This window comes from Triticum dicoccoides, chromosome 4A (genome assembly GCF_002162155.2).
Source record: "Triticum dicoccoides isolate Atlit2015 ecotype Zavitan chromosome 4A, WEW_v2.0, whole genome shotgun sequence".
In the NCBI taxonomy this organism is placed as follows: domain Eukaryota; kingdom Viridiplantae; phylum Streptophyta; class Magnoliopsida; order Poales; family Poaceae; genus Triticum; species Triticum dicoccoides.
The window spans coordinates 524,864,490-524,936,578 of record NC_041386.1 but is presented as its reverse complement, the minus strand read 5'-3'; the positions used below and the strand labels follow the sequence as shown (position 1 = coordinate 524,936,578).

The 72,089-nt window shown below is 46.0% G+C and overlaps 1 protein-coding gene across 3 annotated transcripts; it reads right to left on the bottom strand.

The window, feature by feature from the left end:
• Positions 1–39,756: 39,756 nt before the first annotated feature.
• Positions 39,757–47,055, bottom strand: LOC119286527 (DExH-box ATP-dependent RNA helicase DExH10-like). 3 transcript variants are annotated; one of them, XM_037565907.1, is made up of 17 exons: positions 46,854–47,055; positions 45,105–46,121; positions 44,529–44,843; positions 44,222–44,326; positions 44,047–44,115; positions 43,027–43,194; positions 42,879–42,950; positions 42,688–42,804; positions 42,329–42,550; positions 42,041–42,199; positions 41,612–41,701; positions 41,426–41,521; positions 41,201–41,354; positions 40,973–41,121; positions 40,778–40,873; positions 40,467–40,559; positions 39,757–40,027 (listed from the first exon to the last, which is right to left on the bottom strand). In XM_037565907.1, exons 2-17 carry the CDS (start codon positions 46,101–46,103, stop codon positions 39,917–39,919), a joined length of 3,015 nt encoding a protein of 1,004 aa, XP_037421804.1. In that variant the 5' UTR covers positions 46,104–46,121; positions 46,854–47,055; the 3' UTR covers positions 39,757–39,916. The 3 variants fall into 3 exon arrangements, with proteins under 3 accessions (XP_037421804.1, XP_037421805.1, XP_037421803.1); XM_037565908.1 differs by having other exon boundaries at positions 45,105–46,117; XM_037565906.1 differs by having other exon boundaries at positions 45,105–46,188; positions 46,854–46,984.
• Positions 47,056–72,089: the final 25,034 nt, after the last annotated feature.

The window sequence follows — 72,089 nt, the reverse complement described above, 5'->3', positions numbered from 1 at the left end:
AGGCCATGTCTATACACATGCTAGGCTCATCAAGTCAACCTAAGTGTTTGCATGTGTAAATCTGTCTTACACCCGTTGTATGTGAACGTTTAGAATCAAACACCCGATCATCACGTGATGCATTGAAACAACGAACTATCGCAACAGTGCACAGTTAGGGGGAACACTTTCTTGAAATTATTATGAGGGATCATCTTATTTACTACCGTCGTTCTAAGTAAACAAGATGCAAAACATGATAAACATCAAATGCAATCAAATAATAATAGTGACATGATATGGCCAATATCACATAGCTCCTTTGATCTCCATCTTGGGGCTCCATGATCATCTTGTCACCGGCATGACACCATGATCTCCATCATCATGATCTCCATCATTGTGTCTCCATGAAGTTGCTCGCCAACTATTACTTCTACTACTATGGCTAACACGTTTAGCAATAAAGTAAAGTAATTTACATGGCGTTTCTCAATGACACGCAGGTCATACAAAATAAAGACAACTCCTATGGCTCCTGCCGGTTGTCATACTCATCGACATGCAAGTCGTGATTCCTATTACAATAGCATGAACAACTCATACATCACATATATATCATTCATCATTCATCACAACTTTGGCCATATCATATCACAAAACACTTGCTGCAAAAACAAGTTAGACGTCCTCTAATTGTTGTTGCAAGTTTTACGTGGCCGAAGTAGGGTTCTAGCAAGAACGTTTTCTTACCTACGTGAAAACCACAACGTGATTTGTCAACTTCTATTTACCCTTCATAAGGACCCTTTTCATTGAATCCGCTCCAACTAAAGTAGGAGAGACAGACACCCGCCAGTCACCTTATGCAACTAGTGCATGTTAGTCGGTGGAACCGGTCTCACGTAAGCATACGTGTAAGGTTGGTCCGGGACGCTTCATCCCACAATACCGTTGAAGCAAGATAAGACTAGTAGCGGCAAGAAAGTTGACAACATCTACGCCCACAACAAATTGTGTTCTACTCGCGCAAGAAGAACTACGCATAGACCTAGCTCATGATGCCACTGTTGGGGAACATTGCAGAAAACAAAAATTTTCCTACGGTTTCACCAAGATCCATCTATGAGTTCATCAAGCAACGAGTGATTAGATGCATCTACGTACCTTGTAGATCGCGAGCGGAAGCGTTCAAAGAACGGGGACGAGGTAGTCGTACACGACGTGATCCAAATCATCGGAGATCCTAGCACCAAACGGACGGCACCTCCGCGTTCAACACACGTACGGAACAGCCACGTCTCCTCCTTCTTGATCCAGTAAGAGGGAAGGAGAGGTTGAGGGAGATGGCACCAGCAGCAGCACGACGGCATGGTGTTGATGGAGCTGCAGTACTCTGGCAGGGCTTCGCCAAGCACTATGGAGGAGGAGGATGTGTTGGAGAGGGAGAGGGAGGCAACCAAAGGCATGGGATGAAAGCCCTCCTTCCCCCACTATATATAGGAGGGCCAAGGGGGGCGCCGGCCCTAGGAGATCCAATCTCCTAGGGTGGGGCGGCGGCCAAGGGGGTTTTCCCTCCCCCCCAAGGCACCTAGGAGGTGCCTTCCCCTCCTAGGACTCTTTCCCCTTGTAACCCTAGGCGCATGGGCCTCTTGGGGATGGTGCCCTTGGCCCATGTAGGCCAAGGCACACCCCCTTACAGCCCATGTGGCCCCCCGGGACAGGTGGCCCCACCCGGTGGACCCCCGGGACCCTTCCGGTGGTCCCGGTACAATACCGATGACCCCGAAACTTGTCCCGATGGCCGAAATAGGACTTCCCATATATAAATCTTTACCTCCGGACCATTCCGGAACTCCTCGTGACGTCCGGGATCTCATCGGGACTCCGAACAACATTCGGGTTACTGCATATACATATCCCTACAACCCTAGCGTCACCGGACCTTAAGTGTGTAGACCCTACGGGTTCGGGAGACATGCAGACATGACCGAGACGACTCTCCGGTCAATAACCAACAGCGGGATCTGGATACCCATGTTGGCTCCCACATGCTCCATGATGATCTCATCGGGTGAACCACGATGTCGAGGATTCAAGCAACCCCGTATGCAATTCCCTTTGTCAATCGGTATGTTACTTGTCCGAGATTCGATCGTCGGTATCCCAATACCTTGTTCAATCTCGTTACCGGCAAGTCACTTTACTCGTACCGTAATGCATGATCCCGTGACCAGACACTTGGTCACTTTGAGCTCATTATGATGATGCATTACCGAGTGGGCCCAGTGATACCTCTCCGTCATACGGAGTGACAAATCCCAGTCTCGATCCGTGTCAACCCAACAGACACTTTCGGAGATACCTGTAGTGCACCTTTATAGTCACCCAGTTACGTTGTGACGTTTGGTACACCCAAAGCACTCTTACGGTATCCGGGAGTTACACGATCTCATGGTCTAAGGAAAGGATACTTGACATGGGAAAAACTCTAGCAAACGAACTACACGATCTTATGCTATGTTTAGGATTGGGTCTTGTCCATCACATTATTCTCCTAATGATGTGATCTCGTTATCAATGACATCCAATGTCCATAGTCAGGAAACCATGACTATCTGTTGATCAACGAGCTAGTCAACTAGAGGCTTACTAGGGACATGATGGTGTCTGTTATTCACACATGTATTATGATTTCCGGATAACACAATTATAGCATGAATAAAGACAATTATCATGAACAAGGAAATATAATAATAATGCTTTTATTATTGCCTCTAGGGCATATTTCCAACAGACCGGGCTAGGGAGATGCGGGCGCTGCTCCCCCCTTTCCCTGAGGAAGGGGCACGGGCGCCGCATCCTCTTTCCTCTTCTTCGCAGAAGACGTCGGCCTGATCAACCAAGGGGCTAGCGTCAGGAAATGGCGTGTACAAACAGGGACAAGGCGAAGCTCGAGACACTTACCGATCCACCACAAAATACTTCCGCTTGGGAAGTTTGAAGCCCGACAGCATCGGGACGGAGGCGGCATCGCGAGGCACCAGTGACGACCTACCCCTGTCGGGACCAGGGGCTTCTCACTCTCCCTTTGGTGGGCGTCGACCTCGCATCATCAGGAAGGGCGCTGAGGATCTCAGCCTTGCTCAGAGGGGAAGTCTCTGATACGTCTCCATCGTATCTACTTTTCCAAACACTTTTTCCCTTGTTTTGGACTCTAACTTGCATGATTTGAATGGAACTAACCCGGACTAACGCTGTTTTCAGCAGAATTGCCATGGTGTTATTTATGTGCAGAAACAAAAGTTCTCGAAATGACCTGAAACTTCACGGAACATCTATTCGGAAATAATAAAAAATCCCTGCAAAAGATGAAGACCAGGGGGGCCACCACCTGTCCACGAGGGTGGGGGGCGCGCCTGCCCCCCTAGGGCGTGCCCCCCTACCTCGTGGGCCCCCTGGAGCTCCTCCGACCTCAACTCCAACTCTATATATTTGGTTTCAGAGAGAAAAAATTCAAGGAGAAGAATTCATCGCGTTTTACGATACGAAGCCGCCGCCAAGCCCTAAAACCTCTCGGGAGGGCTGATCTGGAGTCCGTTCGGGGCTCCGGAGAGGGGAATCCGTCGCCATCGTCATCATCAACCATCCTCCATCACCAATTTCATGATGCTCACCGCCGTGCATGAGTAATTCCATCGTAGGCTTGTTGGACGGTGATGGGTTGGATGAGATCTATCATGTAATCGAGTTAGTTTTGTTAGGGTTTGATCCCTATTATCCACTATGTTCCGAGATTGATGTTGCTATGACTTTGCTATGCTTAATGCTTGTCACTAGGGCCCGAGTGCCATGATTTCAGATCTGAACCTATTATGTTTTCATCAATATATGAGTGTTCTTGATCCTATCTTGCAAGTCTATAGTCACCTACTATGTGTTATGATTCGGCAACCCCGAAGTGACAATAATCGGGACCACTCCCGGTGATGACCATAGTTTGAGGAGTTCATGTATTCACTATGTGCTAATGCTTTATTCCGATACTCTATTAAAAGGAGGCCTTAATATCCCTTAGTTTCCATTAGGATCCCACTGCCACGGGAGGGTAGGACAAAAGATGTCATGCAAGTTCTTTTTCATAAGAACGTATGACTATATTCGGAATACATGCCTACATTACATTGATGAATTGGAGCTAGTTCTATGTCACCCTATGTTATGATTGTTACATGATGAACCGCATCCGGCATAATTCTCCATCACCGATCCATCGTCTACGAGCTTTCCATATACCGTTCTTTGCTTATTTTCTTTTCCGTTGCTATTGCTATCATCATTACAAAATACCAAAAACATTACTTTTGGTACTATTACCTTTTGCTACCGTTACCACTACTATCATATTACTTTGCTACTAAATACTTTGCTGTAGATATTAAGTTTCCAGGTGTGGTTGAATTGACAACTCAACTGCTAATACTTGAGAATATTCTTTGGCTCCCCTTGTGTCGAATCAATAAATTTGGGTTGAATACTCTACCCTCAAAAACTGTTGCAATCCCCTATACTTGTGGGTTATCAAGACTATTTTCTGGCACCATTGCCGGGGAGCATAACTCTATTCTTTGAGTCACTTGGGATTTATATCTGCTTATCATTATGAAGAACTTGAGAGATCCAAAAACCGAGATTTATCCCTCAACTACGAGGGGAGGTAAGGAATTGTCATCTAACTCTGCACTTGATTCACCTTCTATTTTGAGTAAGCTTGCGACACCTAAACTTGCTTCTGCTATTCGTTCTGATATGTCGCATGTTATTGATGATGCCACTTCTGCTATGCATGATACTCATGATGAAACTACTTCTATGCTTGATACTACTATGCCACTTGGTGAATTTCTTGATGAACAACTTGCTAGGGTTAGAGAGAATGAAAATATTGAATATGATAATATTGATGAAAGTGATGATGAAGACTCTTCCCCTAATAATGAATCACATGTTATTCCTAAGGGTTATGTTTTTGAAAAAGAAGCTTCTTTAGCTATTTTAGCTTGCAAAGATAGATACGAACTCAAGAGGTTATTAGCTAAATGGAAGCAGCAATATCTAAATGCTAGAATGAAACCTGACCCTGTGTTTGCTACTTCACCTATCTTTGTTACTGATAAGGATTATGAATTCTCTGTTAATCCTGATATAATTACTTTGGTTGAATCTGATCCTTTTCATGGATATGAATCTGAAACTGTTGTGGCACATCTTACTAAATTAAATGATATAGCCACCCTGTTCACTAATGATGAGAGAACTCGCTACTTCTATATCCTTCAAATATTTCCGTTCTCAGTAAAGGGTGACGCTAAGATATGGTTTAATTCTCTGGGTCCTGGTTGTGTGCGTAGTCCCCAGGATATGATTTATTACTTCTCTGCTAAATATTTCCGTGCTCATAAGAAACAAGCTGCTTTAAGGGATATATATAATTTTGTGCAAATTGAAGAAGAGAGTCTCCCACAAGCTTGGGGGAGGCTTCTCCAATTACTTAATGCTTTGCCTGACCATCCTCTTAAGAAAAATGAAATACTTGATATCTTTTATAATGGACTAACCGATGCCTCCAGAGATTACCTGGATAGTTGTGCTGGTTCTGTTTTTAGGGAAAGAACGCTGGATGACGCTGAAATTCTATTGAATAATATGTTGACAAATTAAAATAATTAGACACTTCCTGAACCAGCTCCTGAGCCTATTCCTAAACCAACTCCGAAGAAGAGGGGTGTTCTATTTCTCAGTCCTGAAGATATGCAAGAGGCAAAGAAATCTATGAAAGAAAAAGGTATTAAAGCTGAAGATGTTAAGAATTTACCTCCTATTGAAGAAATACATGGTCTAAATTTACCGCCTATTGAAGAAACATATGACCTTAATCCATTACCTATTGAAGAAACTCATGGTCTTAATAACCCGACACAGGTAGTAAAGGTAAATTCTCTCTATAGATATGATAAAACTGAAATCCCGTTTACTAAATTTGTTAGCCCATGCTTAGATGAGTTTGATAAATTTATGGTTAAGCAAGAAGACTTCAATACTTATTTTGGTAGACAATTGAAATACAATTCAAATATGCTTAAACACTTGGGTGATTATATGGCTAATGTCAAAGGTGAACTTAAACTTATTAGTAAACATGCTTCTATGGTTACCACTCAAGTAGAACAAGTACTTAAAGCTCAAAATGACTTGCTCAATGAATTGAATAGTAAGAAAATGATAATGCTGTTAGAGTTATGACTAGAGGTGGTAAAATGACTCAGGAACCCTTGTATCCTAAAGGCCACCCTAAGAGAATTGAGCAACATTCTCAGAGAAATAATGTAGATGCACCTAGTCCTTCTAAAAGGAAGAAAAAGAAAAATGATAGGACTTTGCATGCTTCTAGTGAACCTATTACTGAAACACCTAAGGATCCAAATGATATTTCTATTTCTGATGCTGAAACACAATCTGGTAATGAACCTGAAACTAGTGATAATGTTAATGATAATGTTCATGATGATGCTCAACCTAGTAATGATAATGATATAGAAATTGAACCTGTTGTTGATCTTGATAACCCACAATCAAAGAATCAACGTTATGATAAGAAATACTTTGTTGCTAGAAAACAAGGTATAGAAAGAGAACCATGGGTTCAGAAACCCATGCCTTTTCCTCCCAAACCATCCAAGAAAAAGGATGATGAGGATTTTGAGCGCTTTGCTGAAATGATTAGACCTATCTTTTTGCGTATGCGATTAACTGATATGCTCAAAATGAATCCTTATGCTAAGTATGTGAAAGATATTGTTACAAATAAAAGAAAGATACCGGAAGCTGAAATTTCCACCATGCTTGCTACTTATACTTTTAAGGGTGGAATACCAAAGAAACTTGGAGATCCAAGAGTACCTACTATACCATGCTCCATTAAAAGAAATTATGTTAAAACTGCTTTATGTGATCTTGGAGCCGGTGTTAGTGTTATGCCTCTCTCTTTATATCGTAGACTTTATTTGAATAAGTTGGCACCTACTGAAATATCTTTGCAAATGGCGGATAAATCAACTGCTATACCTGTCGGTATTTGTGAGGATGTGTCTGTTGTAGTTGCAAACGTTACTATTTTAACGGACTTTATTATTCTTGATATTCCTGAGGACGATAGTATGTCTATTATTCTTGGAAGACCCTTTTTGAATACTGCAGGGGCTGTTATTGATTGCACTAAAGGCAATGTCACTTTTCATGTTAATGGTAATGAGCATATGGTACACTTTCCAAGGAAACAATCTCAAGTTCATAGTATCAACTCTATTGGAAAAATTCCATCGATTATATTTGGAGGTTTTGAATTTCCTCTTCCTACTGTCAAGAAGAAATATGATATTCTTATTATTGGGGATGTGCATATCCCCGTTGAGGTAACATAGTGTTATTCGAAATTTCTCCGGTTCCATGTTATTCAGAATGAGTTTGTTAACAAGACTTGATCAACCTTGTTAGTGGATTCCTTTTGAAGAGCATGACATGGATGAAACTAGAAGGCACAACCTTTTGTACCTTCCTTTTACTTTCTGTTATTTATATTAAATAAAATAAAATAAGTAGTTTCCGTCTGTTACCTGAACTATCCATGCAATATAAAAATACCCCTAAAATAAAAGTTCTCCAAATGCCCTGAAATTTAAATATGATTTTCTGGAATATTTGAGAATATCTAGAACTGAGAACACAGCAGGGGGATCAACCACCTGGCCACGAGGGTGGAGGGCGCACCCTACCCCCTGGGCGCGCCCCCCTGCCTCGTGGGCCCATGGTGGACCTCCTCCACTTATTCCTGCACCCACACACTTCTTGTTCCTCCCACAAACACGAATATTCAGCTCAAGCACGAGTTCTAGCTCATTTTGCTGCCATTTTCGATCTCCTTGTTCAAAGCACCCTCACAAAACTGCTTGGGGGGATTGTTCCTTGGTATGTGACTCCTCTGAAAGTGCGTTATATCGACTAGAGGGGGGTGAATAGGCGATTTTTATGAATTCTTCACTGAGGAATTTGCTGGTGAGGAAATTCCTTAGTGAAGAACTAATAGCAGCGGAATAAGTACTCAAAAGTAAACATAACAGAAAAATAGCATAGTCATCATGATGAAATGAAGATAGGCACAGAGTACAGGAAGCGTAAGCACAGGATAACACAACATGAACAAACACATAACACAGTTATGGGGAAATGAAAGAGTTGAGGAGATAGAACCAGTAAGCTTGGTGAAGAAAATGATTTGGTAGACCAGTTCCAACTGCTGTCTCAATTGTATGTCTGGTTGGAGCGGCTGAGTATTTAAACTCGAGGACACACAGTCCCGGACACCCAGTCCTGAACACGTAGCTCAGGACACAAAGTCCTCACCGTATTCTCCTTGAGCTAAGGTCACACAGACCTCGCCCAATCACTCGTGGTAAGTCTTCAAGTGACTTCTGAACCTTCACAAACTCGGTCACTCGGTGATCCACAATTCCTCTTGGATGCTCTAGACCATGACACCTAACCGTCTGGAAGAAGCACAGTCTTCAAAGGTAACAAGCGTCAGATCCACGCAGGATCAATCTCTTCAGTGATGCTCAATCACTTGGGGTTTGAAGGTGTTTGGGTTTGGGTTTTCCTCACTTGATGATTTTTGCTCAAAGTCCTTGGAGGATGGGTTGCTCTCAAATGACAAGTGTCAGTTTCTCTCGGAGCAGCCAACCAGCCAGTGGTTGTAGGGGGGCGGCTATTTATAGCCTAGGGAGCAGCCCGACATGATAAGACATAAATACCCTTCAATGATATGACCGTTAGGTGGGTAGATATTTTGGGACAGCTGGCGCATAGCACAACAACGGTCAGAATTTTGACTAGCAAAATCCTCAGGGCTATCATGTTCCTCACTGTGTAGGCAATCTGCACTGGCGAATTCCTAACTCCTCAGTCAGAACAAAGTCCTCAGAGACCAGAAGAATTTCGTCTCTGTCACTGAAGAATATGACTGAACTGTATGAGATTTCCAATGGCTTCACTCGAAGGGATTGGTAGGTGTAGGATTTTGAGTTGAGCATCACATGGAAATTTTTCCTTAGTATTTCCTCGACCCCCTTTAACAGTACGGTGTTTCCTATGACTCAAGAAAGAGAAAATGAAACTATGAAAACAAAAGTCTTCACGCTTCATGTTCCTCGAATGAATACCAAGTATTCAAGGTCACACCAATTTCTTCATTTTCAAAGTCTTCAGAAATCCAAAGTCTTCAGTCGAAGAACTTCATTTTTAGGTGTCGACTTTCTCTATAAATATCAAACTCCTCATAGACTTATAGACATGTGTACACTCACAAACGCATTAGTCCCTTAACCTATAAGTCTTCAATACACCAAAATCACTAAGGGGCACTAGATGCACTTACAATCTCCCCCTTTTTGGTGATTGATGACAATATATGTTAAGTTTTCAACGGGGATAAACATATGAAGTGTAAATACTGATATTGAGGAATTTGATTGCAAGACATATAAGAACTCCCCCTGAATATGTGCATGGTGAGGTATTTGCTTCTGAAGCATTGCACACTTGAATAGTAGAATCATGGAGATCTCCCCCTATATCTTGTAATTCATACACGCATTTGACATATCACAATGAAGAATTTGAAATGCATGATGAAATATGGTGACTGATGTAATTCAGCATGCGTGCATTAGCATAGATGAGGAATAAGCATGTAGAAAAACATATCAAAAGTATCAGAGCACCATCGGGTTTAAGTTTACAACTCGATCCAATAAAGTCTCAGAAGAACGAGAGTTGTAACTTAATCAAAAGACGCCCATATAGAAAGACCCGCTTGAAGACTAACTCAAAATTCTCCCCCTTTGTCATCAAATGACCAAAGGGATCGAATATGAGGACTAACGCCCCTAAAGAATATCAAGTTGATGAAGGAGCGCCAGTGTTGTTGGGGTCGTTTGTCGTGGAAGGGCCTGCCGCAGTGTCGTCCAAGTCTTCATTCTCATCGGTGTCGCGAGATGAAGAAAATGAGCTGGCCACCAGAGAAGGAACCTTGACCTTCTTGAATTTCTTCGGAGGAGGTGCAGACCAGTCAAAATCTTCCTTGAGACCCATTTGCTTGAGATCTTCTTCACCATACAGATGTGACAATATTGCCCAGGTGCGACTGAAAACTTCATGGAGGTAGTAATGGTTTTTCTTCACTGCATTGTGCATAGCAGTCATGTTGTGAAGAAATGAACCAAACTGACGCTTAACCCATTTATGATTTCGATCCACCTTCTGGTGAAGACTAAGCAGAAGCTCATGATCAGTCATCACACGCGGAGCAGTGGCTTGAGGAGTAGACTTGGGTGCATTGGCAGAGTCATGTGTGGCAGAGTCATCATTGGTGGAATAAGATGCAACCTTGCGAAACCGTCCATCCAATGGACGAATGCCTTCATCTATAACAGCTGGTGCCTTGCCCTTTTCATCAACTGAGGAATAGGTCGGCTTGAGGACTTCAATCGGGGGCAAGTAGCTGAGGTGATTCTGAAAATCAGCTTTGTAGTTGAGTGAAGACCTTGTCCTGAGGAATCTCATAATCCAAGGTGCATAAGGCTTCAGCTCAAATGGAGAAAGTGCAACATTTGCCAGAGTCCTCATGAAGAAATCGTGATAATTGACAGGAATGCCATGAACGATATTGAATACCAGATTCTTTATGATGCCAACAATTTCCTCATCAGATGAGTCGTGGCCTTTGATGGGACTCATTGTCCTCGTTAGAATGCGATAGACAATTCTGGGCACATATAGTAATTCCTTCACGAGGAATTTGGTTCGTGGGGCCTGACCTGGCTTCAAAGGTTTCATCAGAACTTGCATGTAGTGATTTCTAAGCTCAGGTTCACTATAAATGCAACGAGCTTCTTCAAGGGGAGGACTGAGTGGTAAGGCACGAAGCAATTCAGAAGCTGGTGCTGTGTAGTGAGTGTTTTCAGACATCCAATCCAACACCCATGAATTCACATCTTCAGAATCTCCTATGATGTGCAGCGTCGCATAAAATTGAAGAATCGGTTCTTCATTCCAATCACAGATGTCAGAGCAAAAATTTAGCAGTCCAGCATCGTGAAGAACACTAAGGACTGGCACGAAGCACGACAGAGATTCCATATCCACGTGAGGAATGTGCTCATGGTAGAAGATTTTCTCTTTATTGAACAACACTAAGGAATAGAAATTAGCTTGATTAGCAGTCCAGAAATGCCTCTTCCTTATGCGAGCAGAATCATATGGCTTGTAGTCTGCGAAGAATACGTGCTCGCCAAAGAAATCATCAGCCTTGAATTTTTGCTTCCTTGAGAAGGGATCCTTTGGCTTGGGTAGAGGAGTGTCAGTGATTTGCATCACAACCTCAAGAATCTCAATCACAGGTTCTTCGGGCTGAGGAATTTCTGGTTCCTCTTCAGTGGCAGTCTGCGTCTTCAAATGTTCAGCAGCAGCAGTTTCTTCAGCACAAGTGGCTGGAATTTCTTCATGTAAAGATGAAGTGGGGTGAGTTTCTTCAGAGCCCATTTGAACAGTTTGTGCAGGGGACTGAGGTATTTGCTGCAATGGTGTGAACATTGGAGAGTTTGGATGCTGACTTTCCCAGAATTCATCACTCATCACTCGTGTGGAGCAGCCAACGTCCACATCTTCATCTTCCATTTCTTCAACGCCAGCCTCTTCAGTTGTGAACTGAGGCATGGGAGAGGAGACAACAGGTGTTGAAGGGATCGTATCCACTTCAATTTCTTCAACAATCTGCTCTGATGAAGCAGCAGAATGATTTTCCTCATCAGATCCGCTAGGGATCTCATAGTCTTCACCAAAAGAAACAAGGTCCTTTGATGGCATGGTTGAGATCGGAACAGCATCAATGGGATTAGCAAATGAACTTTTCATAGGCTTCATCTTCTTCGGAGCTGAAGAATTTGAAGCAGCTGGTGCTTTCCTTTTCTTCACTGCTTCTTGTTCTGCAACCTTGGTTTTCTTCACATCTGATGCAGATGGAAGGATCGGAGTTGGTGTTGGCGCAGGAGGAGCAGAGGGATCTGGTTGATTTTCTTCAGGCACAACTAATGCAGTTGCCTGATTTCTTCATCTTCTTCAGGCGCACCACTAGTGGATGCCCTGGCAATTTCTTCAGCGGCTGGAATGCAGTCATCAGCCCTGGAACTTACATTTTCTTCAGCAGCCTGATTTTCATCAGCAGTGCTGGCATGTTTTTCAGTCGGTTGAGCAGATGCTTCAGCCTGAGGAACTTCCTGTTGCGTTGGGGCCGCAACATTTGAGGTGAAGTTATCCGCAAGTTTCACAAAGCGCACCTTGGCTCCAAGCCAATCAGCGCGGTATGCGTCAAATTCATCACTGAGTTTCTTGATCTCAGTTTGAACGGTGATAAGTTCTTCAGTTGTCATGGAGACAACGTTTTTCTTCAGATAGCGCTCCTTCTTGTATTGCACTTTCTTGATCTACCTGGCCTTCTCAAATTTCCATTTCTCTTCTTGGATGAAATGAGTCAGCATGTGATTTTGACCAGGAGTCAGCTTGAAGTCAGGCATGGGAGTGTTGGGGTCCTTGTGCCAAACATCAATGTACTCGAGGATCAACTTTGGATCCAAAAGTAGTGGCACATTTGTTCCCTTGATTCTAGCGGCCCTGACTTGCCTGTCTCTGATGATTTCTACAAGTTCAGCATCATCAGCTTCGTCTTCTTCAGACGGCACTTGGAAAGCGACTTGCTTCTTCTGAGGACTAGGGCGAGGACCTCGTCCAGCAGTTGCCTTTGTCTTCAGCAGAGAGGGTCCTGTTGAAGAATTTGGTGCAGCTGAGGAACTAGCTGAGACACCTGAGGCAATGGAGATGCTTGCAGTCCTTTGGCACGAGGCAAGATGCACAGGTGCTGAGGACTTTGTCGGAACAGCTGAGGACTTTGGAGGAGCAGGAGCAGCATGAGGAATTTGCCTTGAGGGCTTTGAAGATTCTGACCGTGAGGGCATTGCTGAGGAACTTGGCCTTGAGGGCACTGTTGGTGAAGCACTTGTCTTGCGTGTAGGCTTCTTTGCCATAGATTTCTTAGGCTTGACAAAGGCCTCAGTTGCAGTAGCAGCAGCAGAGTCTTCATTGAATTTCCTCACTGCCTCTTTTGCTTGTTTGGCCAACTTGGCCTGGCACTTGTCCCATTCATCAGGAAAGTCCTCACCGCATTTGATGCTGGTGGGATTTTCTACTTGGCCAGGTGCCAATGGAGCTCTTGGGCATGGAGGATTGAGTGCGAATTTCTTCATGTACTTTGGAGTTACATACATGTACTCCCTCCATTCTCTTGCCCATCTCCTTTCAATTTTCTGAATGTGCACCTTGCGCTGATTTTTATCTTCCTCAGGAGGTGTGCAGTACCCAGCATAGATGTCATCAGGGATCTCAAAGGCAGTCATGATCTCAGGCTTCTTTCCTCCTTTCTGTGGCCTTTTACCATCAGCCATTTTCTTCAGTTGAGGAATTTGAACAATCGAATTCTCTGAAGAAGTATGCAACTTTTCTTCAAGGAACGTTGTAAATGAGTTAAGTTGATGAGAACCTAGAGATTCAGCAGCTGACATGAGTACCTGTGAACAGAATATAGTTGCGAGGAATTTGGAGAGGTCATATGTGTTCTCAGAAGGTTTTTATAAAGAACAAGTTTGAGGAATTTGACCAGATGAGTCTTGAAGAATTTCACTAAGCGTTCTTTGTCTTAGGTTCCAGAGTTGTATAGATCGAAGATCCACACAATTAAGGAATCTTGAAAAAAAATGATGCTTAGAGAAACGAATCAAGAACAGATGACTTGTGAGGTGTTTAGTGTGTGAAGATATGAAGAAAAACACCTTTGAAGATTTTTTAGATAATCATTCGAATCAATGAGGGAAGTAAAAGTAACTTTTAATTACCCTGAAGGAAGAACACAACGAACTGGAGTGAGGAGATGTGAAGTTCATCGGTGCGGATCTTCCACGCCCTAACTTGGCGAAGGAAGACAACTACGGCGGCGGTGGAGCGAAGATTTCCGCGGCCGGCGTGAGTATGGCGGCGACGAGGTCGAGGCAGTGAAGCTCTTCCTCACTGACGATGATGAAGTAGCGGCAACGCTAGGGTTTGAGAAGCTCGAGCTGGAGAGAGTTCGAGCGGAGTAAAGGAAGTGAGGAAGGGGAAGAGGGGTATTTATAGCCACGGTGAAAAACTGTTCGCCCGAGGAAATTGGACGAACGTGCCCCTGACCCTTCTCATTCGCATGACATGTGTCACCCACGTACTGAGAAGTGGAGATCGTGTTAGATCGTGGGTGAGTGGATAAGTATATCATGGGATGAAGAATGGTTTGAGCGGCAAAGCCAAAAATTTATATAGGATAGGTTTTAAAGTTCCGTTCGCAATTTCTTCAGATGACAAGGACACAGTGAAGATTTTGAACGAGTTTCAAATAGAACGCACATGAAGAATTTGTGAATAGATTGGGTTGAGTATAGCATAGAGGGGGAAGGGTCCGAGCACATTCACTTAGCAGAAAAACCAACTTGAAGAATTAGCAATAAGTGAATGTTGTAGAGGACATAAACTCATATATATAGCCAATGAAGAAAAACGACGGAAACAGTGAAGACAATGCAAAGTTGAAGAATTTGAACAACTAAGGAATTTCAACTTTTGGTGGTGGCGTGACCCACCGTATAAGAATGATGATTTCAGACACCGCGTACAATTATCATAGGGTTCTGAGAATCAAATTCTTCGTTAATTTCTTCACACTTAGAGTGTTATTCTCCATTGATTGAAGAAAAATGTTTCTTCATGTGTTGCACATCTAAGTCATCAATTTTGCATAAGTGTTAGGATGAGTGTCCTTTTCAAAGAACATTCGAAGATTCTAGGATATTTAGCGCACACCGCAACTTGCTAAATCTCTTCTCATCCAAGGGCTTTGTGAAGATATCGGCTAGCTGTTCTTCAGTCTTCACATGCTCAATAGAAATGTCGCCCTTCAACACATGATCACAAAGAAAATGATGACGAATCTGAATGTGCTTTGTCTTCGAGTGCTGAATTGGGTTGTGAGCAATCTTGATGGCACTCTCATTGTCATAGAAGAGAGGCACATACTTCATGTTGACGCTGTAGTCCTTGAGAGTTTGCTTCATCCATAGCAATTGAGCATAGCAAGAACCAGCGGCAATATACATAGCTTCAGCAGTAGATAGTGGTACGCAGTTCTGTTTCTTCGAGGACCAACAGACAAAAGATCGTTCGAGGAAATGACATGTACCAGATGTTGACTTGCGGTCCACACGATCACCAGCATAGTCAGAGTCAGAATATCCAATGAGATCAAAAGCCGAGCCCTTGGGGTACCATAATCCAAGTGTTGGTGTGTGAGGGAGTCCGGGATTAGGGGGTCTCCGGACAGCCGGACTGTTGGATTATGAAGATACAAGATTGAAGACTTCATCTCGTGTCCGGATGGGGCTCTACTTGGTGTGGGCGGCAAGCTAGGCAATACGTATATGTGTATCTCCTCCTTTGTAACCGACCTTGTGTAACCCTAGCCCCCTCCGGTGTCTATATAAACCGGAGGGTTTTAGTCCGTAGGACATATACAATCATACCATAGGCTAGCTTCTAGGGTTTAGCCTCTCCGATCTCGTGGTAGATCAACTCTTGTAATACTCATATCATCAAGAATAAATCAAGCAGGACGTAGGGTTTTACCTCCATCAAGAGGGCCCGAACCTGGGTAAAACATCGTGTCCCCTGCCTCATGTTACCATCCGCCTTAGACGCACAGTTCGGGACCCCCTACCCGAGATCCGTCAGTTTTGACACCGACATTGGTGCTTTCATTGAGAGTTCCTCTGTGTCGTCGCCGTTAGGCTTGATGGCTCCTACGATCATCAATAGCGATGTAGTCCAGGGTGAGACTTTTCTCCCCCGACAGATCTTTGTGTTCGGCGGCTTGGCACTACGGGCCAACTCGCTTGGCCATCTGGAGCAGATCAAAAGTTACGCCCCTGGCCACCAGGTCAGGTTTGGAAGCTTAAACTACACGGCCGATATCCGCGGAGACTTGATCTTCGATGGATTCGAGCCCCTGCCTTGTGCGTCGCGCGGTCACGATGAGTATGTCCGACCGTATTCAGGAGATCGCACTGACAGCCGCTCCAAGCCTCAATTCGGAGCCAGTTGCGCCATCCATGGACGGGTGGATAGACCCTGTCACGGAGGCCGTATCCTCAGCGGCGATCGAGCCGAATATCGACCTTACCCTTCACGAGAGCCGCGTTGCCAAACTGCCGGATCCTTCTCCGGCCACGGGCTCCGAACCGCCTACTCCCATCGAATCTGATTGGGCGCCGATCATGGAGTTTATCTCCGCGGATATTTTCAGCACTCGCCCTTTGGCGACATACTAAACTCATTAAGGTCTCTCTCCTTGTCAGGAGAGTCCTGGCCGAACTACGTCCGGCAGGATTGGGATGCGGATGACGAAGAAATTCGCCGCCCACCCACCACCCACTTAGTAGCCACTTTCGATGACTTAACCGACACACTCGACTTCGACTCTGAAGACATCGATGGTATGGACGACGATGCAGGAGGCGAAGAGGAACCACTGCCCACAGGGCACTAGACGCCCACTTCATCACATGACGTATACATGGTGGACACACCCAAAGAAAATAACGACGAGGAACGGAAGGACGCAGCGAAGGGTGGTTCCCTCGAGCAGCAGCCAAAGCGGCGGCGTAAACGCCGCTCCAAATCCCGCCTCAGCAGAAATAACGATCACATACACCCAGCGTTAGAGCAGGGTGAACCATTGCCCGACCACGGCAACACGGAAAATCAAGCCGAACAACCCAACCCTGTCAAAGATAATAGTCCAGACGACATCACACCGGACAGGCGCCAGGAGGAACATAATGCCCACCAAAGGCTTGTTGCCACGACGAAGAGTCTGAAAAAACAGAAGCAAAGGCTCAAGGCTGCACAAGACACACTCAAAATCAAATGGAGTGAAGTAGTCAACACGGCAGCAAAATACGGCAGTAATCGCCACACCAAGAGCTATCTGAAGCAAAAGTTGCTACCTGAATTTGATGAGGAGGCCTTAGATCCTCCACAATTAAAAAATAAAACGGCCATCCGGTCGGATAGACGACCTCATAGCCAACATAAAGGGGCAATCGACGCCGCACATAAACCAGTACGCGATCCGCGTAAGGGCTCGCATCACAAGGACGGCGCAACCAGATCCATCTATGGACCACGCAGGCGCGCTCCAACATACAATACAACACAACAAACATCTGAATACTATGGTACACCCAAATACAGGGGTGCCACACACCCTCTATGTTTTACCGACGAGGTGCTGGATCATGAATTTCCATAGGGATTCAAACCTGTAAACATAGAGGCGTACGACGGAACAACAGACCATGGGGTCTGGATTGAGGACTATATCTTCCATATCCATATGGCTCGAGGAGATGATCTCCACGCCATCAAGTACTTACCCCTCAAGCTCAAAGGACCAGCTCGGCACTGGCTCAAAAGCCTCCCCGATCGGAAGCTGGGAAGAGCTCGAAGACGCCTTTCGGGCAAATTTTCAAGGGACATATGTCGGACCACCGGATGGAGACGATTTAAGCCATATAACTCAACAGCCTGGTGAGTCAGCCCGAAAACTTTGGAGCAGGTTCCTCACTAAAAAGAACCAAATAGTTGACTGTCCGGACGCCGAAGCCTTAGCAGCCTTCAAGCATAGCGTTCGAGATGAATGGCTTGCCAGACACCTCGGTCAAGAAAAGCCGAGAACAATGGCAGCATTAACAAGCCTCATGACCCGTTTCTGCGCGGGCGAGGACAGCTGGTTAGCCCGATGCAGCACCAGCGACCCAAGTACATCTGAAGTCAGGGATGGAAACGGGAAATCACGATGCAGCAAGAATAAGCGCTGGAATAAAGAAGACATCCTGAAGAGCACGGCGGTAAACGCCGAATTTAAAAGCTCTCGGCAAGGGCAGCAGAAGCCGCCCTCCAAAGGAGAGACGAATTGTCCAGCCTAAACAAAATTTTGTACCAAATATGTTAGATCCATAGCACCCCTGACAAACCTGCAAATCATACTCACAGAGAATGTTGGGTCTTCAAATAGTCCGGCAAGCTCAACGCCGAACACAAGGGGCATGATACACCAAGTGAAGACGAGGACGAGCCTCGCAAGCAAAGCACAGGGGAACAGAAGAAATTCCCACCAGAAGTCAAAATAGTCAACGTGTTACACGTGATAAAAGGGAGAGAAGCGGCACCTTTAGAGGAACATGCCCCAGGGCCTAGCACCGCGGAGCTCCGCCACTGGTCATCCCAACCGATCACCTTCGACCATCGGGATTACTCGGCAAGTATCCGGCGTGCAGGATGGGCTGCCTTGGTATTAGATCCAATAATTAACGGATACCACTTCACCCGAGTCCTGATGGATGGCGGTAGCAGTTTGAATCTGATATATTAGGACACAGTCCGCAAAATGGGGATAGACCCAACAAAAATTTGCCGCAGCAATGCTACCTTTAAAGGAGTAACGCCAGGCCCGGAGGCTCACTGCAGGGGCTCCCTGCTACTAGAGGTTATATTCGGCTTCCCCGATAACTTCCGCATCGAAAACTTAACTTTACACGTCGCTCCGTTCTAAAGTGGCTATCAAGCACTACTCGGACGTGAAGCTTTCGCCCGCTTTAATGCAATACCGCATTACGCTTCCCTCAAGCTCAAGATGCCCCGTCCATGTGGCATCATTACAGTAAATGGAAATATTAAGCGCTCCTTGCGCGCTGAAGACGGTGCGGCCGCTTTGGCCGCCGCACACTAAGCGGCCTCACCAACTCAAGCATTTGACAGGTCGTAAAGACCACGAACACGGCTAGACGAGTCCGGCTCAGTTATATGTAACTAATACAGGTTTGATGGCTATACCCCTATTACAATACAAGGGGCTCAACGCGCGCGCAAAAGTGGCAATAAGGCTCACCTTTACTCATTTTCAACTATATATTGTTTATTTAGTATAACTTAACTTTTGCACGGCAACTTTTCAATTAAGTTCCTCTCTTTTTCAGATGACCATCGTGCTACACCCGTCCAGGATAGGGCACAACGGAGACACAGGCGCAGACGTGCAGCAGGGACCCGTTCCAAGGATTCTTTGTAGATTAAGACCCTGCGTAAACCTTTTTTACTGTCTCTTGTTGATTTACATCCCTCGGATTCTCAGTACAACCGAGAAGGATGCTGACGTCTTGGCATGTGGCCACGCCAGAATAATGCATGTACCTGGACACCAGGGGCTTATTACAAAGGGTACTGTTTATACCCGGTTTACACCATAAAGACCGAATACCTTAGGGAGTGTTCGGCGTCGCGAGTTTGGCCTTATATGCATCAGCTCCGAATCATGTCTTTGGTCAAATGTTGGGTTTGCCCGGCTCCTGTGTTTTGCTGCCTTACGTTCCGCTCTATCGGCTAAGGCGGCACCAGGAGAACTACTGCGATTGTGCCCTGGTTCATCCGGACAAGCACCTCAGTAGAGAAAGCCAAAAACTGACTGTCATGATATAGCGTGAGACTGGTCAACCACTCGATGACCTATTGGAATCTTCGGGATTCCTCCGCATTAACGAAGGGTCGTTTCCCGGCCAGGCATGTACGCACCCCGAATCTGGACGAGTGCGGAGCCACCAGGGGCTATATAGTAGCCCCACTGTCAAACTCCTATGGCTAAGTGAAAGTGTTAAAGCATTATAGTCCGGTTGCCTAGTTCGCTGCGCTATCACCTCCTTATTAGGACCAAGATGTTGGATTAAGTGTGAATACGTGTCTTCTGCGAACACCCCCGCATTATATGCGTGGGGGCTGAAGCCGATGACTGCAATCTTTCAGGTTATATACATGTATACATAAACGGCTGCACAGGAGGCATCACAATACTTTCGGGCAAAAGTATAAATACAGCCTTGATAAATTCAATAAAACATTGTTTGTACAATGGGAATACATGTCACTCAAACATAACATTCTTCGAGCACTGGGCCTCTATCGTACGAGCGCCCTCAAGAACTTCTTCAAAATAGTGCTCGACAGCCACTCGACCTATGGCCGAACCCTGCGCGTGACAGTGGTGGCATCCATCTCCACCCAGTATGTTTTGACACTGGCAAGGGCCATCCGCGAGCCTTCTATGCACGCCGACCTCTTCATCGCATTAATGCGCGGGACCGCACCAAGGAACTGCTGCACCAAGCTAAAATAGTTGTTCGGCTTTGGCTTTTCCGGCCATAGATGATCCATGACAGACCTCATGGCGAGTCCGGACAATCTATTGAGTTCGGCCCATTTGGCAAGCTAATCAGTCAATGGAAGCGAACGCTCTGGAACGTTAAATTGCGACCAGAACAACTTGTCCACTCCACAGTCTGTCTGATCTCGGAAGTATTCGGCCGCATCGACAGCGCTCGCCGCTAAGTCCAGATATGCGTCGGCCGAACTCCACAGCCGTTCCAGAGGGGCATACTGCGGATCGCCGAACTTCCTCCGCAGCATAAAGGGCTTCCCAGCCACAATGTCCCCGGCTTCACGCAGTTCCTCCTTCTTCGCTCTCATTGCAGAGCAGGTGTCTTTGGTCGCCATTGTGGCATTTTCAAGGTCCGTAGCCTTCGCCCGGTTTTCTTCTTCAAGAAACTGGCAGCGGTCGGCAGTGTCTTTTAACTTCTCAGACATTTTGGCCATTTTATCTTTGCTCTCTCTATGAGCGGCCTTCTCGGCTTTCAACTCTTCGTCCGCCTTCAAAGCGGCCGCATTACTACTCCTTACTTGCTCCTTGGCTCGGGCAAGCTCCGCCCGCAGGGCCTCCACGGTGGCAGCTCCATCTGTAGTCACAACATATTAAAGATATTGGCATTACGCTGCTCTTACCATGTGACATTCACTATAAATATCACCTACCCTGTGCCTCGTCAAGCCGCTTGTTAACAAGCTCAATGTCGGCATTCGCCGCATCCAGTCGCCGTTCTAGTTTGGCAACCCCATCAGTCCGGATAGCCATCGGAGCTTCAGACACCTGCACATAACGGCAGTCTGGTTATTAGCTGGGACTACAATCCTTTGTTCGCCGCCGTTCTCGACGACAACCAGAGTCTCAGGGGCTACAATCTACACAGGGCGCACCTAAAAATGTGCGGATGCATATCATTTCATGTACCTCAAAGCCCGTCAGTAGACTCATAAAGGCTTCATGCAACCTGCTTTCGGCGGACGAAATCCTTTCAATCACTATACCCATCAATGTACGGTGCTCTTCTGAGATAGTGGCTCGCCCTAGCAGATCCCTCAGTGCGTCCGACCGCATACCAGACGGTGCCAAATTCTTTTGGTTGCTCTCTTCAAGAGCCAGATACTGAGGGCTTCGGATGACCATGGGATTACCTTCTGGCCTTGCCGGATCCGGAGAAACTCTTTGTGATGACACTTCAAGGTCGCCCGCTTCTTGAGCCGGGGAGTCCGGGGGAGGCATTTCGCTCTCCATCATCTCCGGAAGAAGATCCCCCGAAGACGAGCTCTGCTGAGAAGGGCTCAGATCCGAACTGCAACATAGATGCTTCGGTTATCTTCCTCAGAAGTAAGGTAGAATATCTTCACTATTAAGTACTTTTTGATTACTTACAGCTCGTTAGAGGGCTGATCCTTGCACAGACTTTGTGTGGCAAGAGCACCCTCCGAGACAGGACCCTCTGGTGGAGTTTTCTTCTCCCGTTTGGAAACCTTGGTTTCCGGGTCATCAGAGGTAGTCCTCTTCCTCCGCCGGGGCGAGGGAATGTCAGATTCCTTCCCTTGGTTATCCTCCCTCGCGGAGGCGCTCGTTCCCTCGGTTGGAACAGGTAGCGGTGGAGGCCCGCTTTGGCCCTCTCTATTCCCCCCTTCATCTTCCTTTGAGGGCACCGGGCAAGGTGCTGGCTCGAGCATTTTTCCAGCACCAGATTGTCCAAGCCTTCAGGAAGGGGGTCCAAACACCGGATCATCTTCGCCTTTGTTATCTAGTCCTGGTCAAAGAGCGATCCTTCATAATGATGTCATGATAAAAGAAAGACAGTGTGTTCGACTGGAGGATTACTTACTTGGGCCGTGGTGCGGTTGCTGCTCAGGCCCACGTCCTCGGAGGTGTCCGGACACTCTATTTGGGGTCCGAAGAACGACTTGTACATCTCCTCGTGCGTCAGGCCGAGGAAATTCTGAATAGCACGCGGTCCTTCTGGGTTGAATTCCCATAAACGGAGGGGCCGGGGTTTGCAAGGCTGGACTTGACGAACCAGCATGACTTGCACTACCATAACCAAACTAAAATCTCCCTCGAAGAGATCCCGGATGCGGCTCTGCAGTATGGGCACATCCTTGGCTGGACCCCAGCTCAGCCCCCTGCTGATCCATGACATCAGTTATGGTGGAGGGCCCGAGCGAAAGGCGGGGGAAGCTACCCACTTGGCACTTTTGGGAGCGGTGATGTAGAACCACTCCCGTTGCCATAATCCGGACACCTCTGGAAAGGAACCTTTTGGCCACGGAGCTCCGGAAATCTTGCTTATTAATGCACCGCCGCACGCTGCATACTGCCCCTCGACCGTCTTTGGCTTCACATCAAAGGTCTTGAGCCACAGGCCGAAGTGAGGGGTAATGCGGAGGAAGGCCTCACATACGACAATAAATGCCGAGATGTGGAGAAAGGAATCCGGGGCTAGGTTGTGGAAATCAAGCCTGTAATAGAACATCAAACCCCTAATGAAGGGATCCAGAGTGAGGCCTAGTCCTCTAAGGAAGTGGGGGATGAACACGACGTCTTCATTGGGTTCAGGAGTAGGGACGACCTACCCTCGGGCAGGCAGCCGGTGCGAAACTTCGACGGTCAGGTATCTTGCCTCCCTCAACTTCTTGATATCCTCTTCCGTGACGGAGGAGGGCATCCACCGGCCTTGGAGGCTGGATCCGGACATGATTGAAGGTCCGAAGCACCTGACCTAGGCTTTGGGTGTTAGAACTCGAGGCGGGGGAATGATTCGATTGAGCACGGGAGGAAAAAAGTTAAAGCCTTGTCCCTTTATAAAGAGGGTGAATATCAAGCGTCCTCCTCATGGCCGTTTGGGACTTGCCTAAAATCTAGGAGTCCTAAGCACAGTTGGGTTACCCACACCCGTATTGATGAGAATCCCATAATAAGGGGGACATGATCTCTGCTTTCACAAGACGTGTCAAGAAACTGCCTCGCATTATGTGCGGGGCTAGTTAAAGGAAACGGTTCGAATAATCACCGGGCCATGGCATAGTGTCATGTTGCCAAAATGTGTCAGCAGAATAGATTTATGGAAATATTATTCTCTCTACGGTGGTATGTGGAACTTATTTTGCAGGGTCGGACACTATCCTTGTATTCAGATTTTTCTGTGGTGTATTCGGAGGAGGAACCCGCCTTGCAATGCCGAAGACAACACTGCGCACCGGACTCATCGTCATTGAAGCCTAGTTCAGGGGCTACTGAGGGAGTCCTGGATTAGGGGGTCTCCGGACAGCCGGACTATATCCTTTGGCCGGACTGTTGGATCATGAAGATACAAGATTGAAGACTTCGTCTCGTGTCCGGATGGGACTCTACTTGGCGTGGACGGCAAGTTAGGCAATACGGATATGTGTATCTCCTCCTTTGTAACCGACCTTATGTAACCCTAGCCCCCTCCAGTGTCTGTATAAACCGAAGGGTTTTAGTCCGTAGGACATATACAATCATACCATAGGCTAGCTTCTAGGGTTTAGCCTCTCCGATCTCGTGGTAGATCAACTCTTGTAATACTCATATCATCAAGAATAAATCAAGCAGGACGTAGGGTTTTACCTCCATCAAGAGGGCCCGAACCTGGGTAAAACATCATGTCCCCTGCCTCCTATTACCATCCGCCTTAGACGCACAGTTCGGGACCCCCTACCCGAGATCTGCCGGTTTTGACACCGACAGTGTGTGAGGTAGATATCGAAGAATATGCTTCACAGCCTTATGGTGTGATTCCTTCGGTGTAGCTTGAAATTGGGCACACATGCAAACACTAAGCATACTATCTGGCCTAGATGCACATAAGTACAATAAATAACCAATCATGGAGCGGTATACCTTATGATCGAAGTCAATACCATTTTCATCAATGCACAGATGGCCATTTGTGGGCATAGGAATTTTGACGCCCTTGCAATCTTGCATGCCGAATTTCCTCAGTACATCCTTGAGGTATTTCTCCTGAGATATGAATATGCCATTGCACCGTTGACGAATTTGAAGACCTAAGAAGAATTTCAACTCTCCCATCATAGACATTTGATATTCTTCACTCATCATATAGGGAAATTCATCACTATAACGTTGGTCAGTACAGCCAAAGATAATATCATCAACATATATTTGCACACAAACAGTTCACCATCATAAGATTTAGTAAAGAGAGTAGGATCGAGTGAGCCGGGTGTGAAGCCATTCTTCATGAGGAATTCCTTCAAAGTATCATACCACGCCCGAGGGGCCTGCTTGAGGCCATAGAGGGCCTTGTTGAGTCTGAAGACTTTGTCAGGATTCTTTGGATCTTCAAAACCTGGGGGTTGAGCAACATAAACTTCTTCCTCAAGCTTACCATTGAGGAATGCACTTTTCACATCCATTTGATATAAAGTGATATCATGATGGTTAGCCTAAGCAAGTAATATGCAAATAGCCTCAAGTCTAGCAATAGGTGCAAAAGTTTCATCGAAATCAATTCCTTCAACCTGTGTGTAGCCTTGAGCTATGAGCCGTGCCTTATTCCTCACCACAAGGCCGTTTTCATCTTGCTTGTTGTGGTAGATCCACTTTGTGCCAATGATATTGTGCTTGCAAGGATCTGGACATTTGACCAGTTCCCAGACATTGTTGAGCTCGAACTGATGTAATTCTTCTTGCATGGTCTGAATCCACTCAGGCTCTAGAAATGCTTCATCTACCTTAGTGGTCTCTGTGATAGAGACAAAAGCATAGTTCCCACAAAAGTTAGATAAATGTGAAGCTTTTGAGCGTGTGAGAGGACCTGGCGCTTTGATGTCATTGATGATCTTTTCAACTTGCACTTCTTTTGCAATGCGCGCATGAGCTGGTTGTCGTTGAGGAATTTGATCAGCATTCTCTTCAGCACCATTTTCTTCTGTATTTTCTCCAGGTGCATTAGCTCGATGTTCTTCATGTTCTGGAATGAATTCTTCAGGAGATTCTTCAGTAGGAATTACATCTTCAGTAGCCTTGAACTTGATAGTTTCCTCAGGTGCTGGTTCATCTATCACAGTAGGTAGGTGATCTCTTTGCGAGCCATTAGTTTCATCGAACCGCACATCTATAGTTTCAACAACCTTGTGAAGAACGTTGTTGAAGACTCTGTAGGTGTGCGAGTCCTTTCCGTAACCAAGCGTAAAACCTTCATGTGCTTTCGGTGCAAATTTTGAGTTGTGATGAGGATCTCTAATCCAACATTTAGCATCGAAGACTTTGAAATAACTTACATTGGGTTTCTTATCAGTGAAGAGTTCATAGGCAGTCTTCTTGAAGAATTTGTGAAGATATAGTCTGTTGATGATGTGGCACGCAGTATCAATTGCCTCAGTCCAGAAATGACGAGGCATTTTGTATTCACCAAGCATAGTGCGAGCCATCTCAGCAAGAGTCCTGTTCTTGCGCTCCACGATGCTGTTCTGCTGAGGAGTATAAGGAGCAGATAACTCATGAGTAATACCAAGTTCATCAAGATAGTCATCGAGACCCGAATTCTTGAACTCAGTTCCGTTCCATTGTCACTTCTGATGTGCTTGATCTTCACACCAAAGTTGGTTGAAGCCCTCGAGGAAAATCGTTTGAAGACTTCCTGCACTTCATGTTTGTAAGTAACAAGGTGTACCCATGTGTAACGAGAGTAATCATCAACAATAACAAAGCCATATTGAGATGCTTCATTTGAAACAACAGAATAATGATTAGGACCGAAGAGATCCATGTGAAGCAATTCAAATGGACGAGTAGTGGTCATGATAGTCTTCGCTGGATGCTTAGCCTTTGTCATCTTCCTAGCTTCACAGGCTCCGCATAGGTGATCCTTGAGGAATTTGACATTCTCGATGCCAATGACATGCTTCTTCTTCGCAAGCGTGTGCAGATTCCTCATGCCTGCATGACCAAGTCGTCGATGCCAGAGCCAGCCTTCTAAAGCTTTTGCAAGTAGGCACACGGATGGTTGTGGTCCTATAGAGAAATCAACAATATACAAGTCTCCTCTCCTAAAGCCTTCGAAGACTTTGGAATTGTCAGCTTCCATAACCACAACACAACGGTACTTGCCAAAGACAACAACCATATCAAGATTGCAAAGCATTGAGATAGACATGAGGTTGTATCCTAAGGACTCGACAAGCATGACTTTGTCCATGTGTCAATACTTTGTGATCACAACCTTACCTAGACCCAATACCCGACTTTTGCCTTTGTCGGCAAAGATGATATGCTTCAAATGCGACGGAGATAATGGAGCATCCATCAATAGATTATTATCACTAGTCATGTGAATTGTACATCCACTATCGAGGACCCACTCAGTTGCTTTGGGTTGATCATCCTGCAGATGAATTAGTGCAACTTACGAACTCATATACTTCATCAATGAAGAGTATGACATCAATTCATAAGATCAATTTCATCAAGCAAAAGAACAGATAAAGCAGTAGGAGGACGTGAGAAATGAAAGTTCATTTCTTCATGATTAGCCTGCGTCCTTTCAGGCATACTCAGGTCTTCAGCAAATTCTTCAGACGATTACGTACGTCTGGAGACCTGACCCTGCAGAAGAGATTAGTTCTTTTTCTTCACCACCCACATCTGAAGGGGTGGCAAAGAGTTCATCATTCTGCGAGCTCCATACGAGAAAGATGGCATAGAAGCCAGTCCATTTCATTTTACATAAGAGGGGTTAGAGTAAGCATAAGAGTGAGCAGAGAAATTCTTTGAGGACTTATGGACATAATGATCTGAAGAATAATGCACATATCCATAATCCTTAGATCTTTCCTGCGAAACAGACGGGTTAGCACGATGATGTTCATATGAGGACTTTGATCCTTTTGAGGAATATGATCCATGTGAGGAGTTTGGTCTGTATGAGGACTTGGATCCATATGAAGAATTTGATCTGGGGTTCCTATTCTTCACAGGTGGCGTCATGATGACATTCACCTGAATATTTTCAAGGCATCTTTTGGGAACCCAGATTTTCTTCATAGGGGGACCGTTCCTGCAGTTAGTGCCAATATATCTAGCAAATACTTCACCATTCTGATTTTTGAATAGTTTATAGTTGGAGCCAAATGACTCATCATCAGAACGAGGGGATTCACATGCAAATCCAGATAAGTTAGATGGATCAACTGGAGGTCCCTTTGTAGCAACCCATGTAGTTTTGGAGTACTGCTCAGGCTTCCAATATGTACCATCAGCATTAAGTTTCCTCTCAAAGGCAATACCCTCTTTCCTAGGGTTCCTGTTGAGGATCTGCTTTTTAAGCACATCACAAAGAGTCTGATGCCCTTTGAGGCTTTTGTACATGCCTGTCATGTACAATTCCTTCAGCCCTGCATCGTCAGTGATACTAGCAATGTCCTCAGATGAGGAATTAGTGACAGCAGAGGCATGCAAAGAATTTGAAACATTAGCAGCATTTGAACATTCAGGTGAAGAATTAGCAGATTCACGTTCAATGCACTTCAAGCATGGAGGAACAAATTCTTCCTGAGAAGCGCTGATTTGTTGAGCAAGTAATGAATCGCGCTCCTTCTGAAGATCTTCATAACTCACTCTTAGCTTCTCAAGGTCTTGCTTTCTTTGAAGAAATTCATAAGAAAGCTTCTCATGATCAGATAATAAAGTGTTATGATGACCTTGAAGATTGTCAAACCTAGTCTGAAGTCTCTGAAGATTTTTAGTCAAGGCTTTAGTGCGATCCATTTCTTCACCCAACATATCATCACTTTTGTCTAGCATGTTTTGAACCTTTTCAAATGCCCTTTGTTGTTTTACAGCAATCTTAGCAAGTTTAGAATAGCTGGGCTTAAGGTTTTCATCAGATTCATTCTCACTTGATTCAGAGGAGGTATATTTGAGTACCTTGGCACTATACCTGGCCATTCCTCGGGCCGGGCCGGGCTTTGGGCCGGGCCAACCAAAGCCCGACGCCAAAAACCCAGGCCCGAGCCCGGCCCGGCCCGGCCATCGGGCCTAAAAATCAGGCTCGAGCCCGTCCCATCACACTAAAAGCCCGTCAGGCCTTGGGCCACGAGCCGGCCCTCTTCCTTAAATGGCGAAATCGATGGGCCCGGGCCCGGCCTGGCCCGGGCTTTGGGCTCAAAACCTAGGCCCGAGCCCGGCCCATGGACAAGGTCGGGCCGGGTTGGGCTTTTTCAGGCCGGGTCGGGTTGGGCCGACCGGGGCGGGCTGCCCATGGCCAGGTATACTTGGCACCCTTTGCCATGAAGCAATAGGTGGGAGTGTAGTCATCATCGCCTTCATCAGCCTTGTTGGTGAGGTCATTTTCTTCAGTGTTGAAGATAGACTTGTTGACGAATGCAATAGCGAGAGCTAGGCTCGCCACTCCAGACTCGGACTCCTCAAATGTCTCATCTTCCTCATTTTCTTCAGATTCAGCCTCAGAGTCCACTTCCTTGCCAATGAATGCCCTAGCCTTCTTGGAGCTGCTCTTCTTGTGAGATGAAGACTGAGGATTTTGATGATGAAGATTTTGTGGATTTCTTCTTTTTCTTCGCATCATCAGAACTATAATCCTTGTATTTCTTCTTCTTTGATTCCTTTTCCGACTAAGGACAATCTTGAATGTAATGTCCAGGTTTCTTGTACTTGTGACAGAGCCTCCTCTTGTAGTCACTGGATGAGGAGTCATTGCTCCTTGAGGGTCTTCCAAAGCGACCACATCTTGAGAACTTTTGGAACTTCTTCACGAGCAGTGCTAGATCATGGCTTAGTTCTTCAGGATCACCAAGGCTGCTACCAGAATCTTCATCTTCGGACTCAGATACTGCCTTGGCCTTCAGTGCACGTGATCTGCCATAGCTCGAACCATAGAGATCTCTTTTTTCAGCAAGTTGGAACTCATGAGTATTTAGCCTCTCGAGAATATCAGCGGGATCAAGTGACTTGTAATCAGCACGTTCTTATATCATCAATGCCAGAGTGTCAAATGAGGAATCAAGCGATCTCAGCAATTTCTTCACCACCTCATGGTTGGTGATGTCAGTGGCACCAAGTGCTTGAAGCTCATTTGAGATGTCAGTGAGGTGATCAAAGGTTTGTTGAACATTTTCATTGTTGAGTCTTTTGAAGAAGTTGAAGAGATTGCGAAGAACATCAACTCGAGAGTCACGCTGTGTTGAGACTCCTTCATTAACTTTGGATAGTCTATCCCAGATAAGCTTAGCAGTTTCCAAAGCACTCACTCTTCCATACTATCCTTTGCTCAGATGACCACATATGATATTCTTCGCTTGAGAATCGAGTTGCTTGAATCTCTTCACATCAGCAACATTCAGAGAAGGTGTGACTAAGGGAACACCATTTTCCACAACATACCAGAGATCGTTATCAATTGCCTCAAGATGCATTCGCATCTTATTCTTCCAGTAGGGGTAGTCCGTCCCATCGAAGGTAGGACACCCAGCAGAGACCTTGATCATACCTGCGGTCGACATAACTAAAACTCCAAGCGGTTAAACCAAAATCACACAGAACAAGGGAGTACCTTGCTCTGATACCAATTGAAAGTGCATTATATCGACTAGAGGGGGTGAATAGGAGATTTTTATGAATTCTTCACTAAGGAATTTGTCGGTGAGGAAATTCCTTAGTGAAGAACTACTAGCAGCTGAATAAGTACTCAAAAGTAAACATAACAGAACAACAACATAGTCATCATGATGAAATGAAGACAGGCACAGAGTACAGGAAGCGTAAGCATAGAATAACACAAGATGAAGACAAACAGACTGAAGAAATTGAACTGAGGAAATTGAGAAAGTCTTCAGTCAAAGTCTTCAAACACAGATATGAACAAACACACAACACAGTTATGGGGAAATGAAAGAGTTGAGGAGATAGAACCAGTAAGCTTGGTGAAGACAATGATTTGGTAGACCAGTTCCAACTGCTGTCTCAGTTGTACGTCTGGTTGGAGCGGCTGAGTATTTAAACTCGAGGACACACAGTCCCGGACACCTAGTCCTGAACATGCAGCTCAGGACACAAAGTCCTCACCGTATTCTCCTTGAGCTAAGGTCACACAGACCTCGCCCAATCACTCGTGGTAAGTCTTCAGGTGACTTCCGAACCTTCACAAACTCGGTCACTCGGCGATCCACAATTCCTCTTGGATGCTCTAGACCATGACGCCTAACCGTTTGGAAGAAGCACAGTCTTCAAAGGTAACAAGCGTCGGATCCACATAGGATCAATCTCTTCAATGATGCTCAATCACTTGAGGTTTGAAGGTGTTTGGGTTTGGGTTTTCCTCACTTGATGATTTTCGCTCAAAGTCCTCGGAGGATGGGTTGATCTCAAATAACAAGTGTCAGTTTCTCTTGGAGCAGCCAACCAGCTAGTGGTTGTAGGGGCGGCTATTTATAGTCTAGGGAGCAGCCCAACATGATAAGACATAAATACCCTTCAATGATATGACCGTTAGGTGGGTAGATATTTTGGAACAGCTGGCACATAGCATAGCAACGGTCGGAATTTTGAGTAGCAAAATCCTCAGGGCTATCATGTTCCTCACTGTGTAGGCAATCCACACTTGTGAATTCCTAACTCCTCAGTCAGAACAAATTTCTCAGAGACCAGAAGAACTTCGTCACTGTCACTGAAGAATATGACTGAACTGTATGAGATTTCCAATGGCTTCACTCGAAGGGATTGGTAGGTGTAGGATTTTGAGTTGAGCATCCCATGGAAATTTTTCCTTAGTATTTCCTCGACTCCCTTTAACAGTACGGTGTTTCCTATGACTCAAGAAAGAGAAAATGAAACTACAAAAACAAAAGTCTTCATGCTTCATGTTCCTCGAATGAATACCAAGTCTTCAAGGTCACACCAATTTCTTCAATTTCAAAGTCTTCAGAAATCCAAAGTCTTTAGTCAAAGAACTTCATTTTTAGGGGACTTTCTCTGTAAATATCAAACTCATCATAGACTTATAGACATGTGTACACTCACAAACGCATTAGTCCCTTAACCTATAAGTCTTCAATACACCAAAATCACTAAGGGCCACTAGATGCACTTACATCCTCCATTAGTCCAATTAGTTTTTGTTCTAGTGCTTTATTCATTGCATATTTTTGCTGCCTAGGTGACCATGTTCTTGAGCTTGCATGTCAAATTTATATGGTTCCAAGTAGTTTTGATGCATGATATAGGCTCTAGGCACTTGTAGGAGTAGTTGCTATCAATACTATTGAGTTTGGTTCACTTTTATTTGAAGTTACTAAAAATTTTAGAAATTTTTCAGAGGAAGAAATATGTTTAGGAAAATGTAACAAGGTGGCTCTTCAAGGAAACAAGAGCCCACGCTTGCAATGCGTGATGCTGATGATGAGCCACCAAGAAACACTCCAGTGCGTCCTTGTGAATGGCCTTCGGAAAACTTTATGGATCGAGCGGGAATTAAGGACAAAATTAACGCATATTTTCATAACGCTGATCTTGTGAACTTCAAGGAAGAAAAGTGCCGCCAGTATCACTATCTCACTAGTTCCTTTGTGAGGAGGTTTGAATTTTCATCTTCACGCAATTCTCCAACTGTCATGTTCGATCTTTATGAAAAATCTTATACGATGGACTTAGAGGATTTTCCACTGCTTGCAAACTTCCACAATGGGGTAGTGTCAGGGAACCTCGCAAATCTGAATTTAGAGATTTTCTTGCTGATATAACTATGGGGTAGTCCAGAGATATAACACAAGCTACCATAGGGAGCATTCATTTTCCTGCTATACATTATTTTGCTCTCTTCATAAGTAGATGCATTAACGGTAAAGATAAAGCATGTCACATGTGTGTCCCTGACCTCAGTATTCTTAGGAGTGTTGTGTTAGGAGAAAAATCTTATAATTTGGGAGCCATTATTGCACATAGGTTGCATCTGAATAGATTTAATGGAGATTTCTTTGGTGGAATTTATGCAACCCACTTAGCTGATTTTCTTGGTGTAACTATACGTAATGATGATATTGAATTACCTCCTGCTTACCTAGACTTTAATGCTATGGTTCACCACCAGTTTGTCGAGAGGAATGAATCACCTCTCCAGTATCGTTTAATCTTTGACAGACATCATGCTGTCCGTATTACGCTCCATGCTCCTGCCTTCTTTGATTATCAGGCAAAAGGAAGATATGTTATTACCAGAGAGGAGGCAGATGAGTACGAGAGGAGAGCGGAGGCCGCTCGTCGCCACACTGCAGCTCAGGGGGCGATAGCCGCTGCATCTCAGTACGACCCCAACTATTACTATGGATATCAGCCAGGCCAGCCGTGGTCATAGACCAACTTAGGCCAAACGCCTAAGCTTGAGGGAGTACATATTTCCCACCAACATTACATTCATGATCACACACTCATTGCTAGATGTCAGTGCTCATACTTTTTCATTGTATCATCCATGCTAGTTTATTTTCCTTTTCATGCTTTCTTCTTGTGTGTTTAATAAACCTTAAGAAAAACCAAAAAATTAGTTGTAGCTTTTTATTAGTTTACTTTCCATGCTTGTAGTAGTAATTAAAAAGAAAACCCAAAAACATTTCATGTTCTTCTTGTGCTTGTTGGGAGCTTTCCCGTGTAAATAGTTTTATTTCTTTTCTTTTCTTTGGGGGTCTATAGGAGAAGATCATAATTAAATTGTTGAAGTGGCTCTTATATGCATTATTGTTGATTTAACCAAGAGCCCCTATTGCCTTGTCTTCTCCTGTTTATTAAATGCTTGCAGATTCCAGCTTAGTCCAATGCACGTGCACTATTATTATTATTATTATCCACATCGTTCGGTCGTGCAAGTGAAAGGTAATTATGACGATATATGATGGACTGACTGAGATGAGAAAACCTGGTATGAACTCGACCTCTTTTGTTTTTGTAAATATGATTAGTTCATCATTCCTGATTCAGCCTATTATGAATAAACATGTTTGCAATGACAACTAGAGATCATAGTTTCTTGTGCCATGCTTGATTAGCTAGGAGCTTATAATGGTTTACTTTGCGTGCCAACATGCTATTAAAATGGTTGTGATGTGGTATGATAGGGTGGTATCCTCCTCTGAATGATTTAAGTGACTTGACTTGGCACATGTTCACACATGTAGTTGAAACAAAATCAACATAGCCTTCACGATATTTATGTTCATGGTGGATTATATCCTACTCATGCTTGCATTCAGTGTTGATTAATTTTAATGCATGTTCATGACTGTTGTCGCTCTCTAGCTGGTCGCTTCCCAGTCTTTTGCTAGCCTTCACTTGTACTAAGCGGGAATGCTGCTTGTGCATCCAATCCCTTAAACCCTAAAGTTATTCCATATGAGTCCACTATACCTTCCTATATGCGGTATCTACCTGCCGTTCCAAGTAAATTTGTATGTGCCAAACTCTAAACCTTCAAATAAATATCCTGTTTTGTATGCTCGAATAGCTCATGTATCAACTAGGGTTGTCCGTATCTTCCATGTTAGGCGGGTTATTCTCAAGAGGAGTGGACTCCGCTCCTCACTCACGAGAAAGTGGCTGGTCACCGGGATGCCCGGTCCCATGCTTTATGCAAACTAAATCAAAATAATTGCAAAACAAAACTCCCCCTGGGACTGTTGCTAGTTGGAGGCACTCGTTGTTTCAAGCAAGCCATGGATTGATGCTTGTTGGTGGAGGGGGAGTATAAACTTTACCATTCTGTTTGGGAACCGCCTATAATGTGTGTAGCATGGAAGATATCGCCATCTCTTGGTTGTTGTGTTGACAATGAAAGTATACCGCTCAAAATATTATTCATCTCTATTTCAAAACCGAGCTCTGGCACCTCTACAAATCCCTGCTTCCCTCTGCGAAGGGCCTATCTATTTACTTTCATGTTGAGTCATCATCCTCTTATTAAAAAGCACCAGTTGGAGAGCACCACTGTCATTTGCATTCATTACTGTTAGTTTACATTGAGTATGACTTGACTGGATCTCTTTTACCATGAATTACAATGTCTTGTCAGTCCTTGATCTTTAAAGGTGCTCTGCATTTATGTTTTGCGGTCTCAGAAAGTGCTAGCGAGATACCATCTTGTTATATCATATTATGATTGTTTTGAGGAAGTGTTGTCATCCGAGATTTATTATTATTGCTCGCTAGTTGATTATGCCATTGATATGAGTAAACATGAGACCTATGCGTTATTGTGAATGTGGTTAGTCATAATCTTTGCTGAAAACTTGAATGCTGGCTTTACATATTTACAACAATAAGAGCAAACAGAGTTTGTAAAACTTTTTCTTTATCACTTTCAGTTTATCAACTGAATTGCTTGAGGACAAGCAAAGGTTTAAGCTTGGGGGAGTTGATACGTCTCCATCGTATCTACTTTTCCAAACACTTTTGCCCTTGTTTTGGACTCTAACTTGCATGATTTGAATGGAACTAACCCGGACTAACGCTGTTTTCAGCAGAATTGCCATGGTGTTATTTATGTGCAGAAACAAAACTTCTCGGAATGACCTGAAACTTCACGGGACATCTATTCGGAAATAATAAAAAAATCCTTGCAAAAGACAAAGACCAGGGGGCCACCACCTGTCCACGAGGGTGGGGGCGCACATGCCCCCCTAGGGCGTGCCCCCTACCTCGTGGGCCCCCTGGAGCTCCTCCGACCTCAACTCCAACTCTATATATTTGGCTTCGGAGAGAAAAAATCAGGGAGAAGAATTCATCACGTTTTACGATACGGAGCCACTGCCAAGCCCTAAAACATCTCGGGAGGGCTGATCTGGAGTCCGTTCGGGGCTCCGGAGAGGGGAATCCGTCGCCATCGTCATCATCAACCATCCTCCATCACCAATTTCATGATGCTCACCGCTGTGCGTGAGTAATTCCATCGTAGGCTTGCTGGACGGTGATGGGTTGGATGAGATCTATCATGTAATCGAGTTAGTTTTGTTAGGGTTTGATCCCTAGTATCCACTATGTTCTGAGATTGATGTTGCTATGACTTTGCTATGCTTAATGCTTGTCACTAGGGCCCGAGTGCCATGATTTCAGATCTGAACCTATTATGTTTTCATCAATATATGAGTGTTCTTTGATCCTATCTTGCAAGTCTATAGTCACCTACTATGTGTTATGATCCGGCAACCCCGAAGTGACAATAATCGGGACCACTCCTGGTGATGACCATAGTTTGAGGAGTTCATGTATTCACTATGTGCTAATGCTTTGTTCCGGTACTCTATTAAAAGGAGGCCTTAATATCCCTTAGTTTCCATTAGGACCCCGCTGCCACGGGAGGGTAGGACAAAAGATGTCATGCAAGTTCTTTTCCATAAGCACGTATGACTATATTCGAAATACATGCCTACATTACATTGATGAATTGGAGCTAGTCCTATGTCACCCTATGTTATGATTGTTACATGATGAACCGCATCCGACATAGTTCTCCATCACCGATCCATTGCCTACGAGCTTTCCATATACCGTTCTTCGCTTATTTTACTTTTCCGTTCCTATTGCTATCATCATTACAAAATACCAAAAACATTACTTTTGCTACTGTTACCTTTTGCTACCGTTACCACTATTATCATATTACTTTGCTACTAAATACTTTGCTGCAGATATTAAGTTTCCAGGTGTGGTTGAATTGACAACTCAACTGCTAATACTTGAGAATATTCTTTGGCTTCCCTTGTGCCGAATCAATAAATTTGGGTTGAATACTCTACCCTCGAAAACTATTGCGATCCCCTATACTTGTGGGTTATCAGTCTCCCCCTCCCCTTCAGAGCCTTCTCCGGGTCCACCTCCTCTTCCCCCTCCATGCGGGGCTCGCCAGAAGACACCTCCACTGGTTTCGGTGCCGCAGGGGCTCCCAGGAGCGCCGGCGGCACCAGCCCACGCGCATCAAAGGACGGCCTGGAGGCGACGAATTCCTCCCGATCCCTGCGCTGGAACAGGGGGACAAAGGCGCTTGGTGGGTACTCCTGGTTGTCCCCAACTATGAGGCGCAAGACAACATCCAATTCATCGTCAGGCAGGGCCCCTGGCCTCAGGCGGGTCATGTTCCCCTCTTCTTCAAGCTCCCACAGGGGCGTGCACGCGCCTGGAGTGGAGCTACTCGCAGGGTCAAGAACTCCCTTAGAAGCACAACCCCCGTCACCTTTGCCGCCCTCGCGTTCCCCGGCTTCAGGTCGGTCACCATCTGCCCCAACACCAACGAGGCCCGCTCATCAGCAAGCTCCGCCCTGGGCCATCCCCCGTGGGAAGAGGGCGCCGCCGTGGGCAACACCAGACGCGGGTCGGCGCACTTGGCGTCCATCATGACCCATTTGGATCGAATGTTGTCGGCCCTTTTCCCGGTACTCGAGATCGAGTTGGCCTTGCTGGATGCAACGAAATTAGCGCATCCGGAGATGTTACCCTCACTGACACGGAGGAAGAAGAAATGGCGCAGGAGCGCCACGGACGGCATCACGCCCAGGTACGCCTCATAGTAGTAGGCGAAGATGGAAAGGAGAAGGACAAAGTTGGGATGGAGATGCAACGTCTGCAGCCCGTAGTGGTCGAGGACTTCGTAAAACAAATCGAAGAAGGGAGGAACCAACCGGACGGCGACGCTGCTCGAGAAGGAGAAGAAGGTGATTTCCTCAGGCTCCGACGCGTCGGAGGCAAGCCGGAGCTCGGTCTTCCCCCACTCATTGCTCTCGCCCGCCGTCAGCAGGCGCACGGAAGCGAGGCTCTTCTCCGTGACGGTGGGCACCTCAAGGACCGGCTCGTACCAAGCCGACGCTGAGGAAGCCTTGGCCTTGTGCGACGCCATGGATCGCAGCTGCGGAATGAAATTGGAGCGGATCTGGAGATAGCGGTGGCGGAAAGCAAGGAAGGGGATCTGGAGGAAGGCGAGGGAGAAGCAATGAAGGCAAGCGCTGCCTGCGCCAACCTTTTGTCAGGGCGAGCAGTTGCCGAGGCAGCATGGGGAAACGGAGACGCCCACGTCCAATCAACCGCCACATGTCAACCGAGGCCGTGGGCTTTTGGGGCCCGTGGCGCTTCGTGCTTGGCCCTTGGCTTCGTCGCGAAGCCAAGCCCGAGCACACCTTGGGCCCGGGGGCTACTGTCGGCGTCCTGGGAATGGGGGTCCCCAAACTTGCCTGCCTGTGACCCGCGGCGTGGCGGAGCCAGCAGGCCGTATGGCCCATCTTCATCAATAAGGCACCCAAGACCCTCGCGAGGGGCCAAGGCTCGCGATGCGGACGACACGAGACCTCCTCTCGACTGGCCTAGTCAGGCAGGCTCATGAGGAGCGGAGATATCAAGGCGAGGCGAACCTCACGAGGCTCTCGTGACGTGAGCCATGACGATCGATACCAGGCGGGCGTCAGGCGGGCGCCAGCGCGCGCAGCGTCCTTGTTTCCTCTTTGGTGCAAAGGAGGCAAGCGCAGCCGCGGAGTACCGAGGCCTCAGGCAAAGGTTGCCATTTCGGTGCAACAAGACCAAAACCAGAAGGATGGCAAGACGGAGGTCATCGTGGAGCCCAAGACGGCGTCACCACCAGAGCCTTTCGCATGCGGAGACCATCTTTTGTCAGGATGGCTTGTACTAGCTGTCCCCCTTCAAATTTGCCCGCCATTGTTGGCTCCCTTCCCGCTCAACATTTGGGAAGAGAAACAGGGCCTCTATAAGTAGGACTAGCCACCACCATAGATGGGGGAGAGAGGAGAAGGGGGATCAGAAATCAAACAGAAGGAGGGGTGAGGAGACGACATTTTAGATCCCTCTCTCACCCACACAAGTTAGCCACGCACAAGAACACCTCAACCTCAGGAGGTTGTTCTTCCCATTGTATTGTTCGTCATCAGCCCAAGAGGCAATCCACCACCACCACACTGGAGTAGGGTGTTACACCACAACGGTGGCCCGAACCAATATAAATCTTGTGTCTTTCTGTGTTGCGAGTTCGTCCGCGAGATCTTAGCAAGGTAGGGCGTAGATCGGTAGAAGAAAAAGACTTCGCGCGCACCCCAGTGTTCGAACCTTAAAAATTTGCCGGAACCCCACATCCAACAGGGTGAGCGTGTGTGCATTCACAGGATGAGTGTATGCGCGTATGTATGAACGCTTGCATCTGTACTATGTTCAGAAGAAAAAAAAACATACGCTTCGTTTGACAGTTAACCAATCAAACATTGACCTCTAGAAAAAACGCAAAAAATTGAAAAAAAACCCGCAGAAAATCGACAAAAGTTCGTGAATTCAATAATATTCATAGATTGTAAAAACAGTTTACAAACTCCAAAAAAATCTCAAAGTGGAAAAAAGGTCATCGAAATCTGGGAAAAAAAGTTCACAAATTTGAAGGAAGTTCATCGATTTAAAAAAAGGTTCACAAAATTATTATTTTTTAAAGATCAGAAAAAAGTACATGAAGTTGAAAAAAAATCATCTATTTTGAAAAAACATTCATTGATTTTGTAAAGAAGTTCATCCATTTTTTAAAAAGTTCATTGATTCCCCAAAAAAGTTCACAAGTTTGAAAATAAGGTCATCAATTTTGTAAAAAAATCATGGGAATTAAAAAATATTCATTGGTTTCAAAAAAGAGTTCATCGATTTAAAAAAAGTTAATCGGTTTTGAAAAAAGTTAATCAAATTGAAAAAGAGTCCGTCAAATTTAGAAAACGTTCAACAATTTTTTTTAAAAGTTAATAGAATTTGAAAAAGGTTTGTTGGTTTGAAAAGAACGTTCAATGATTTTTTTAAAAATCACCAAATTTTGAAAAAAGTTCATGGTTTTGAAAAAAAAATTGAGAAAAGTTCATTGAATTGAAAAAAAAGTTGAACGAATTTGAAAAAGTTCGTCAAATTCGAAAAATAGTTCAGTGGTTGGAAGAAATAGGTCGTCGAATTTTAAAAAGTTTGTGCATCTTTGAAAAAGAAAGAAAAACTGAAAATACAAACAAGAAAGAGAAAAGAAAAAGGAAAGAACAGAATGGGGAAATGGGAGTAACTGAACACAAGTCGTGTGTTGCCCCAGGCCGTTATTGCAACTCCCCGTGAAGGAGCTGCTTCAGGCGCCAGTTTGTAAAAACACTTGTAACCGGTGAAGGAGCTGCTTCAGGCGCCAGTTTGTAAAAACACCTGTAACCCGCGCCTGAAGCGCCAGACGCTAAATAGGATTTCCCTAACAATTTTGCTGCAAAATTGAATGCACGATGTTGCCTGGATAAGAATTTCCAAAATAAATTACCTAGGGGTTACCAGGGTACAAGGCTACAACCTACACTCCCACAGATAAGGGCTGTCAAAAACAAAAAACAAAACAGCTACGTTTGGTTTGTTAACATATACTGTATGTTACAACTGCTGGAGCACTCATCACAGATACAATGAGTTAGCAAACATGATGCCACGGCGTAAGCTCTCACTCGCCGATCCAAACTTGTTCTCAAGGTTGACCTCCCCAACAGCTTCAGCAGCGGCTTTTAGCTGGCAAATAAATTAAGTCAGTTGGTTCGACAAAGGAAAACAAAGCAAGCTTATTTTCCTGACTATTTCCAGAACTTTGTAATATAAAAGTAGTGTTGGGCATGCAGAAAAGGGCAAAGAAGAAAATCGATGCCAATCACAACTTCTATATATGGAGATAAACATAAATAGATAACATTTCTTACATATCTTAGCTACAGTCCAACTTGTTCATCATATTCTGTCATGTCACAGTTGAGAGTAAATGTTGACAGTTTATGGACATTTCACTAGAAGGACATGTCACACTTGTATTCACATGCACATTGATCTAATGGATCAATCAAAGGCAGATTTTTTTATTCGCATGCACTTTAAGTCAAATGGGATAATCAAAGACAGACACTCTCATTATCCAAGTGGTTTTAGTACTAGTGCCCGGAACCAACAGGTGGTTTACCTGATTCAGAAATTCATCCAGCCTCCTAACTAGCCGTATGATGCTTCCTTCAAAAATGTCAGTCATTTCTGTCACCTCTCCGAATGTGGCGCCCTGTGAGGAAAATGTTTCAGGACTCTACACATAATATAACTACAAAAACTGCAGCAGCAGTACAGATGCAGAGTATGATTGCATCAGATGTCGAGATTATGCATGATAAGAATCAATGTCACAATTGGAAATAAGATATCTTAATGCCTGGAGAATTTCCAAAAAGAAAAAATGGAACACAAGATCTATAGTTTAATGAACTGCATAGTCTGACCAACCTTTGACCAGCAGTATATGACGTCCATCAGGTAGGGTTTACAAGTTGATTCAACATATTCCTCAACATTGATGTCCAATTTGCATTCCCGTTGTACCTAAAACAAGAGTGAGAAATCAGAGTTCCCAATCAAGCACAGGGACTAGGGAGATGGGTGGCGATATAGTGATGATACAAGTATACAACAAGTATGCACCTCAGCTATTTTTCTTGCAGCCTCCTGGAGCTGCATCATTGGTTTAGAAAGCTCATTTCTCAGGCGTATTTGCTCACTTGACTTCTCACACGGAACAAAGCAGCTAACAACGGAAGCAACTTGATGATGATCAAGATCATTAAATGTACCTAGTCACATAAACATATTAATGCAATACTGAATATAAAGTAAGCAAAAACTGAACCCAGAGTCATATTAAACAGGTACCATTAAACATAAGCTCAGTGATAAGCAGCTCATCCCCAGTGTCTATCAAACAGGCAGCACGCCCCTTTAACTGGAGAACACCATCCGCATCAATATGACCCAGCATCTTCAGAACACGAGACCGGTTTTTCAGTTCATCCCTAAATTTTTGTAGCTGAATGGAGGAGAATGTGAGAACACATTTAGCTGTTTAACAAGGATCAACCATGCAAACATTCAACCAACCTGTGAATCCCGCATCTTTGACTTTAGTTGCTGAATTTCATGATTCAGTTCAGCTTTTCTTTGGTACCATGACAGTTGCTGCTCACTTTGATCAGACTGACACAAAAATAGCAAAAAAAAAAATAAGTGCATCAAGTAAAAACAGGACTGGGCATTTCTTAATTGAAAGGTGACGATAAGGCATACCTTATGAAGTGGGTGAGAACATAGTTTCTGCTCAAGATCCTCAAGTTTATGAACCAGGTCAACTAATTCAGGTTCTTCAATACCCATGTCCTGTTAATTATACCAGAATGTCAAAAAATGACACCATAATTCAAAATTATCGCTTTAGGATGACAGGTGATATATTTTTAGGAAAGAATGATCGGAGAAACTTCTTTTTTTGCGGGCTATAGCATTTGTTTTCCCCGTCTGTATAACATGCATGGACGATGTACTGAGGAAAAACAGATATGATATATCTCATCTGGAGAGCTGTGCTAATGTGCATCTAAATCCTGACAAGATAAATTTGACTTCCTTTTTTTGGAACTTTCAGCCTCTAAACAAAAATGGTACTTCTAGTGCAAAATTAACAACGAGCTGAAAAGATTATGTAAGAAGAATTTTCACCGTAATTGGATGTAGCTTTGGAAGCCCTTGGGGGTAACGCTTTCCTAGTTCTTGAACTGCAAAAAGTATGTTTTGTCTTGCTTCAGGTGGTCGCAGATCAGATGGAATGCTGATTCTAATGCTGCTTAGACCACATACTAAAGGTAATGGTACAGGCACCTGCAAAAATCTCAACATTGGTCAAAAGTAAATTTTGGGCCATCGCTAAATGAGAATAATAAAATGATAGTCTAGCGAACTGAAGATAAACGACCACAATAAAATCCTTTGTCACGATCTTCAACTCACCACATGCATTTCTCCCTTCTCCCCAGGGCGAGGTGGGCATGGCTTCGAATGCAATCCGCTCTCACTCGAACTAGAAGAACAATGAAGCAAGGTATCCACTATATAGTTATTATTGCGGGATGCACTTAATGCAGGGGGGAGACTACTAGATGTTGAAGGTTTCTTTACAACATTTACAACCACACCCCATCCCCAGTCTGTTGAACCATCCCTCACCTTAACCTGCCATGATGCAAATTACTCAGTGAAATGAAATCTGTGTAAATTTTACAGAATCCACATCATAAGCGGCGATAACTGATGAAAATGTACATCTCATCCTCAAGCAAGAACAGAACCTAGGAGAAATAGTTACGTACCAGCCTTCCAGGAACCAAATATAACAAAGCTCTCTCTGGTCTAATCATCTCAGACATGATTTTCTTCTCAAGTTCAGATATATCAAGCCCCAATTTGTGATATTCAGCAAGATCATTCTGTACAAGTAGAGGTGATACATTGTTAGTCAAACAGAAGCGCAATAATGTATATTACAACCGAAATAGCATACCTCTCCCGAAGAGCCCAGCAAGCTAGCTTCATTTTCCAACCTTGTAATCTTCTGAACCACTTCAGGTAATGCCTGAAAAGCAAGGGAAGCTAATCTTTGGCATTCAAAAGGATATGTCATGAGAGGTATCTTTAAGGTTGATACAGACCTTTTCATACTGAAACTGGTGGAATGAATTCCGGATCACATGTTCAGCAGTAAATTGGCCCTCCGCGCGACTCAGCAAATTCAGAATGGTGTAGTAGCTCAGTCGGAAAGTACTGATGAGAGGTGCTGGTTTACCTAACACCATGTCCTTGATGACACTCATTTCCATCTGAAAAGTTAAATTATGTTAATACCAAAGGCCAAATGTCAAACTAAAGGAAGCACGTGAAAACAAAACAAAAGCTTTAGTGTATATATGTTGCATAAGAATCACAGCATACAAAATAGATCTTGAAAAGCAATTCAAGCATGAATATGTAACAAAACAAGTGTCTTGCAGGACAGCTTCAATAGCACAAAATGAATGTTAACACAACTACTAAGAATTCAGAGCAAATTAATTTTGCATAACAAGTATTGCAAGCTAAGTAAAGCTTGATATGAGAAGTAAATTCAAGCATGAACATAGAACAGTCTGTTGGGAGGACGACTTCAACAGAACAAAAAAATTCAACACAACTACTCAGGTGAGAACTAAGAACAGAGCATGTATCTTTCAAATGCAAAGTTCAATAGTCTAAAAAAATAAGCTCATAATGACTTCCGATTACATGCCACTGCATACCATAAATAACTAATAAAAACAGTTAAGTTTAAAAATCAAACTGGTAAACATCTACCAAAATCAGAACCATGACTACAAGTGAAATAGCAATGATTTGCGTTAGACAAAAATAAGGCAGTAATAAGTTATCACATTTCATTATCATAATCAACGCAGAAAGACAACTGCAAAATCTGGATGGAGGGTGCATTTGATCAAATTATTGTACTAGAAAGATATACTAATTCCGTGCATGATCATCACCACCATCATCATCAACAACAACAACAAAGCCTTTTGTCCCAAACAAGTTGGGGTAGGCTAGAGGTGAAACCCATAAGATCTCGCAGCCAACTCATGGTTCCATGCATGATCATCATGCTATATTAGTTGGAACAGAAGATTACACAGCCTTACCTTTTCATCTATCATTATAACACAAATGCCACGTTCATCCTTCCCACGCCGACCGGCTCTTCCACTCATCTAGAAAGAAAATACAAAATTATTGTGAGAAGGGCTCGTATATTCTATTCGACCTACTAACTCTACATATATATGCCTGACTTCACTTCATGTACATAAGATTTACCTGTATATATTCTCCAGAACCAATAAAACGGTTACTATCACCATCCCATTTTTTGACAGATGTAAAGACAACTGTTTTTGCAGGCATGTTCAGTCCCATGGCAAACTGAAGAATAACAATCATGAGTTAATCAAATGCTGCTACTAAAGAGTGAAAATAATTCAGAAAGTATAAAACAATAGTAATCTGATTTTCTCTAGTTCAAAAACCAAAATAGAAGTTCCTTTGAGGAGTACAATTCCAGATTATGCAGTCAATGGATAAAATAAGTTTAGCTCAAGTGGGATAATCAGGTTAAAGCGCACACCGTCTCAGTAGCAAAGAGAGCTTTCACAAGACCTTCTTGGAAGAGCAATTCCACCAGCTCCTTAATTATTGGAAGCAGTCCAGAATGGTGTACTGCAATACCTCGTTTAAGAAGAGGCAACATCAACTCTATAGCAGGTAAACCTCTATCTTCCTCGCTTAAACAGAAAATAGCACTACGGAAAACCTGTTCAATGCTATCCTTTTCTTCTTCAGTGTTGAAATCAAGTTTTGACATCGACATCGCATGGTGCTCACATTCCCTTCTACTAAAGCTGAAAATAATGACTGGTTGAAACTTGCGCTCCATAATCATCTGCAAATTAGCAATCATCGAAATTAAGCAGGGATATTGACTGGAAGAAACTAAACCAAACTATAAAACATCAACAGCTAAACAGTGAATATCATCAAGTGAAACACGAACTGTTCCCTAGTTTTAAAAGCCAGCAGGTGGTAAACTACAAAAATATGCATGCTTGTACAAGAAAGCATAAACCATCTATTATTTGTAAATTCAGAATGCACAATAAGGCCAGAATTTATCTTGCACTGAAGTATGTCAGTGGCTGCCTACCTTGACAATTCTGTATATGTCAGAAGTTCCAGAAGCATTCCCGCCTTTTGCAATTCGACCACTGGCTTTAGGCCCACCATTCTTCTTCCCATCTAGTTGACTAGGTTGCTTCGCAAATGTGTCTTGCAGCTTCAGAAAATTATCCTCCCTGAACTGACCATTTTCATCTACTACGAGGTAGAGACCAGACCCACCTATTGGGAACACGTAGTGCTGTAACGGTGTCGGCCTGAAGTCTGTGTACACCACATGACAAGGCTGCTTGTGCAGATTGCATATCCACTCAGCAAACTCAGTTGCATTCGACATGGTGGCAGAAAGAAAGACCATCTTGATGGCAGGTGGAAGGAAAACTATACTCTCTTCCCACACAACGCCTCTCTCCCGGTCCTTCATGTAGTGGATCTCATCAAATATAACCCAACCAACTTCCTTGATCACCTCAGAACCCCTATAGAGCATTGCCCTCAGGATTTCCGTCGTCATGACCAGGCAAGTAGCATTTGGCTGAAGCGTGACATCACCAGTCATCAAACCAACATCAGAAAACTCCTGACTAAGCTCACGGTACTTCTGATTGCTCAGAGCCTTCAGTGGAGAGGTATATATAACCCTCTGCTTGTCTCTAAACGACATTGCAATGGCGTACTCAGCAATGGCTGTCTTCCCCGCAGAGGTGTGAGCTGAGACCAAGACAGATTCGTTCCTCTCCAAGCAGGCGACCGAGACAGTCTGGAAGGGGTCGAGCTGAAACGGGTATGTCTTGGCCATGTTCCCATTAAACACAGGGTTTGAAAGGGTCCCATGTACGGCCTCGTCCTTAGACAAATCGTAGCCATTGGGGGCAGCAACCTCATGGATGCACGACCGGGCGAGGTTCTGACGCTTGGCAGCCGAGCCAGGCAGCGACTGCTGTCCATTCATAACAGCGGCAGCGGAACTGTCCTCGGAATCCAGCTCGGGTGCTTTGCGCTTGCTGGTATTTTCCACCTCTTCCATTTTTTCGATAGGATCTACCTATCACATTAGAAACATGAGCCAATTGCAGCGATAGAATATCATAGACCTTACTTGCATTGCATGCCTAAAAATAAAAGAAGACATTACTTGCAGACACGAATGGGCAGGAGCAGCAGAGCTTGACTGGAATTACAGCTTAACATATCAAGGAAGTTGTGGATTTGGCAAAAGATGGCCAACTTGCAACATTCCAACACCACAGTACCAGTTAAAACGAGGCTAAAACCCTAAGCCACCGCAGTACCAAAATCAGACTATCTTTCGGTAATTGATGCCGGAAACGGAGCATCCCAAAAGCTTCGTAATACACTTCCCGCAATCACTTGCAGCAATTCCCACCACACAAAATCAATATACTCCAATTTAAAGAACTACCAGAGAAAAATGCTACAAAAGCGAAACGAATCGATCCGAGCAAGCTACATAACGTGGGGAATGGGGTTCAATTAAACCTTGGAACCTCAGGAACCTTAGAATCAGCATCGTCCCAAAACCCTAGTGGAAAAACTGCAGAAAGGGGCCCCATAAGTCTTTTCCCCTTTCCTCGTGCTCGTGTTCTCGTGCGTGGAAACAGCTCGGCCTGGGAATGGTTTGGGCGGGAAACGGGTCCTACGCTCTTGGCACCTCCGCTGCCGTCGCAACGAGCACCGAATCGAGGCCCGGAACACGCATCGGAAGAACGTGCCCGCGAGGAGCTGGAGCAATAGACAGATCTCGGCGAGGGCTTACCTCTCTCACACTCTCTTGACGGCGAGGAAGGAGCAGCGCGGCGGGGAGGCGGCGCCAGATGAGCGGAGCTGGAGGAGGCAGGCAACCCCTCTCGCTCGCCTTCTGATGACGGGGAACGTGGTCGGGCAGCGCTCCGGCTGGTGGCAGGCAACCCCTCTCGCTCGCCCTTCGCTCGTCCGAATCCGTCGCAGAATCGCCGAGGGGCACCGAGAATGGGTTCGGACCGAAAGTACCAGCCCAAACCAAGCAGATCCAGTGCAGTTTTTGGCCACACCATCGCGGGGGCTATGAGGGTGTTTGTTTTCAGGAATTTATTGGTCTAGGATTTAAATAAGTTCCATCTAAATTAAACATGAGGGACTTATAGGGACTTAAAGTGAGTATTTGAGACTTATGAAATAAGACTTTCAAGAAGGAACTTATAGAGACTTATAGTTATAATATGGTTTTATAGAGACTTATAAGTCTCAGGAACCGAACATGTAGGAACTTTTTATGGACTTGGGACTTATAAATTGAGACTAAAAAAATCCTAAGACTTATAAACCAAACAGGGCCTATATCTCGCTTGTTGCGAGATTCCCGCCTAGTCTCTCGCTCTCCCTGGAGCGGTTTTGAGAAGGTTCTAAGGACCGTTTTTACAACCTCTCATGTAAAAAAAAATCTTCCTCTCTTTTATATGTGTTTTTATCGGTTTTCATTGTTTATTTTTCTCCTTTCCTTTTTCTTATATAAATGCATGTTGTACATTTTTTTATACATCATGTAACATTTTTTTGACACACGTTGAACATTTTCTAAGTACATGATGGACATTACTTCAAATAGATGTTTATTTTTCCTAATAAATGTTAAATATTTTTAAATACACACTGAACACTTTTTGAGTGGTATGGAATATATTTTATATTATACAAACATTCTTTTTGAAAGTTATGAATATACTTTTGGAACATGTGAACATTTTTAAATGTTATGTATATTTTTTGGATGGTATAAACATTTTTTAACTTACGTGAAAATCTTTTATATTGTATAAACATTTTTAATTTCCATGGAATTTTTTCATAAATGTGTGAATGTTTAATTTTAAATGTTACGAAAAGTAATTAATAGTATGAAACATTTTTTTTAATTATATTAACATTTTTTATTATTTTATATTAAAAACATCATGAAAATTTTCTGAAACGCGTGAATATTTTTTTAAATGTCATGAACTTTTTTTAACTATACAAACCTCTTTAAAAAAATTCTACGAAAACTTTACACCGCATTAACATCTTTTAAATTTGCAGTGAATATTTAAAACAAAATATAAATCTTAATTTTTGAAGTATATGTATTTTAAATGTTTTGAGATATAAACAAAAATTAATGTATATGTGTATCCACATGGGTACGTGTATGACCTCATGTGCGTGCGTGGTTATGACTTGGAAATAATTATTGGGGTCATGGTCCACCCCAAATAGGCTAGGCCTATTAGAGGGCAGCCCCTGAAATAAGTATAGGCCCCATGAACTGCCCCTTACCACCTTGCCTTACCCTACAAGTGAAGGGTGCGGCTAGGGTGGGAGAAGGGGCCCCAGCTCCTTTGGCCACCGCCCTTATGGGAGGGAGCCTCTCGTCCAAGTCGGCAACCCTCCCACAAGTCGGCCTCCTTCCCTCCCATCTATATATACTCATGGGGGCACCCCTATTAAACACACAAGTTCCCGCGAAGTTCAGGCGCCCCCACTCCTTGTTCTCCATAATAACTCTCCTCAAAGGGATGCTCCTCCCTCTACTTCTTCTCAGGCATCGTGAAGCTCTGGATGGCAAATTGCTTCCATCAAAGGTGTCGTACATGTGCAATCCACAGAGGGGGCGTATGTTCGGTTCTAGTTCGAGGGATCGGTTCGTGGGACTTCAAGAACAAAATCTTCACCAACTCTTCTTCCGCTGCAACTTGTTGTTAGTAAAGATCTAATAACTTTGTATGCACATTTTCATAGTGATCTTGTTTAGATTCGTAGGCTTTTTTATTTTCTATTACGATTCCCAACAGTGACATCATGAGCGATCTATGAGTAGATGTGCAGGTTACGATCTAGTACATAGTTTTTTGTGTGGATATTGCACAATAATTTATAGTAGTAGATGAAACCTGTTGTGGTAGATATGATCTATTATTTAAGGAAAGTTTTGTGCGGGCAAAAGATAAGATCTATTGTGGTAGATGCAATCTTTTTCTCAATGTTCTTGCTTGCTTCCCTTGAATTTGCGTCTTTTCTATTCTTGGCGGCATGGTGGGGTTTTGCTACAAAGTTCTGGCTGTCACTGGTACACGTTGGTGCTATACAAACAGTTTTTAACCCCTTTTCGCAACAGCGTTTGGAACCATCATCAAGTGAGTGACTGCGATAGGGGGGTCCTTCCCACACGACTCAGGAACCATCGGGGATATGCTCTCCTGGCACACACGCTCGGCAAAATGAGGTCGTGTGCGACTGACGAGCGCTCAAATACGGTTATTCGTACAGTAGTGCTAAAAAATACAATTATACAGGTGAAATCGTTTCCAGTCGTAAGTACATCCCACACAGTCGGTCCCCGCTAAACGTTTTCATTCGTATGTACATTCCACATAGTCGATCCAAGAAATTTGTTTCCATTAGTATGTACATCGCACGTGTTCTTCTATGACCAAATGTTTGTGATGCGCCCAACATCACAAACAGTCCATAATTTTGAAGCGTGTATGATAAGGTGACTATCGCAAACATTTAATAAGGAAGAATTGTGTGCGATGTTGTTGTTAATTGCACATGTTTTTCTTGGCTGATTGTGTGTGTAGTGGAGATTGATCGCACACGTAGTGGATCCTAGAAACGTGTCTGATCTCTGCGTCTATCGCGGACGTTTCGCTTTAGCAAACAGTGTGCAGTGTAATCCCTAATTAATCCCTAATTTAAAAATCACATGTTTTGAATTTGAAAGTAGGCAATCACTTATTTCATATCCAACCATGTTTATTACAAATATAGGTTCAACCACAAATGCATAATTCAATGCACAGGTACATATATCGAAGAACTATAGAAGCACCAAATAAAGAATGATGAACCACAGTTGTACTAAAAGACTGTAAAAAGAGAGGCGAAAGACATTCTGGTTACTCGAGAAGGTGAAGCGGAATGCCCATATTGTGCCCTCCTCCATGCGTAATGCGCGCACGACTCTAGGCCAACCTCTTGTGATGGTTGCCCGTCCATCCTTCACTGTCTTCATTACGACTTCTCGGTGCTCATTGTAGTCTGGATGAAATACTTTAACCTTCATTGCATGTCCACCAGTCATGTACTTTGCGAGGTAATCTTGAGTGAACTGTTTCGGGAACCACTGCGAATGAAAAAGATTCAGACATTGTTATCTAACAAGTCATTATGGGAAGTAAAAAGAGAAGGCTGCAGAGTTTGTAGTTACCATCCTACAGCTCATTGTTGTGTTGGATAGAGCATAAACAAATAATTTTCTTGCCACCATTCATATTTTTTTGCTAATAATCCTTATCAGTTCCCTCACTTGATGCTTGTTCATGAATATCTTATTGCCCCATACGCAAAAAGGATCGATGCGTGGATCCTTGCCAAGGGTATATGTACCTACAAGCAACAAGTCAATATTAGAAACTAACAAGTGTCCAGGCCTGGATCTATATGCACTACATTATGAAACGACAGGGGGAGTACAAGCCGAGGGATGAAGCTGAAGGAAATATGCCCTAGAGGCAATAATAAAGTTATTATTTATTTTCTTATTTCATGATAAATGTTTATTATTCATGCTAGAATTGTATTAACCGGAAACACAATACATGTGTGAATACATAGACAAACATAGTGTCACTAGTATGCCTCTACTTGACTAGCTCGTTGAATCAATGATGGTTATGTTTCCTAACCGTAGACATGAGTTGTCATTTGATTAACAGGATCACATCATTAGAGAATGATGTGATTGACTTGGCCCATCCATTAGCTTAGCATGATGATCGTTTAGTTTGTTGCTATTGCTTTCTTCATGACTTATACATGTTCCTGTGACTATGAGATTATGCAACTCCCGTTTACCGAAGGAAAACTTTGTGTGCTACCAAACGTCACAATGTAACTGGGTGATTATAAAGGTGCTCTACAGGTGTCTCCGAAGGTACTTGTTGAGTTGGCGTATTTCGAGATTAGGATTTGTCACTCCGATTGTCGGAGAGGTATCTCTGGACCCACTCGGTAATGCACATCACTATAAGCCTTGCAAGCATTGTAACTAATGAGTTAGTTGCAGGATGATGTATTACAGAATGAGTAAAGAGACTTGCCGGTAACGAGATTGTACTAGGTATTGAGATACCGACGATCGAATCTCGGGCAAGTAACATACCGATGACAAAGGGAACAACGTATGTTGTTATGCGGTTTGACCGATAAAGATCTTCGTAGAATATGTAGAAACCAATATGAGCATCCAGGTTCCGCTATTGGTTATTGACCGGAGACATGTCTCGGTCATGTCTACATAGTTCTCGAACCCGTAGGGTCTGCACGCTTAAAGTTTCAGTGATGATTTGTATTATGAGTTATGTGATTTGATGTACCAAAGGTAGTTCGGAGTCCCAGATGAGATTGGGGACATGACGAGGAGTCTCGAAATGGTTGAGACGTAAAGATCGATATATTGGACGACTATATTCGGACATCGGAAAGGTTCTGAGTGATTCGGGTATTTTTCGGAATACCGAGGAGTTATGGGAATACAGGGAAGTAGTATTGGGCCTTAATGGGGCTTAGTGGGAAGGAGAGGCAGCAGCCAGGAGGTGGTACGCGCCCCTCCCAAGCCCATTCTGAATTGGACAAGGGGTTTGGGGCGCGGCCCCCCTCTCCCTTTCTTCTCCACTCCCCTCCTTCCCCCCTTCTCCTAGTTGGACTAGGAAAGGAGGAAACCCACTCCTTTTTTTGCGGGGTGGAATATGGTGGAGGGGGGCACCGCACACGGCTGGGAGAGATCAACAGATCAACTTGTGCTAGGAGTACGAATCCTACTCCCTTGGCGCGCCCCTCCTAGGGCCGGCCTCCTCCTCCCTTGCTCCTTTATATACGGGGGCAGGGGCACCCCAAGACACACAAGTTGATATGTTGATCTCTCCCAGCCATGTGCGGTGCCCCCCTCCACCATATTCCACCTTGATCATATCATAGCAGTGCTTAGGCGAAGCCCTGTGTTGGTAGCATGTCATCACGCCGTCGTGCTGACGGAACTCACCCGTGAAGCTCTGCTGGATCGGAGTTCGCTGGACGTCATCGAGCTGAACGTGTGCTAAACTCGGAGGTGCCGTGCGTTTGGTACTTGGATCGGCCGGATCGTGAAGACGTACGACTACATCAACCGCGGTGTGCTAACGCTTCCGCTTTCGGTCTACGAGGATACGTGGACAACACTCTCCCCTCTCGTTGCTATGCATCACCATGATCCTGTGTGTGCGTAGGATTTTTTTTTTGAAATTACTACGTTCCCCAACAGTGGCATCAGAGCCTGGTTTTATGCGTTGATGTTATATGCACGAGTAGAACACAAGTGAGTTGTGGGTGATACAAGTCATACTTCTTACCAGCATGTCATACTTTGGTTCGGCGGTATTGTTGGATGAAGCGGCCCGGACCGACATTACGCGTACGCTTATGCGGGACTGGTTCTACCGACGTGCTTTGCACACAGGTGGCTGGCGGGTGTCAGTTTCTCCAACTTTAGTTGAACCGAGTGTGGCTACGCCTGTCGGCGTTCTAGGAACGGGGGTCCCCAGACTTGCCTGCCTGCGGCCTGCGGCGTGGCTCAAGTAGGGGCCCAGCAAGGCCCATCTTCATCGACTCAAGTTCAAGACCCTCGCGAGGGGCCAAGCCTCGCGGGGCGGACGACCAGAAGCTTTCTCAAAGGCAGCCTCTTCAGGAAGGCTCGCGAGGAGGTGGAGAGATCAAGGCAGGGGTACCTCGCGAGGAACCCGTGATGCAAGCCATGATGATCGAGACCAGGCGGGTGCCAGGCGGGCGCCGGCCTGCGCAGTGTCCTTGTTTCCTCTTTGGTGCAAAGGGGGCAAGCACAAACAAAGACATCAAGCAAAGGTTATCATTCCGGTGCAACGATACCAAGACCAGCAGAGCGGCAGGATGGAGGTCACCGTGGAGCCCAAGACGGCGTCATCGCCAGTACTTTTGGCAGCCGAAGACCACCTTTGGTCAGGATAACTTGTACCAGATGTTCCCCTTCAAAATGGCCAATTGTTGGCACCCTTCCCGCTCATTATTTGGGGAGAGGCCCAGGGCCCCTATAAATAGAGCTAGCCACCACGGAGTAGAAGGGCGAGAAATCTGGTAGAGCCCTAGCAGAGAGAGAGAGAGGCGACTGAACTCACCCTAGCAGTTCATCGCACTAGCTCAAGAACACCTCTCGCGAGGATGTTCTTCCTTTGTACTGTTCATCATCAGCCCCTGAGGCAATCCACCACACCACACACTGGAGTAGGGTATTACACCACAACGGTGGCCCGAACCAGTATAAACCTTGTGTCCCTTGTGTTGTTCGTTGTTTCCAGCTTAGATCATGCAAGGAGATTGGACGTAGATCGGTAGGGGAGAGATCTCCGCGCGCACCCCAGTGTTCGAACCTCAAGGGTCTGCCGGAACCCGAAATCCGACATTTGGCGCGCCAGGTAGGGGTGCGCCGGAATCTTTCTTCCGCTGTTCACGTGTGATCTTCCATCGTGTCCATGGCTGATGCTCGTCGGGCTCGCAACGAGCGTCGGGCTGCTCTCGCCACTCGCGTCGCCCAGACGGCGCCCGTCGGCGGTCACCCTCATCGTTCCCCGTCGCCTGCCGCCAACGCCGCCACCGGTCTGGCAGGGAACGAGCAGCAGGCCTCGTCCCAGCATCCATCGATACGGCGGGAGGGCCGCACCGCCACACCGTCGCCAACTCTAGCCGCTTCGTCGTCCCACGCCCGTCGCGCCCCCGCAGACGCACACGCCGCGCTGCTCCTGGCAAGAGAGCTCCTGCACTACCGCCCCGTCGACGACCTCTACGAGGACTGGCTCGCCTGCATCACCGAGCTCGTCAGCGCAGCAGGGGGCTCCCCCTTGCCGTCCTTCTCACTGCCTCGCCCTCCATTCCGTGCGGGAGGCAAAGATCAGGAGGTGCCTCCACCACCTCCTCCCCAAGAAGGTGCCCTGGCTCCAAGGCGCGCAACCCCAGGGCGAGACCCTCCGCGTCCGGCGCCTGCGCAGTAAGAAAGGAGCTGCCAAGAGATCCCTCGTCCCCAAGAAGGTGCTCGCGCGCTCTCAGCACCGGCGCGCCAAGATCACGTCCCTGCACCTTCACGCCAAGACCCCGCCCTGATTCAAGCGGCGGCGCGCGACAATCCCCAAGAGCAAGGTCAGTACCATCAAAGGGCACCGGTGGCCACAGCCGGCTGCCGCGCCCTCACCCCCGAGCTACGCGGCGTCGCATGGCCAGGAAAGTTCAAGCCTGACCTGCCCCCTCGCTATGATGGCACGGCGGACCCCGCGGAGTTCCTGCAGCTCTACGAGCTGTGCATCGAAGCCGCCAACGGAGATGAAAGGGTCAATGCGAACTGGTTTCCCATGGCGCTCAAGGACGGGGCCTGCACCTGGCTCCTGAACCTGGCCCCTGGCACGATCTCCTCATGGGACAAGATGCGCACCCGCTTCATCGCCAACTTCGAGGGCACTCGCGACCAGCCCCCGGCCGTGAGCGATCTGCGCCGCATCAAGCAGCAGCAAGGGGAAACCCTGCAGAAATACATCCAGTGCTTCAACAACGCTCGCCTCAAGATCCCCAAGGTGACTAAAGAAGCCATCATCTCGGCCTTCTCCAATGGCGTGCGCGACATCAAGATGAAGGAGGAGCTAGCAATCCACGAAGACCTGTGCACATCCCTGGAGCTGTTCAACTTGGCGACCAAGTGCGCCAGAGCTGAGGAAGGGCGCCTTTCCCTCATCGAACTCCCGGCTGCCGACCCATAAGAGAAGAAACCGAAGGCCAAGGACGTGAAGCGCAAGGGGGCTGCCGTGCTTACAGCAGAGCCAGACACCAAGCGAGGCAGGGATCAGCCCGAGTCATCCAAGGGCAGCCAGTACTGCGTGTACCATGACCTCCATACCCACAACACCAACGAATGTCAAGAGCTCAGGGCCATGAGAGATAGACGTGTCGGCCGACGCCCCGAGTGCAATGACAGGGGCTATGGCCGAGGAGGAGGAAGAGGTGGCGGACGATGGGAAGACCGTGGCCCTCGCCAAGGGTGGCGTGACCGAGCTCGCGAGGATCGCTGGCAGGACCAGCCTCGCGAGGGAGGTTGGAGAGATCAGCCTCGTGAGGATCACCTGCACGGTGACGCAGGCCTTCCTCCTCTGCCATCACCACCAAGAAGGAACGAAGACCAACATTAAGACGAGGGGGCTGGGGGCTTCCAGGAGCCGCGCGCGATCGCTTGCATCTTGGGTGGCGCGTAGGCCCCAGCCTCACATCGCGTCTTCAAGTAGTTTGCTCGCGAGGTAAATGCAGTCCTCCCCAAGCTTGAGGCCACGCGCCCACTCAGGTGGTCTGCGTGCGCCATCACGTTCAGCTTAGCGGATCAACTCAAGTGCGCGGCAACGACCGGGGTCCTTCCGATGCTTTGCTCCCCGGTCATCAGCAACGTGCAGGTCACCAGGACCCTCATTGACGGCGGAGCAGGACTTAGAGTCCTGTCCGTCAAGACGTTCGACAATCTCCAAGTGCCGTACGATCAGCTTCAGCCAACCAAGCCCTTCTCAGGAGTCACTAATGGTTCCACTATTCCGATAGGGCAGGTTCGCCTTCCAGTCACCTTCGGGCAGCGCAACAACTACCGCACCGAGCTCATCGACTTCGACGTCGCCCACATCCGTCTGTCGTACAACGCCATCCTCGGGTACCCAACCCTGGCCAAGTTCATGGCAATAACTCACCATGGATACAATGTCCTCAAGATGCCAGGAAGCAATGGAGTCATCACCGTGCCCTGTGAGGAAAGGGACGCAGTGTGTTCACTTGAGCGCGCGTTTCAAGCCGCAGCAATCGAAGACCCAGACCACAGGAACGGAAAACTTCCCGAGGTGACCCTTAAGAAGAAGAAGGTTTCACCTGGCCCAAGCCACAAGGAGGCGGGCACCTCCGGAGGCATTGCGTCAGGATTGGCGCCCGATCAGGGAGCGCCACCCTCTCTCGCATAGGAAGGCGCGCCCAGCGCCCTCCTCAGGCAGGGCTCGAGGGCTCTTTCCTGGAGAGCCACCAACCTTGCCAAGGTCACGAGGGAGGCGCTCAGGCACCACTTGGAGGGGTGCTTCCAGGCATGTTTCCCTCAGGAAGGTACAAGGCACGGAAGACCGAACCCACAGGAGTTCATCTCAAGAAACACCCAGGAGCTGCAGGAGTCAAGAGTCATGTGCGGCAACCGCCGCTTACCCACCGTGGCCCCACATCCAGGCAAGGATGGTGGGCTGCGCATCTGCATCGACGTGCTAGGGCTCAACCGAGCCGCGTCTCAGGAGCGCCTCTGGCCTTCGCGCGTGGGGCGTTGCGAAGGTCCACCCCACAGCTACGTTCCCATGCCTTTCGGCCTGCCGAACGCAGTCACCGCTCATCAGCGCCTGCTGAGGAGCATTCTGGAGGCTCAGGAAGTCAGGCATCATGCGGTCCTGGCGGAGATGGAGATGGCCCTCGAAGACCCACCTGCGCCTCCGGAGCCTCCCGAGCCTCCTGGGCCTGGGGGCTCGTGAGGGTCGACGTCATCATCGCGCCGCGCCCACTTCTTCAACATCACTTCGTCTTCAACGGCACCAGGTGACATCTTTCTAAGTTCTGTTTTAGCTGGGAGCGCCCACAGGGCTGCATCATTCCCAGGTCGCGTGGGTCCGTCCCTGCGACATGTATCCGTTTTGCTTATGCTCTTTACTCACCTTGTTGGGGGCGCTCACCGGGCTGCATCACCCCCGAGCTGCTCGGGCATGGCCCAACGGCGTTTGCTTTTCTCGCATCTGCTTAAAATGAATTTTCTCTTTCGCGCTCAATTATCACCTGGTGCTTATCGCGGACTTCCCCGCTTTCATGCAAAGTGCTTGCACGTTAGAAGGGGGGTACCTGAGCATCGCGACTCATGGGCTCCTACTGGCTCTCCAGCCCTCACCCCCTGGCCTTGACCCACGGCATCGCGACCTGTCATACCAGCGGCGGCTGAGCTAGCTCAAGGGCCGGGATCTGAGGATGTAGAGCATTTGCATTCTAACCACCCTGCAGGAACACACCATTGATAAAGGCCCAGAGCCAGGCGCAACCCGCCTCGAGGTAGGGCCTCGTGAGTCCCGCGCTGGCTCACGAGTGCCGAGATACACCTCTCCTAGCCCTGTCGTGCCGACCACGTGTCAGGGCGGGGCTGTACATGCCCCGGGGGCTCCTCCCGGAGGGGAGCCCCCTCCCACGTACCAGTGGAAGCACCATGCTCCGTGCTGTCTGACGACGCTGCCGAGGAGCGGCTATGCACATACACATACGGAAGCGCTATGCTCCGCGCTGGTGATAAACAACTGAGGGCGGCCTCCGGCTGTACCAACCTCAGGGAGCCCAGAGCTCAGTGTCCGACATCATCGCAACGCCTCCCCTCGGGAGTGCCGTGCGAGGGGGCTGGACACGGGGGCTACACCCGGGCCCCGCCCGAGCGCACGCCACCCAGCCAGGTCCCTCGGACCTGGTCGTCACGCGCCCCTCCCCAAGCGGAGCCAAAGTATGGAAACCCGTTTGAACGTCAAGGGGGACTCCTAAGCATCGTGACTCAGGAGCCTAACTTGCCCCGTAGCCCCTCACTCCTTAGTCCCGTCCTGGTTTCCAGTCGGGGCTAATGTTGGGTGAGGTACGCGCGGGGCCGGGCCCTGCCGACGCAGAACGACCAATCCACTCCTTACTCCACCCTTTCCTACTTGTTGCTTGCGCGTCAAGGGGGACTCCTGAGCATCGCGACTCAGGAGCCTAACTTGCCATGTAGCCCCTTACTCCTTGGCCCCATCCTGGTTTCCGGTCGGGGCTAATGTTGGGTGAGGTATGCGCGGGGCCGGGCCCTGCCGACGTAGAGCGTGAGCAAGTAGGGGAGAAAAATGCAAATTTCAGGAAATTGAAAGCAAATATTACAAGCCATAGATTGTTTTATGACACCAAACACAAGTTTAAACACCTCCGCAAGGCATGGTGCATGTTGCAGGAATAAAAACAGGAAAGAAGCTCGCGAGGACCTAACCCAGCAGCGCCTCAGCTGCCACCGCTCGGGCCAGGCGCTTCATCGAGGAACTACACCAAACTCAAGAGATAAGTCATGCCCTTGCAAGAGTTGTACCAACGCAGCGCAAAACCCTCGCCCAGTGCGGCTCTGTCACGGTGATGTTGCCTTCCTTTCTCGCTTAGCGAGGGCTGCTTGAGCGCTAAAGGGGACCTCCTGAGCATCGCGACTCGGGGGCTCTTACCGGACCTCGGGCCGCTCACCTCCTGGCCTTGACCACGGCATCGCGACCTGGCATACCAGCGACGGCTGAAGCCTGCCTGGGGACTGGGACCTGTCAGCGTAGAGCGCCAAGTCCTCGTGAGGATAGAAAGGGGGAGCCGAGCCATGACAGAACAAGCACCTCGCATTGATTCATATTAAGGATATAATGTTCACAAAAGACATGGCAGGCACCTTACATACCCCCATGAGGTGTTGCTTCGATTCCTCACAGGGAACAAAAGTACTAATCCTAAGGAACGCTAATCGCCCGCGCCTCAGTAGGGGGCGCCATCATCAACAGTGGGCCACCCAACGTCAGCGCCAACCCCATCCAGATCAGTGGCGTCGGCGGCTGGACGCAGCTGCCCCGCTCCGAGCACGGAGCGAGCTCGGGGGCTCGTAGCTGTTGTCGCTCGTCTCTGGAGTCGCGAGGAGCTCAGGGGAGCCGCTGGATTCCCCAGCTCCTCCGCTGCCGCCTGAGGAGCCGCTGGAGGACCGATGGGCGGGCCAGGTCCTTGCCAGTTCGTCGTCCCTGCCGCTCTCCTTGGGGCAGCACTCGAGCCGGCGTCCTTCAGCATCAAATACCTTGAAGAACATCAGGGAGGCGCCGTCGTATTCAAGATGAATTACGAGGGCGCCTACCGTCCGGCAGACCCGGGCGATTTCACCCCAGCCCCAGGTCATGAAGACCTTGCCCGGAGCGACGACCGCGACCTCCGCTCCGGTCGCAAGGGTGCTGCAGTCAGCATGCTGCAGCCAGAGCTCCAGAGCCCCGCTCGGCGGTATCTCGAAGGCGAAGGAAGGGGGAGGCGGATCCAAGAGCTTGGAGGCATGGCGGCGTGGAGCACGAGCTCGCGAGAGGAGCGCTCGGCATGGACTCCAGGGGGAACAACGCGCACCACCGTGACTGGCCGACATCGACGGCGGCACCGCCGATGTCGCTCGACGTCTTCTCCCCCAGGACCTATGACGCGGGCGTGCAAGGGTAGCGGAAACCCAGGCGGCGGCCGCTCGTACCAGGGCCTCGGTGCCTCCTGCTGAGCACCCTCATCTCGTTGGCGGAGGGCCAACCACTTCTTCGGCGGAAGTGGGTCAAGACCCTCTCGGGGGCCTTTCCCTTCTCTTCTGCAGAGAACCGGCGGATTGGTGCCATTGGCGTAAGGAGGAGCAAGAACAAAGAAGAAGAAGAAGAGGAGGAGCAGCAAGAAGGGATGGACTGAAGGAGCTCACCCGGCCCCGTACTTATAGCCAGAGGAGGCCAACCGTCGAGCACCATGATCGCAGGTAATCATGACCGTTTTCTCTGCATGTAGGGACTTGTCAAGTCGTGCGGTCTCTGAGGCATCATGGGGAAGCGCATATGCCCACGTCCAATCAGTCGCCACGCGGCGCCCAAGGCCGCATGCTGTTGGGGCCCACGGCGCTTCGCGCTTGCCCCTTCGCTCCCCTGCTAGGCCAAGCCCGGGCGCGCCTTGGGCCCGGGGGCTACCGTTGGCATTCTGGGAACGGGGGACCCCGGACTTGCTTGCCTGCGGCGCGGCTCAAGTGGGGGCCCAGCACGGCCCATCTTCATCGACTCAAGCTCAAGACCCTCGCGAGGGGCCAAGCCTCGCGAGGCGGACGACCGGAAGCTTCCTCAAAGGCAGCCTCTTCAGGAAGGCTCGCGAGGAGGTGGAGAGATCAAGGCAGGGGTACCTCGCGAGGAACCCGTGACGCAAGCCATGACGATCGAGACCAGGCGGGTGCCAGGCGGGCGCTGGCCTGTGCAGTGTCCTTGTTTCCTCTTTGGTGCAAAGGGGGCAAGCATAGACAAAGGCATCAAGCGAAGGTTACCATTCCGGTGCAACGAGACCAAGACCAGCAGAGCGGTAGGACAGAGGTCACCGTGGAGCCCAAGACGGCGTCATCGCCAGTACTTTTGGCAGCCGAAGACCACCTTTGGTCAGGATAACTTGTACCAGATGTTCCCCTTCAAAATGGCCAATTGTTGGCGCCCTTCCCGCTCATTATTTGGGGAGAGGCCCAGGGCCCCTATAAATAGAGCTAGGCACCACGGAGTAGAAGGGCCAGAAATCTGGTAGAGCCCTAGCAGAGAGAGAGAGAGAGGTGACTGAACTCATCCTAGCAGTTCATCGCACTAGCTCAAGAACACCTCTCGCGAGGCTGTTCTTCCTTTGCACTGTTCATCATCAACCCCTGAGGCAATCCACCACACCACACACTGAAGTAGGGTATTACACCACAATGGTGGCCCGAACCAGTATAAACCTCGTGTCTCTTGTGTTGTTCGTTGTTTCCAGCTTAGATCACGCGAGGAGATTGGACGTAGATCGGTAGGGGAGAGATCTCCGCGCGCACCCCAGTGTTCGAACCTCAAGGGTCTGCCGGAACCCGAAATCCGACAACGCCCCGTCCTTGAGAAGGTTAAAATAGCACTAACTTGATGAACTATCGTTGTGGTTTTGATGCGTAGGTAAGAACGGTTCTTGCTCAGCCCGTAGCAGCCACATAAAACTTGCAACAACAAAGTAGAGGACGTCTAACTTGTTTTTGCAGGGCATGTTGTGATGTGATATGGTCAAGACGTGATGAGATATAAATTGTTGTATGAGATGATCATGTTTTGTTGAAGTTATCGACAACTGGCAGAAACCTTATGGTTGTCTCTTTATTGCATAAGATGCAAGTGCCAAATAATTGTTTTACTTTATCGCTATGCGATAGCAATAGTTGCAAGAACAATAGTTGGCGAGACGACCATGTGACGACACATTGATATAGATCAAGATGATGGAGATCATGGTGTCATGCTGGTGACGATGGAGATCATGACGATGCTTTGGAGATGGAGATCAAAGGCACAAGATGATGATGGCCATATCATGTCACATATTTTGATTGCATGTGATGTTTATCTTTTGTGCATCTTATTTTGCTTTGGTTGACGGTAGCATTATAAGATAATCTCTCACTAAATTTCAAGATAAAAAGTGTTCTCCCTGAGTATGCACCGTTGCCAAAGTTCGTCGTGCCCAGACACCATATGATGATCGGGTGTGATAAGCTCTACGTCCATCTACAACGGGTGCAAGCCAGTTTTGCACATGCAGAATACTTGGGTTAAACTTGACAAGCCTAGCATATGCAGATATGGCCTCGGAACACTGAGACCGAAAGTTCGAGCGTGAATCATATAGTAGATATATGATCAACATAGCGATGTTCACCATTAAAAACTACTCCATTTCACGTGATGATCGGTTATGGTTTAGTTGATATGGATCACGTGATCACTTAGATGATTAGAGGGATGTCTATCTAAGTGGGAGTTCTTAAGTAATTTTATTAATTGAACTTTAATTTATCATGAACTTAGTCCTGATAGTATTAGCATATCTATGTTGTAGATCAATAGCTCACGTTTAGCTCCCCTATTTTATTTTTTGATATGTTCCTAGAGAAAACTAAGTTGAAAGATGTTAGTAGCAATGATGCGGATTGGATCCGTGATCTGAGGATTATCCTCATTGCTGCACAAAAGAATTATGTCCTTGATGCACCACTAGGTGACAGACCTATTGCAGGAGCAGATGCAGACATCATGAACATTTGGCTAGCTCAATATGATGACTACTTAATAGTTTAGTGCACCATGCTTAACAACTTAGAATCGAGACTTCAAAGACGTTTTGAACGTCATGGATCATATGAGATGTTCCAGGAGTTGAAGTTAATATTTCAAGCAAATATCCAAGTTGAGAGATATGAAGTCTCCAACAAGTTCTATAGCTGAAAGATTGAGGAGAATAGCTCAACCAGTGAGCATGTGTTCAGATTGTCTGGGTACTACAATCGCTTAAATCAAGTGGGAGTTAATCTTCCAGATAAAATAGTGATTGACAGAATTCTCTAGTCACCATCACCAAGTTAGTAGAACTTCGTGATGAACTATAGTATGCAAGGGATGACAAAAACGATTCCCGAGCTTTTCATGATGATGAAATCGATGAAGGTAGAAATCCAAAAAGAGCATCAAGTGTTGATGATTAACAAGACCACTAGTTTCAAGAAAAGGGCAAAGGGAAAGAAAGGGAACTTCAAGAAGAACGACAAGCAAGTTGCTGCTCAAGTGAAGAAGCCCAAGTCTGGACCTAAACCTGAGACTAAGTGCTTCTACTGCAAAGGGACTGGTCACTGGAAGCGGAATTGCCCCAAGTATTTGGCGGATAAGAAGGATGGCAAAGTGAACAATGCTATATTTGATATACATGTTATTGATGTGTACTTTACTAGTGTTTATAGCAACCCCTCGGTATTTGATACTGGTTCAGTTTCTAAGAGTAGTAACTCGAAATGGGAGTTGAAGAATGAACAGAGACTAGTTAAGGGTGAAGTGGCGATGTGTGTTGGAAGTGGTTCCAAGATTGATATGATCATCATCACACACTCCCTATACTTTCGAGATTAATGTTGAACCTAAATAAGTGTTATTTGGTGTTTGCGTTGAGCATGAATATGATTTGATCATGTTTATTGCAATACGGTTATTCATTTAAGTTAGAGAATAATTGTTATTCTGTTTACAGGAATAAAACCTTCTATGGTTATACACCCAATGAAATTGGTTTGTTGGATCTCGATCGTAGTGATACACATATTCACAATATTGAAGCCAAAAGATGCAGTTAATAATGATAGTGCAACTTATTTGTGGCACTGCCGTTTGGGTCATATTGGTATAAAGCGCATGAAGAAACTCCATGTTGATGGGCTTTTGGAATCACTTGATTATAAATCATTTTGATGCTTGCGAACCATGCCTCATGGGCAAGATGACTAAGACTCCGTTCTCCGGAACAATGGAGCGAGCAACTGACTTATTGGAAATAATACATGCTGATGTATGCAGTCCGATGAGTGTTGAGGCTCGCGGTGGGTATCATTATTTTTTGACCTTCACAGATGATTTGAGCAGATATGGTAATATCTACTTGATGAAACATAACTCTGAAACATTTGAAAAGTTCAAAGAACTTCAGAGTGAAGTGGAAAATCATCGTGACAAGAAAATAAAGTTTCTACGATCTGACCGCAGAGACAAATATTTGAGTTACGAGTTTGGTCTTCAATTAAAACAATGTGGAATAGTTTCACAAAATCATGCCACCTGGAACACCACATCATAATGGTGTGTCCGAATGTCATAACTGTACTATTATTGGATATAGTGCAATCTATGATGTTTCTTGCCGATTAACCACTATAGTTTTGGGGTTATACATTAGAGACAACTGCATTCACATTAAAAAGGGCACCATCTAAATCCGTTGAGATGACACCGTATGAACTGTGGTTTGGCAAGAAACCAAAGTTGTCATTTCTTAAAGTTTGGGGTTGCGATGCTTATAAGAAAAGGTTTCATCCTAATAAGTTCAAACCCAAATCGGAGAAATGTGTCTTCATAGGATACCCAAAGGAGATAGTTGGGTACACCTTTTATCACAGATCTGAAGGCAAGACATTCGTTGCTGAGAATGGATCCTTTCTAGAGAAGGAGTTTCTCTCGAAAGAAGTGAGTGGGAGGAAAGTAGAACTTGATGAGGTAACTGTACCTGCTCCCTTATTGGAAAGTAGATCATCACACAAATCTATTTCTCTGACTCCTACACCAATTAGTGAGGAAGCTAATGATGATGATCATGTAACTTCAGATCAAGTTACTACCGAACCTCGTAGGTCAACCAGAGTGAGATCCGCACCAGAGTGGTACGGTAATCCTGTTCTGGAGGTCATGTTAATTGACCATGATGAACCTATGAACTATGAGGAAGCGATGATGAGCCCAGATTCCGCAAAATGGCTGGAGGCCATGAAATCTGAGATTGGATCCATGTATGAGAACAAAGTATGGACTTTGATTGACTTACCCAATAATAGGTGAGTCATTAAGAATAAATGGATCTTCAAGAGGAAGACGGACACTGATTGTAGTGTTACTATCTACAAAGCTCGAATTGTCGCAAAGTGTTTTCGACAAGTTCAAGGTGTTGAATATGATGGGATTTTCTCACTCATATCGATGTTTAAAAGTCTGTCCAAATCATGTTAGCAGTTGCCACATTTTATGAAATCTGGCAAATGGATGTCAAAACTGTATTCCTTCAAGGATTTCTTAAAAAGAAGAGTTGTATACGATGCAACCATAAGGTTTTGTCGACCCTAAAGGTGCTAACAAAGTGAGCAAGCTCCAGCGATCCATCTATGGACTGGTGCTAGCATCTCAGAGTTGGAATATATGTTTTGATAAAGTGATCAAAGTATATGGTTTTATACAGACTTGCGGTGAAACCTGTATTTACAAGAAAGTGAGTGGGAGCACTACAACATTTCTGATAAGTATATGTGTATGATATATTGTTGATCGGAAATAATGTAGAATTTTCTGGAAAGCATAAAGGAGTTTTTGAAAGGAGTTTTTCAAAGAAAGACCTCGATGAAGCTGCTTACAGATTGAGCATCAAGATCTATAGAGATAGATCAAGACGCTTGATAAGTTATTTCAATGAGTACATACCTTGACAAGATTTTGAAGTAGTTCAAAATGGAACAGTCAAAGAAAGGAGTTCTTGCCTATGTTGCAAGGTGTGAAGTTGAGTAAAGACTCAAAACCCAACCACAACAGAAAATAGAAAGAGAATGATAAGTCATTCCCTATGCCTCAGTCATAGGTTCTATAAAGTATGCTATGCTGTTTACCAGTCCTATTGTATACCTTAGCATCTTTCTGGCAAGGGAGTACACTAGTGATCTAGGAGTAGATCACTGGACAGCGGTCAAAATTATCCTTAGAGGACTAAGGAAATGTTTCTTGGTTATGGAAGTGATAAAATAGTTCGTCGTAAAGAGTTACGTCGATTCAAGCTTTTTACATCAATCTAGATGACTCTAAGTCTCAATTTGGATACATATTGAAAGTGGGAGCAATTAGCTAGAGTAGCTCAGTGCAGAGCATTGTGGACATAGAAATTTGCAAAATACATACGGATCTGAATGTGGCAGACCCGTAGACTAAACTTCTCTCACAAGCAAAACATGATCACTCTTTGGGTGTTAATCACATAGCGATGTGAACTAGATTATAGACTCTAGTAAACCCTTTGGGTATTACTCACATGGAGATGTGAACTAATCACATAAAGATGTGAACTAGATTATTGACTCTAGTGCAAGTGGGAGACTGAAGGAAATATGCCCTAGAGGCAATAATAAAGTTATTATTTATTTCCTTATCTCATGATAAATGTTTATTATTCATGCTAGAATTGTATTAACCAGAAACATAATACATGTGTGAATACATAGACAAACATAGTGTCACTAGTATGCCTCTACTTGAATAGCTCATTGAATCAATGATGGTTATGTTTCCTAACCGTAGACATGAGTTGTCATTTGATTAACGGGATCACATCATTAGAGAATGATGTGATTGACTTGGCCCATACATTAGCTTAGCACGATGATTGTTTAGTTTGTTGCTATTGCTTTCTTCATGACTTATACATGTTCCTATGACTATGAGATTATGCAACTCCCGTTTACCGGAGGAACACTTTGTGTGCTACCAAATGTCACAACGTAACTAGGTGATTATAAAGGTGCTCTACAGGTGTCTCCGAAGGTATTTGTTGAGTTGGTGTATTTCGAGATTAGGATTTGTCACTCCGATTGTCGGAGAGGTATCTCTGGGCCCACTCGGTAATGCACATCACTATAAGCCTTGCAAGCATTGTAACTAATGAGTTAGTTGCGGGATGATGTATTACCGAACGAGTAAAGAGACTTGCCGGTAACGAGATTGAACTAGGTATTGAGATACCGACGATCGAATCTCGGGCAAGTAACATACCAATGACAAAGGGAACAACGTATGTTGTTATGCGCTTTGATCGATAAAGATCTTCGTAGAATATGTAGGAACCAATATGAGCATCTAGGTTCCGCTATTGGTTATTGACCGGAGACATGTCTCGGTCATGTCTACATAGTTCTCGAACCCGTAGGGTCTGCATGCTTAAAGTTTCGGTGACGATTTGTATTATGAGTTATGTGATTTGATGTACCGAAGGTAGTTCGGAGTCCCGGATGAGATTGGGGACATGACGAGGAGTCTCGAAATGGTCGATACATAAAGATCGATTTATTGGACGACTATATTAGGACATCGGAAAGGTTCTGAGTGATTCGGGTATTTTTCGGAGTACCGGGGAGTTACGGGAATACAGGGAAGTAGTATTGGGCCTTAATGGGCCTTAGTGGGAAGGAGAGGCAGCAGCCAGGAGGTGGCGCACGCCCCTCCCAAGCCCAGTCCGAATTGGACAAGGGGTTTGGGGCGCGGCCCCCCTGTCCCTTCCTTCTCCACTCCCCTCCTTTCCCCCCTTCTCCTAGTTGGACTAGGAAAGGAGGAAACCTACTCCTACTAGGAGTAGGAATCCTACTCCCTTGGCACGCCCCTCCTAGGGTCGGCCTCCTCCTCCCTTGCTCCTTTATATACGGGGGAAGGGGGCACCCCAAGACACACAAGTTGATCTGTTGATCTCTCCCAACCGTGTGCGGTGCCCCCCTCCACCATATTCCACCTCGGTCATATCATAGCGGTGCTTAGGCGAAGCCCTGTGTCGGTAGCAACATCATCATCGTCATGACGCCGTCGTGCTGACGGAACTCTCCCGTGAAGCTCTGCTGGATCGGAGTTCACTGGACGTCATCGAGCTGAACGTGTGCTGAACTCGGAGGTGTCGTGCGTTCGGTACTTGGATCGGTCGGATCATGAAGACGTACGACTACATCAGCCACGTTGTGCTAACGCTTCCGCTTTCGGTCTACGAGGGTACGTGGACAACACTCTCCCCTCTCGTTGCTATTCATCACCATGATCCGGTGTGTGCGTAGGATTTTTTTTGAAATTACTACGTTCCCCAACAGAAGCTAACCTCGGCGGAAAATGGTGGCCACTCCCGTTGTTGTCCTCCATAAGTAGTGGAAAGGCATCATAAGTACAACAACCTTAACATCAAACAAATATAGCAAAGGTAAACAACATCATCTCCAAAATGATAGCTTGAATGTGTTGGTTTCAGCATGCTGTTAAAGCAGATATAAAATGGAAAACAATGTTACCGATAGCAGGCTTAACAACCATCAAATATTGCAATTCAAACTGGTATTGTTGAAAATGAATAGAATGTAGGTAATGCTTATACATCACACTGGATAAATGTGTAAAACTTAAATAAAGGGCATGTGTTAACTACACTAGGCATAACTGGAACCAAATATAGCCATTCAAACTGGTATTGATGCAGTCGAGCGGCACAGTTCCGACTTGCACATAATGAACAACACATTGTGAATGACTGAAATAAACAAGGCATAAATGATCAATATAACAACTAAATATAGCCATTGAAAACTAGACAGAGTCTCACTTCAACCAACCTAACAAGCAAATACAGATAAACATGGCATATGCTTGAAAACTGGACAAATGCTCACTGCAACCAACCTAACAAGCAAATACAAATAAATAAGGCATCTGCTTGAAGACTAGACAAGTGCTAAAAAAGCAACCTAACAACCAAATACAGATAAACAAGGCATTTGCTTGATAACTGGACAAATGCTCACTGCAACCAAACTAAGAACCAAATACATATAAACAAGGCATCTGCTCGATAACTGGAAAAATGCTCACTGCAACCAACCTAACAACCAAATACAGATAAACAAGGCATCTACTCATTGTAAACAACCAAATATAGCCATTCGTGAAACTGAAGTGGACAATTCATACTTAAACATCACATAGCCCCTATTGAACAATACATTTTTGCATAACTGGAATAATTAAACATGGCACAGTTAAAGCACTGCACGACAAATGCTACTACAACAAAGGGTACGGGTTGGCAAGCTAGAAAAGGTAATATTTGCTGATAGGATGTTGCCTCACATTTCATGGATGGGATCCTTCCAGTTGGAAGAGCATGGACACATGGTGTGCTCTCTGATGTTTCACCTTGGAAGAACCTTCGTGGGTGCCCTCCTCGTGGTCGTGGTCATGGTCAATGAGATCTGACTTGGCAATTGAGGATCCCAAGCCGCCGCCACATAACATGTCCTTCAAAAATGACAAAATAGGCTCGATGGCGTATAAGGACCGCAAATCCTTGACCGCTTGGCGAAGGATATCAGCGGCAGGGCCGTCAAAGAGATCGACGACGGTTGAACCAGAGGTGTTGGGGATGGACCACTTAACTTGTGACATGGCCCGTGTGAAGCCGTCACTATCGACGAGCTTGATGTCGTAGCCAGCTTTCCCGAGATACAGTAATATGCTAGCCCGCTGGCATGAATCCTTCGACATGGCAACATAGTCAACGTCTTCGTCGGGCTTCCGCGGTGACGTGTTGCTCCGGGATCGACAGGTCGGGGCGAACGGCGACCACCTCACCAACATCCACCGGAGAGGCCATGATAAACCTCTTCTTGGCCGAACATTTGTCGGGCTCCTTGGGATACGTGGTCGAGCTTAGGCTGCGACATTCTGGAGCGGGGGATGTGGATCTGGCGGGGAGGGACACCGCAAGCCTCATCTAAAAACTCAGGGGAGTGGGGCGATGGTATGGAAATCGTTGGGTAACTTGAACTTTATTATCTAAGCTAGGAGGAACGGGCAGACCGGCAGGGGTTGGCGGCGGCCGCGAGCTAGGGTTCGAGGGGGAGGGTGTAACACCCTCGATTCGACTATAGCTCCCACGTGTCGAGGCACAACTTAGAGACATAATCGCATTGAAGGCATATGTCGCAAATTAGGCAATCTTCACAACATCCCATGTAATATGATAATAAAAGGGGAGATAACATAGTTGGATTACACTCGCCACGTCAATCAAGTACATAAATAACATTACATCATCCAAACACTCATGGCCCGGCTACGGCGCCAAAATAAAAGAGAACCCAACATGCGACAACGGTCCCGTTCACCCCCAACTGGGCACCACTACTGATCATCGGGAAAGGAAACATAGTAACATTGAGAGTCTTCGTCGAACTCCCACTTGAGCTTGTACGCGTCTGCTGGAGCGGAATCATCAGGCCCTGCATCTGGTGTAATAGTAATCTGTGAGCCACAGGGACTCAGCAATCTCGCACCCTCGCGATCAAGACTATTTAAGCTTATAGGTAAGGCAAGTAAATATATGTGGAGCTGCAGCAAGCGTCTAGCAAGTATGGTGGCTAACTTATTCGCAAAAGAGAGCGAGAAGAGGAGGCAAAGCACGAGCGAGAAACTAGAGAACAACCTGCGCAAACGTTACTCCAACACCGTGTCCACTTCCCGGACTCCGCCGAGAAGAGGCCATCACGGTAACACACTCAGTTGATTCATTTTAATTAAGTTAAGGTTCAAGTTATCTACAACCGGACATTAACAAATTCCCCTCTGCTCATAACCGCGGGCATGGCTTTTGAAATTTCAATCCCTGTAGGGGAGTCCCAACTTAGCCCATGACAAGCTCTCACGGTCAACGAAGGAATAGACCTCCTCCCAAGACATTCCGATCAGACTCGGTATCTCGGTATTCAAGACACTTCGACAGGTTAAAACAAGACCAGCAACACCGCCTGAATGTGCCGACAAATCCCGATAGGAGCTGCACATATCTCTTTCTCAGGGCACACTCAGATTGTCCTAGGTACGGGTAGGCCAGCCCAGAGTTGCCCCTGGTGGCCACCGGTAGCTGACAGGTGGACCAACACTCAGAGGAGCACTGGCCCGGGGGGGGGGGGGTTAAAATAAAGATGACCCTTGAGTCTGCAGAACCCAAGGGAAAGAAAAGGCTAGGTGGCAAATGGTAAAACCAAGGTTGGGCATTGCTGGAAAAGCTTTAATTAAGGCGAACTACAAAGGGGTTCCCATTATAACCCAACCGCGTAAGGAACGCAAAATCCGGGAACATAACACCGATATGACGGAAACTAGGGCGGCAAGAGTGGAACAAAACACTAGGCGAGAGGCCGAGCCTTCCACCCTTTACCAAGTATATAGATGCATTAAGATAACATGGCAATATAATGATATCCCAACAAGTAAATAAAAGATGTTCCAACAAGGAACGGCCTCCAATCTTCACCTGCAACTAGCAACGCTATAAGAGGGGGCTGAGCAAAGCGGTAACATAGCCAATCAACGGTTTGCTAGGATAAGGTGGGTTAGAGGTTTGTCATGGCAATTTGGGAGGCTTGAAAGCAAGTGGTAGGCATCGTAGCAATGGCATAGCAAAAGAGCGAGCAAACTAGCATAGCAAAGATAGTAGTGATTTCGAGGGTATGATCATCTTGCCTGAAATCCCGCAAGGAAGAAGAACGAGTCCAAGAAGAAGACAAACGGATGTAGTCGAACGGTTCCTCACAAACGCGATGTTAACGGAACCAACCCGAAGAAGCAAACACCGGAAAAGAAGCACACAACATAGTAAACAACCAACACATGAACATGATATGATATGCGGGATGCGGTATGCAATGCATATGCATGATTTGACAAGGAATGCATGAACCTGGCCTAACCATGGAAATCCAAGCGTGCCACTGGAAAGATGAGATGAAATCGCTTGAAAACGATATAAAGAACGCCGGAATCGGAGTTGCGGTTTGGAAATGGCAAGCGATTCAAATATGACACCGGTCTGCGATTTACAGCAAGTAGGCATCTAAATGCAATGAGATGAACATGCTACAGCACCCAAACATGACAACAAAATACATGGCAGGGATGCACACAAGATGCTTAACAAAATTCTAGCACTGAGCTACGGCCAATTCATCCATTAACAGGTTCAAACAAGCATGGCAAAAATGCATATGACAAACAGATCTCAGACTTAGTGAAATCAATACTTGTCTAGAATTTCAGATCAGGTAGCCCTCTTCGGAGCAACAAAACTACATGCTACTGGATCTGATCATGGAAAAGTAAAGCATGGCATGTAGCTACTCAAAGAGCTTAACAAAAGTCCCTTAGTGACCTTGAGCCAAAAGGGATCAGACAATACAATTGCAAGCACGTGAACATAGCAAAAACATAATCAGTTTTCAGACTTAGTGAAAACTGGCACATGCTGAAATATAACCCAAGTAGGCATGTTTACGAGCTCGATGCACTCACTACGGTGCAAGTCATGGCAATACAAGCACACAACCAACAAGAAGGCACAAAATGCAAGCTAGACATGGCAAGAACAATAACATAGCATGCACGGATCAACTACAACATCATCGGCAAAATTGCAAACAAGTTGACAATCTGCCCAGATTCACAAAGTAGCAAAAGTAGAGCTCGATTGACTCAAGCTAGGGTGCTCCAGAATTGAAAACAAAGGCATGGATGGATAGAGTACTACAATATTAACAAAACATCCTTACTGATCATCCTCAAAAGAGGCACGGATCACTAGGAAACAACATGAACATATGGCATCATGAGATAAACAGCTCCAGGACTTAGTGAAATCACTAAGTCCTTGAAAACAGACTTAGCAAGTGCACCACTTTGCAAGCTTGCACTAGTCACCA

Bases quoted from the DNA above. Each gene is read 5' to 3' on its own strand.
- LOC119286527 (XM_037565907.1), bottom strand. From the start codon at position 46,103: ATGGAAGAGGTGGAAAATACCAGCAAGCGCAAAGCACCCGAGCTGGAT. The intron at 41,702-42,040 runs GTGAAAATTCTT...TATAATTAACAG, and splicing joins CAAAGCTACATCCAATTACG to GACATGGGTATTGAAGAACC. The intron at 40,028-40,466 runs GTAAACCACCTG...TTTATTTGCCAG, and splicing joins TGGATGAATTTCTGAATCAG to CTAAAAGCCGCTGCTGAAGC.